General features: G+C 36.1%; 5 protein-coding genes, 1 long non-coding RNA gene and 1 pseudogene across 11 annotated transcripts; 6 read left to right on the plus strand and 1 right to left on the minus strand.

Moving 5' to 3' along the window:
• Window positions 1-5,897: 5,897 nt before the first annotated feature.
• LOC105052602 (uncharacterized) lies at window positions 5,898-23,600 on the plus strand. 5 transcript variants are annotated; one of them, XM_073244959.1, is made up of 14 exons: window positions 5,898-6,569; window positions 10,649-11,066; window positions 11,691-12,384; window positions 14,588-14,628; window positions 17,278-17,346; window positions 18,728-18,828; window positions 20,643-20,750; window positions 21,012-21,090; window positions 21,449-21,547; window positions 21,629-21,697; window positions 21,833-21,882; window positions 21,998-22,079; window positions 22,801-22,895; window positions 23,003-23,600. In XM_073244959.1, exons 1-14 carry the CDS (start codon window positions 6,148-6,150, stop codon window positions 23,010-23,012), a joined length of 2,337 nt encoding a protein of 778 aa, XP_073101060.1. In that variant the 5' UTR covers window positions 5,898-6,147; the 3' UTR covers window positions 23,013-23,600. The 5 variants fall into 5 exon arrangements, with proteins under 5 accessions (XP_073101060.1, XP_073101058.1, XP_073101059.1 ...); XM_073244957.1 differs by having other exon boundaries at window positions 5,905-6,569; window positions 22,975-23,600; XM_073244958.1 differs by having other exon boundaries at window positions 5,909-6,569; window positions 11,727-12,384; window positions 22,975-23,600.
• A 626-nt stretch (window positions 23,601-24,226) lies between these two features.
• On the minus strand, window positions 24,227-28,611 carry LOC105052603 (uncharacterized; annotated as a pseudogene).
• Window positions 28,612-29,788: 1,177 nt separating this feature from the next.
• Window positions 29,789-33,393, plus strand: LOC140852088 (uncharacterized). The gene is made up of 2 exons (XR_012134985.1): window positions 29,789-29,912; window positions 32,543-33,393. It is a non-coding gene; the product is annotated as an uncharacterized lncRNA (long non-coding RNA).
• Window positions 29,999-32,227, plus strand: LOC105052604 (pentatricopeptide repeat-containing protein At3g29230). The gene has a single exon (XM_010933463.4). It carries the CDS (start codon window positions 30,222-30,224, stop codon window positions 32,100-32,102), a length of 1,881 nt encoding a protein of 626 aa, XP_010931765.3. The 5' UTR covers window positions 29,999-30,221; the 3' UTR covers window positions 32,103-32,227.
• A 5,459-nt stretch (window positions 33,394-38,852) lies between the features above and the next one.
• Window positions 38,853-59,969, plus strand: LOC105052606 (stachyose synthase). Its single transcript, XM_010933464.3, has 6 exons — window positions 38,853-40,837; window positions 40,925-41,102; window positions 41,197-41,564; window positions 41,808-43,560; window positions 53,480-53,716; window positions 54,748-59,969. The coding sequence occupies exons 1-4, from the start codon at window positions 39,350-39,352 to the stop codon at window positions 42,381-42,383; spliced, it is 2,610 nt and encodes an 869-aa protein (XP_010931766.1). The 5' UTR covers window positions 38,853-39,349; the 3' UTR covers window positions 42,384-43,560; window positions 53,480-53,716; window positions 54,748-59,969.
• Window positions 42,932-54,741, plus strand: LOC105052776 (probable protein phosphatase 2C 36). Its single transcript, XM_073245173.1, has 4 exons — window positions 42,932-43,175; window positions 43,265-43,560; window positions 53,480-53,716; window positions 54,251-54,741. Exons 1-4 carry the CDS (start codon window positions 42,932-42,934, stop codon window positions 54,302-54,304), a joined length of 831 nt encoding a protein of 276 aa, XP_073101274.1. The 3' UTR covers window positions 54,305-54,741.
• A 4,436-nt stretch (window positions 59,970-64,405) lies between the features above and the next one.
• Window positions 64,406-65,848, plus strand: LOC105052607 (transcription factor bHLH149-like). 2 transcript variants are annotated; one of them, XM_073245187.1, is made up of 2 exons: window positions 64,406-64,589; window positions 64,959-65,848. In XM_073245187.1, exon 2 carries the CDS (start codon window positions 65,030-65,032, stop codon window positions 65,612-65,614), a length of 585 nt encoding a protein of 194 aa, XP_073101288.1. In that variant the 5' UTR covers window positions 64,406-64,589; window positions 64,959-65,029; the 3' UTR covers window positions 65,615-65,848. The 2 variants fall into 2 exon arrangements, with proteins under 2 accessions (XP_073101288.1, XP_073101289.1); XM_073245188.1 differs by having other exon boundaries at window positions 64,407-64,571.
• Window positions 65,849-71,864: the final 6,016 nt, after the last annotated feature.

The raw sequence follows: 71,864 nt of genomic DNA on the forward strand, positions 1-71,864 counted from the left end.
CTACTTTGATTAGATCAAGTACTTTTAGATTTTATTTTTCATGATTTTATTGAATTATCCACATGATAATTTCAGTATGATTTGATCCGATCGATCAGATTTGTTGAATCATATCGTTTGAAGAGTCTAAGATGAATTTTCTCTCTCTAAAACTGTTTCTCTCTCTTGATCGATTTCTTTCTCTAAAAAAATTTATCAATAATTTTTTTTTAATATTCCTGATCTGATTCTAATGAAGAATCTTGATCCATGATTGTTGGACAGTGTGCTGGCACTCACCTTGATCAAACCATGAATCCTTAGATTTGATTATCCATGATCCCGATCTAGCCATGACTTAATTAGATCATGTTGATTTCACAAATCGAGATATTGGACCAATCGTAATAATGGATTATGTCACCTGATCAATTCGAATTGTATCTCATGAATTCTCTCTCCTCTTATTTTCTCTCTTCATTTGATTTTATGAAATCGATGAAGAAACCTCGCTCCTATTACTTCAAATCTGATTTGATCTGATAGTCAAATTTTGGATCGTTTATGTTTCAATTAGATTTTGATTAGATAAAATTAGATGATCGGATCCAATCTAAACCATTGAAATATGGTATTCGTATTCTTTCTAATTATTGAATTTGATCTTGTATAGATATCGTTGACACCTGATAATCAGATATTGTGATATGATTTATGAACTGAAGAATTTTGAAAAAAAATTATAGAATTATGTAGATTTATTGGAATACATTCGAGATAAGTAATATTTTACTTTTTTTAGATTTATTGATAAATTATAATATATTTTTTTGATATGATTTGTGAAACGATGCATGAATTGGATAAATGATATTTTGCTATGAAAATATCTTATTTGAAATGTTATGATGAAGTATGATTGAACATATTGATTTCATGATGCATTATATTGATTGATTTCGATACTGCATAATTATATATTTTCTTATCAAAATTAGAACATGAAATATGATTTATGAAGAATTCTGATATAAGAACAATATGAATTGACAACCTAACTATATAAAGGATCTCGCCAATGGGGGCATATACGTTGGCAATTGATTTGTCATGAGGGTTTATGTCACCAGCAAGACCAGCGATATATCGCTAGAGAGACCAGCGACAATCTGTCAGAGAGATCAGCGGTTCCGAAGGACTTTGCTGTCAGATGATTCGCAGCTCACTGCAAGAAGATACGCGGTATTACGAACCTACTATAGGAAAAATATGGTCATAGCTCATAGTTAATGAAAAGAACTTAAGAATGAAAGAAATTAAAATCTTGAAAAAAACTCGAATTTTTGAAAAAAAATAAATTTGGCATAAACTATATTACATAATCGAAATTGATTTCAAATTGATGAACTCTATATGCTTATTTTCTATAAATGATTATTTACTTAAATGCCTAATGAAATCTGTTGAAAGTGATCATTGCTTTCTAGGCTGTCTAGCTCATTATCTCTTATTTTACTATTTTTATAAATATTGAGAAATTAAGATGATACAAGATGTGAATGAAAGAGTGATTAGAAGCAGAATCTCCGTACTTTTATTTTAGGTTGAAAGTCTTATTGAATTTGATGTAAGACCTATAGAACTTTGTTGGCTTTATTGAGATATTAAAGTTGAAATATGGATTGTTATATTATTTATTATTTAAATTATTGACTAATTATTGTGCTGTTGTTTTAGGATAGCATGATAAGATGCCTTGCATGCTTATAGGAAGAGTTTTCTATGAGTATGCGGTGGTTGCCATGACCCTCGATTCACAATCTCGGATCGGGGGCGTGACATTTATAATTATGTTTTGGTTGATAATATGCATAAAATTATTTTGGTTATTTATATGTTCTATGTTAAATTGTAATTCTATTTCTATGTTTGATTTTTATAAATCTGAACTTATAAATTATGTTCTATGTTGAATTGATAATTTTGTTTTGATTGATAATATGCATAAAATTATTTTGATTGTTTATTTTTTTGGGTTTGGGATAGGCATGGAACATGTATGGGTTGGATATGAAAAAATGGGTTATCTATGGGTATCTCCGAACCCATTGGGTATGGGGATGGATATCTCTTTTCTTATCCGATCGGATATCGGGTAGGGCTTGAATATAAAATATTAAGTTTGAGTTTGGGGATGGATAATACAATATCCGATCCAAACGCTATCCATTGCCATCCCTAGATGTTCTTGATCAATATCCCCCTCTCAGGAATATTCTCCAACGGGGTTTAAGGCCCTATAATCATGTCCAGAAAAAATAACTATGCTTGGATGCCTCCCTCCAACCCCTATTTTTTGTTACTAAAAAAAATATGTCCCCCTCTCAAAGAGGGGCCGAGCAAAGAATTAATCACACACCAACCATATTTTTCCACATCTAATTTTCGAACAAATTATATGCCATATGGCGTGCACTACATAACCATACATATTGATCATCACAACTGCTCGTTCTTATAGTGATGCATCGAGATAAGCATTTGATGAATGAGAACTATAAAAATAAATAATGATCCATCGATGTGCACAATCATACATTGCACGTGATATAAAGTATAATATCTTCTCTCTTTCCTTTTTTTAGTTATTATTCCTTGCTAGCCTTTCATGCACGCGCCTTTGATCAAGCATTCACGCTACAAAACTATTTTTAAGAGATTTTTGGGTGTTTTATACTTCTCTCATCCCCCATTATTCCTGATAGTATATTTTGCACATGCATCGATCATCCTACTGCACTTTTATATTCTTCTTTTCCGGTCATCTGATGAAGATCCTGGAGCTAAACGACCTTGGGAGGAGGAATCCATAAACTTAGATTTCTAAGAATCATCAAGGAGATGTCTCGATGGTTGATGCCATCGGATGATCCTTTCAATGTAGTAGGATCCGCAGTTAAAGTCAAAGCATCATATTATGAAGTGACAACCTTCCATCAAAAATGAAGGGCAGCGCACCAAGTCCTTTGCGGGTGAGAAGAGTTTGTCTTTTTAGATTCTAACAACTTAAATCTAGATTGATGGGTAAAGAATATTAACATGTTGTTGAGAGAATAAGACTATGTGGGGTCGTTGGTTTCATATTAAAAAATCATTAGTTTTTTTTTTTCCATGGTTCCAAATATTTAAATTTTAAAAGTTTAGATTTTTATGGAGCCGTATGGTTGTGGAATAAAGAAAGTTCAACAAGATGAAAAATATGATTTTGAAAATTTTCTACTCAGATTATAAATAATTAATTTTATGATTTTAGATTGTTTTTTAAATTCATCTCGAAATCAAGCATTCTATATTATAAAATCTTGATTAATATTTTTTTGATAAAACGAATGACTTAAATTAATCAAGAACAAATACATGCATAGTAATTAGAAAATAATATATTTAACAATTGAACAGCAAAATTAGCTAAAGAATCCCAAAATGCATAGTCCAATCATGGTTAATAATTTTAAAAACTATCAATTGTCATGATTTTTCAGGGCATCCAAACACACTCTAAAATTAAGAAAAAAAGGAAAAATAAATTTTGATTTTGATATATTTATGTGTAAGAAAGAGGTCTTTCACGAATTAAATTATGATAGAACCATATCCTACTTTTACAAAGTGTATTTTGGTTAGAAAATTTTCAGATGAAATTAGTCATATTTCTCTCTCATTTGGTAATATGGTATAGACATAGAAATCACAAGATGCATAAATCTTATAAAAATAGTGGATATCTACAATTGAAGGATATGAAATAGGCTTTTGAATCAATTGTATTGATTCGAGAAGGAACAAAAAGATTAATAATTTATAGAAGAAATGAGAGGGAAAAAAAAAGATCAAAACAAAGTGAGTTATGGATTCCTCCAGCTCACTTTAGAGATGGACATGCCCGCAAAAATCTGCATTATAGTGGTAGAAATTAAAAAAAAATAGCTCTTTATTTATGAAAAAATTTAAGTATACCGCTACTATATTATACCATCTAAAAATTTCTCCCTCGTTTTTTTTTCTTTATTTTGGATCAGAGGGCATCAGAAAGCAGTGGAGTCTAAGCAAAAGGCCATGCACGTGAAGCTGTGGAAAGTGTGATTCTTCTTCGGCGTGTCATCTCCCACCAATACAAAACTTGTGGCTCATAAAGAAAGAAGGCTTGAAAAGCATAAGAAATCAGATTAAAAAAACATTATTCTCAGTAAAATGGTGGACCACAAAAGTCCACTTGCTTGGAAGCAAACAAAAAACCTTAAGAATGAGAAAAGGAAAGGGCAGAAGAAAGGATACATGGGTGTAAAGGTAATCTAATATATTGGTGTGTTCAAAGTCTCAGGGCATTAAGAAATTGAGAAGTCCCATGTCCAAAACTTGGGAACAAAACAAGGAAGTAGGAAAGAATTAGAGGAATAATTAAGATCACAGGAGCAAGCTCGGTGGGTGAAGTACGTGAGCATAACACCAATGTTTAGCTTTCCAAGGAGCAAACTCAAAGCAGTGACCAAGCCGACTTGTTGAATAGAAAAATCAGACAAAAACAGCCTATACATATCCACTTGCCTCCAAGTATGCCTTCAGAACCAAGCAAAGCTAGGATTAGATGGAGGCTCAAAAGATGGGGCCATGATTGTCTTTTCTCCAAAGGTTGTCTATAATATAAATGGGAAGATGTTACTCTATCATTTTCAGATATTAACTGTGTCCAGACAAATTATTTTTTTTTTTATTTTTTGAGGGATCAGACAATTATTTCTTACTGCTTGTAGACCAGTTCTGTAAGATATAAAATGTGATTATAATGTCGATGCCTAAAAACAAATAGATGTCAATAATCCCGACTTCTTATTAATGGCTTTAGTATTTTCCACAAAAATGAAGGGATTTTAACTTGATCTTCATAGAGATAAAGTAAAGAATGCATGTCAAATTATAATTAAAGATGGGACAGTTTTAACGAACAGAGAAACTGAACTTTAAGCACAATTTGGAGTACAACTAGTGTTATTAGTCAATCAGTATGCTCAGCTAGGTAATATGTTCATCCCTTTCTCAAATCACTTTATTTCGAGAAGTAATAGTAAATGATCTAACTAATATTTTTAGGTATTTATAAATATATTATTAACAATAACTGTAAATTATACTGAGGTTCAACATCAAATACTTGAGAATGAGTTAGTATAAGGAACATCAATATTTTACTACCAACTTAAATATCTTTTGAAATGGATATATAGCCTTTAATTTAATCTTAGTCAAAGCAAACAGTACTTATCTAGCATTCGGGAGACATCATTGTCTCAAGTAGATCTTAGTGTCTAGCTAGTATTACTGCTTAGAATAAATTAGTATCATTGCATGGTCAACCCATCTCCATGTTTCTCCATGTTGCTTGCTTGTAAAAAAATTTATAAATTGTTTACTAAATGAAATAATTTTTAACTGTATGTAATAATTAAGAATAATGAACTCTACCTTTCATATAATTTTGTTAATAATGATATTTTCTAATTAAACAATAAAAAATTATAGCATAAATATCTTAAAAAGATCATAATTGTAAATTCTAGATTGGGGTGTGAACTTTGCCCACCAGCCTTGGAAGTCCGGGAAAAAAAAATGCGTCCCCCAAGCCTCACAAATTAACCCTTGCACTTAAAAAAAGAACAACCTCACAAATTAAACCCCCCATCCCCATCTGTAACATTTACACCACCAACAGGATGAGGAACAGGATGGGGAAGAGAGCCAAGTGAAAGCTTCAGTTGGGGATGTGATCATCTAATAATTAAAAAGAACAAAATAAAAGCGCAGAGAGAGAGAGAGAGAGAGAGAGAGCGAGAGAGAGAGAGAGAGAGAGACCCCACACAAGAAGCAGCCTACAGAAAAAAAAAAAAAAAAAAAAAAGAGAGCAGAGAGGAAAAATAAGAAAATAAAGGAGGCTTCTTTGAGCTCAAGAACCCCTTCTGTTCTCCATTCTCTCTAGAAATAGAGAGGAAAAAAGGAGCCATCTTTGATCTAAAAAACTCCACCTTTTCTCCCTTCCCCCGAGCGGAATCCATGAACCCTTTTTTCGTATTGCTTCCAATCCGTCTTTGCTTGTCCTCTGAAGCTTTCTAGGCCATGGAGAAGCCGGAGGAGGATATCTTGAAGAAGATCCAGCAGCTGGAGGCGGGGCACGCGCAGCTGAAGCAGGAGATGTCGAAGCTGATGCCGCGTGAGGGCGGCGCCGGCGGAGTTGCTAACAGTGGCGGTGGGGACCGCCGGCGGTCCCACTCGGTGTCGCCGCGGCGGTCGGACGCGCCGCCACCAAGGCGGCGGAGCGAGGGGAGCGGCGGGCCGGTGGGGCGGCCGGGGTCGGCCGCTTTGGGGAACTCGTCGAGGCTGCAGCGAGAGAGCCGGGAGCCGGGCGATACCCCGAAGGGAGGAAGGCACGGGGAGTCGCCGGCCGGCACCGGGCTGTCGGAAAGGCAGTACCTGAACATATTGCAGTCGATGGGGCAGTCGGTGCATATCTTCAATCTTGAAGGCCGGATAATCTACTGGTCAGTAGAATTCTGCTTGCTTTCGATTTTCTTGATCTCTCTTTGTCTCTTTATGTTTTCTTTTTTCCCCGGTTGTGTCGGTTTTCCTTGAGATTCATTGTTAGATTGTCATTTCCTTTAGGGCAGTGAGGGTTCTCGTAGTTCCATATCTAGGATTTGGTAAAAGTTTGTCCTTTTATCTTTTTATGGATGGCATGAAGTTTTGGAGAGATTCTGCGATGGATTGCAGTGAATTGTTCACTGTATCGATATTTTTGGTAGGGATGAATGGTATGAGATGCCTAATGAGGTTTTTAGATGAAGTGTTCAAATTTTTGTTGATAGGGTTTACTTCTGATTCATTGCGATTTGAAGCATGAAGTCCTTGGTGCGGTTCAAAAGTGGGAGAAACTTCCATGGCATCATACGGGGCAGTTGACAGGGCTGGCCTGTGCAGTTTTTTAAGCATTAGGGTTCCTTGGATTTTTTACATTGTTGCCATTAGCTTAAATCTGCTGGAACAATTAGTATGCATGATGGTATCCCGATCCATGGATCCGTGATCGGTTTATACATGTCTCACTTCTGACAGTCAGCCATGTTGTATATTATAGTTTGATGTCTCTTATGGATTTGGTTGGTTCATAAATGCAAGGTAGGATCCGTTAATTATCTTCGAATTAAATTAAGAATGCATACTGTTTGACGGTTTGGCATTTCTGAAATTGTAGGGACATACTTAGCCCATTCCCCCCTTTTTGTTGGAGTCAAGGTGTTTGGATAGGATGACGAATGAAGAACGAGTTGTCATTTTGGCTGAGATATTGTTTTCTAGTTTCTACTAGCTTCTAACACTCACCAGTACAATATAACTAAAATCTCTGCCTTTCTTATGGTGGCTGATATAAACATGTATATCCTGAGATAATGGCAGATATGATATCAATATATTTTCTAAGATTTTTCAATCAGTATTTTGGCTTGTTAAATTGGTTCTTTTAATGTTGTATATTAAAATTGATGTCTTAATGCAGCAGTTAATCTCTGACATACTATTTTATCTCATTATTTGATATCATGTCTTCTATATATTGGCTGAGATGATGGAATAAGTTGAGACTTTCCATTTTTTCTGAGTTTAACTGAGATCTTTCTTTTGCTTGGTTCATCTTGATATCAGCCATCCATCAAGATGACATGGATGTTTTGTTTTAAGGATCCTCGATAAAGCATAGTGAAGAATATTTAATAGAAGGCTTCGAATTACTGTGCATTAACAATCTTGGCTGTTCAATTTTAGGGTCTTGTGAATTTCCATAATGCTTTGCATGATAGATTTGAATAAGGCTGCCTAAAATTGGTCGACTTAAATTAGTGCACAATGCTGAACTATTTTTAGTAATGCAAATGAAAAGTATGGTAGGAAGAATCTTAACTGGTCATATTATAGAGAATCAGGAACATGGCACCCCATTGTAGCTCTGTTTATATAAAGGCAATGGAGCTTAATGGTGGAAATAGGTAATCATAAATGGATGGCAGTTAGGGTAAGCGTGATAAATTAGTTTTGGGCATCTGTGAGATTACATTGGTTAAGGTGCAGAAAGGGTGCATATGATGATGGAAGTGCCACATTTTAAAATGGTTAGTTGGTTTAGGAGTAGAGTTGAAACTGGATCGGATACTAGTATATCCATATCCATTTTTGTTTTTTTTTCTGATGAATACAAATATGGATACATATATTAGTTGGATGTAAAACTTCATATTCATATTTATTTTAAATGGATACGGATACAAATTGGATATTGAAAGTATGGATATAAATACGGATATAAGTCAAATAATTAAATTTTGTGACTACAGAATCAAAGATATTACTAAATGGATGATAAATCAAGTTAATAACATGTTAATATAGTTGTATATTTTCTTTAAAAGTTAATGAATGCTGTACAAAATTACATAGGATTCAAGCTAGAATCGGATATTCGGATACGGATCGGATAGTTGTCTATTCATATCCATATCCATTTTTCTTTGACAGATATGGATATGGATATTAGGTGGATGCTTAAATATTTATCAATATCCGGATAGATTAAGATATGAAAATGGATCCAAATGGATATTATCTGTACCACTTTCACCCCTATTTAGGAGGTTGGAAACTCATAATGGCCCAACATTTTCTCTTTAGAAGGAGCAAATGAATTGTTTGCATGGGAAGATCTTGGGGATCATATTATGTTGTTGCCATGCTTGTCTCTTTAAAAAAGGTGGAGGAAAAAAAGCTTCTTTGGACATTGATTTGGGCAAAAGCTTCATGGTGAAGTCATATTTTCATCTCACTAACAAGATACCTTTACTTTTGTGTAGATATAGCTTTACGTTGGAGAAGCTGCTAGGCATATGCAAAGCCATCGTCTCTATTGCTGCTTCTTAGTTGTTTCTTCAAAAATATGTTTGCTTTCTGATATGCATGGGATGTAGTCAGCCTCTTGTTAATACAGGAAAAGCTAAAATATTTATTCAGTTTGATTTGAAGCGATATCTTTGGGATAAGAGAGGAATGGTAGACTATGAGAAAGTAAATTCAAAACTGCTTATGTTTATCTTTGTAAGAATAGTATTTGGTCACATGCACTGCATGTTGGTTTGAAAGGTAGAGTTTATTTTTATTTATATTTAAATTATATAAATAATTGTAACGAAATGTCGATATAAAAGTGATAAAGTTATCTACATTGGTATTATTTTAGAATGGATTATAATTCTTTTGGTTTTTCTATGATTTTGCAAAACCATTATATTTATGAAAGTACATTAATCTATTGTCATTTCATTATCTCCAGCTATCATAGCTAGTGATGGTTGTTTAACAGCCATTATTATATTTGAGAAATATTGGGTCATTGGTTTGATTTGATAAATTATGACCATTATTTTTAGTATGACAATAAATAAGATTTTTGGATGGGGTTCATTAATAGGGATATTGATCTTATTGAAATCTTAATTTATGCATAGAAAAAAAATCTCATATGAAAAGGCAATATAACTGATTTTTAGCTTTTCTTGATTTCATGAGTTTTCTGTTACCTTTTTTCTTGTGCTACACATTGCAAGTCTTGCCTTTTTTATGATTTTTTGTTTTAAACATGTGTATGAAACTATGTGCCTTCATTGGCGGTTTTGTGGATCCTGAGAGGATCAATTTTGGGAGAATATTGCGGGTAGTTTTGAGCAGGCTAAGATAGTCACTTGGTGAGTGGTTTATTAGTGAATTAGTGGTTTCATCAGGGGTGTTTTGGAGAAAAAAAGGGAGACATGGAACCTTCATCGGAATATTCAAATTCAGAAATCTCTTTTTTGGTAGTAAAGATTAAGAGGCATGCTGACACTGGCTATTTTTTAATTGACAGAAAACATACCCACTGATTGGTTGATAGTGGATTTTGGTGTTGGAACAGTTACCAGATTTAGATAAAATTGTGGTTGATTAATTGTTTGAGAGCCTTTCAAGGTTGGTTAGGTGGTTCTTCACACACTCTACGATCTACATGTTGGCTATCAGTAAAAGAGGTCAAGATGGAATTTTGTCTCAAGAGGGCCACAAGATGACTTAATTGGCAACTAGCTCATTGTATTGTGCATTCTAGTACTGAAAACCATTGAAATATTGGGTGCTGTTTTTTGTTTCCATTTGAAAGAACAAATTATTTATCATGAGTATGCAGTTCAGCATTAGTTTCTTCTTTGGTTCTCCGAGAGTTTTAGTGGCTAAGTCCTTGGCATGTGCGTTTTGGTCCTTTTGACCCTAGTTGTTTGTTTTCTGAAATGTTTTATCTGCTGCTGATTTTCTTTATGATCATGGATGTATTATTTGTATTGGTGTTTTATAAGTTTACAAATATGCAAATTGTGTTTTAGTGTTGCTGATAATTTGATGCAATGGGTTAGTTTGGTCAACAACACAAATGTCTTTTGTTTTATAAATGAGAAATGAAGAATCTATGCTATTTGATCCACTTCTAGCTTTCTTCCATTGTTGTTAGCTTTCTAATTAGCCATTTAACTGTGCATTTTCATTCATGCAGGAACCGGTCTGCTGAACATCTTTATGGTTATCCTGTATCGGAAGCCATTGGTCAGGATGCCATTGAGCTACTGGTTGATGCCCGTGATTTCAACATTGCGAGCGACATAATCCAACGTATAACCAGGGGGGAGAGTTGGAGAGGGAAATTTCCTGTCAAGAACAAGTTTGGAGAGCGATTTTTAGCTATTGCTACAAACACTCCTTTTTATGATGATGATGGTAGTTTGGTTGGCATCATTTGCGTGTCAACTGATTCACGGTGCTTTCAGGAGATGGCATCCTTTCCAAGCTGTACAAAGCCCCAGTCAAGTGTCTGCAGCGCTCCCACTTGGCCTAGAATCAGTTTAACAAGTAAAGGCAATTCTGATTCTCAGCAACCTCTTCAAGTTGCTATTGCGTCCAAAATAACCAATCTGGTAAGTTAATATCCATTATAATTTCATGCAAGTAGAAGGCAGTAGAATATGGTATAGTTATAGAATAGGGGTGGCAATTTACGACCCGACACCACCAACCTCACCTACAGCTGACCTGCTTTAGGCAGGTTTAAGTTTGGCATAAATGTGTTCGGGTCATAAATGGGTCAACCTACCTGGACCCATTTAATAAACATGTTGGGTTTAGGTTTAGATCTTTGACCCATGTAACCCGTTCTGACCTGTTGGATGATCCCAAGCTGTTTAAGACCTGTTTAACTTTTTAAAGCCTATGTAATTTGTTTAGTACCTATAAACCAAACCCGTTTAATATGGTTAAGTCCTGCATAACCTGTTTTAAACCCATTTAACCCTTTAAGACCCGCTTAACTCATTTAACCTAATTCGACCCCATTTGATCGAGTCAGGTCGGGTTACCTATTTAATAAAAAGGCTGGTTTCAGGTCTGGATTTTTGATGCATTTAATAAATGGGTTGAGTTTGGGTTGACCCGACCTGTATCCGGCCTGACTGCCCTGATTGCTGCCCCAACATAGACACCTGGCAATGTCTTTGAATTAATGAGAGAAATCTGGGATATTATTCTGAATACTTTTCTTCTAGTGTATTCTTTCTTATCTTTTTAGAATCACCAAACAGGCTACTAAGGTTACAAACAAAGTTCGTTCTCGGATAAGGACGGGTGAAAACAATATGGAACGTGAAGGTGGGAGTGGAGATAGCCAATATTCCGACCATGATGCTGTTTCCTCAGATCACAAGGAGGATCCTACTTCAAGTGGAGCTAGCACACCAAGAGGTGACATACCACCTTGTGCCTTTAGTATGTCCTCTTCTGCAGCCACAGAGGAAAAATCTCCAGGAAAAGCATCTAAAGGTAATAATGAAGAGGTTGAAGGAAAGGCAGGGATCCACAAGATCATAAGCTCAAAAGCAGAGGCATTATTAGCTAAGAAGGGGATATCATGGCCTTGGAAAGGGAATGAGCATGATGGTGCAGATGTGAAGAATCGCTTTGTCTGGCCATGGGTGCACAGTGATCAGGAAAATGACTTGACTCATCAAAAGACTCCTGAATCTAGTGGAAAGCCAGAAAGCCAAGTGACCGAAAACAACCGAACTGGAAATAATGAGGCTTCGGGATCCTGGTCCTCTTTAAATGCTAACAGTATGAGTAGTGTTAGCAGTAATGGAAGCACCAGTAGCAGCACTGTTCACAAAGTGGATATGGATAATGACTGCTTAGACTATGAGATTTTATGGGAAGACCTTATAATTGGAGAACAAATAGGTCAAGGTAGTCACCCTCTCCTGGCATTAATACAGTGGCACTTTTTTCTTTGAACTGTATTTCTTAAGCAGAAACACATTCAATAAATGATTGCAGCAAGCATCGCTCTCTTATTTGACAATCCTTGATGCTTATTTTAGCTGTTGCTTTGTTTATTCCTGCAGTCTCATTATGGTTGCTAGCAATAATGTACTTTGTGATGATAACCTACATGGCATTAGATATTCTACGATGAAGTTATCTCCTATCACTTATATCTTCTGTTAAACCTATTGCATTTTGTTCTTACCAGTATTTCTTAAAATAATTTTAGAAGGAATCTTGGCATTACCTAGTTAGCCTCTTCTAAAATTGATAAACACTTTGCCAAGATATATTCCTTGATGTATTGTTTGCTTCAAGTTGGTTTGCAAGTTCCAGGGTATACATGGAAGTTGGTACATGGTAATTTTTCATGTATTAAGATCGAATTTTCTCCCAATTGTTGGCCAGTGTCCTGGACATCTGTCTGATTAACCAAACCTATTCCATAAGGTACCTAGTCTTGGCAATTTCTCAATACAATTTGCATGATCTAGAACACAATTTCTTTGGTACTTTCTTGAGCTTTATATTCCGAAGTCCTGCCATAGATTTTGTTTTATAAGAATTTTATATTAACTTTTTATTATGGTAGTATGCTTTATAATGATATTTATAACCCTTATGTTGTCACATGATTTTGCATGAAGGTGACAACCTGCGACTCTGTCCTTTCTTCAATGAGTTCAAATTTTCTCATGAACTCCTTATTTTAAGCAGATTGGATAGTATGGAACCTTTGAGCTGTGAACTTTGGTCCTGTGTGAAAGTCAAAATCTGAATGATTGCTGGAATATTACTTAATCAAGTGCCAAGAAAGCTGATGGGACAAAATGGTGAAGTTAATTGTAGTCCGTTATGCTAATAAGTAATTACTTCATTTTGGAATTTCTATTGCATGCCTATGTACAAAGTGGTGAAGTTAATTGTTGTTTTCTTACTAGAGGGAGTACATGCAGAAGAGTGCCTGTGTAGTGAAGGGACACGGAATTTCGATTGGAATTTCACTCTACCATGATAGCCAGAGACACCTAATCCCAGCCTGTCAGATCTATGCTGTGCAGTTTTTCATTGCATACATTGAAACAGTGATCCAGTGCATCTTTTTGGAGAAGTTTGGAGAATATCTCACTCTGAAATTTAATGAGTAGTTTTCTAGAAGGCATTGACATAGTCATATTTGATGAATTTGCTCAGACTTTGTATGCCATCTGGGAGCAGTTACTCAAGCCCAAAACACATTTGAAGCAGTGATTGGTGATGCTTACTTTCATTATTTTTTGCTCATCCTGTATGATGAATATCATTAACCACCTCCCCCCACAACCCCAAAAGAAAGGAAAAAAAAGAGAAACCACCTTCACCCCCTCCCACACACAGCAAAAGCGCAGAGATGGGTAAAATGCAGAATTAGGTTGTGGAGGTTTGTTAAGTAGGAATTTAGCCAACTTAGGATTTTTGAACTTTTTATGTCCATATTTATCAAATAAATTTTGTTGCTTCCTAGATACAAATTGTGTTTGAAGGACATAAAAATGTTAGATCTGAGTTTTTGTCAATGTCTTATAGAATTCTCATTTTAGTTGTAACTAGTGAGAATGTATGGGTCTTATGCCTTGTCTTTGTAGTTGTTGTATCTCCTCCATTTTGTGAATACTAGGAGTTCCATATCCTCTGCTGATGACTTTTTTTTTTTTTTTAAGTTCTCAAATTGCTCTGATCATGTGGCTGGTAGACTGTTTTATATGTTGTATTTTTTCAGCAAAATGTTCTGTTCAACATCACTTTGATTTATCTGTAAAAGAACTTTTACTTTTAGCTATATAAAGTACACTTGTTTAATATTGCCCTTGTGGAGTCTGAAATGAAGACAGATCTCTGAAGATCTATTATTGTTTAAATATGAGCGTCATTTTGCATGGACTGAAAACCTTTAGATATTTGGAATAAATGGAAAATGCAGGCTTCCTGCTTCCTTAATTAACTCAATCATGTTAAATGATTACAAGTAACTTTAGGACAGACCACTTATCACGCCACCACATCGAGATTTCTTAGAAGATTCTACTGTGTGCCTTTTATTCTTAAGGTTCTGTTGTCTCATACATATTTTCTTTTCCTTGCACAGGTTCTTGTGGAACTGTATATCATGCTCTGTGGTATGGCTCGGTATGTTTCTTCTATTGCTTTACATATGAACAATGTAGAAGTACTTTGTTTGCATGCTCCTTGTGATTGATTCTCTGCTGTAAGCTGTTTGTTGGTCCTTGAAACAAACAGATGCTGACTTTTGTTTGTGATTCTGAACCGTGCCACTATCAGGTTTCCCCATGTGTCATGGATCAATGTGTCAGTGATATATAATTTGCTTATTGCAACTTTGTCTTTGCTTAGTTACCTGTAGGTTTTGACTATTAAAAAAGATCTATAATTTGGCATATTAAGTTTATATTTGTTATGCTTGGGGTGTAAGCGTTTGAATTATTGTAGTTTGGCTAGATTACTAGGTTTTAACTGTTACCTATAGGTTTTAACTATGAAAAAAGATCTATAGTTTGGTGTCATCATGTTTATATCTGTTTGCACAAGCAGTTGGATATTTTCTTTTTCTTTGTTCTTTTTTTTTTCTTTTTGGTGGTTTGATGGCAGAGAGTGGCTGATCAATCACATTCACTGCATCATTAACTCAAAACAAAATCTTACCCAATCCAGTTGCAAGAAAATCAACTTTTGAATCAAATGCACATAGGAAAATCATTGTGGCAATAAACGAATCCTTTCTGATTGTCCACTGGCAGTCAGACAATTACTAGTCTGTGAATTTTGATGATACTGTCTCAAGAAAATCAATTAAGTTCTTGGCATAAAAAATAACACCAAATATTCAATATGGTTATTATCACCAAAAAAAATATCGGAGTTTCTTGTAATTGCACTTTAGACTTCTAGAGAGGAAACCAGGGGTGTGACTTTCTAGATATCTTGAAACTTGAATAGGTATTTTTGGAGACTTGGGGTACCATTATTCTTAGGGCATTTGGCCATATATATATGTGTACACACACACACACACACACACACACACACACGGTACAAAGACTGATGTTTCATGAGTATGATTCCATGCTAGGAGTTGCTTACATGCCATAGATAAGATTGGAAGAAAACATGCAAGAAACCTGTTGATCATGTATTGGCTATAACAATAAGTCGGGGGTGTATATGTGTTTGAGGAACTATATGGCCTCACTTAAAATTAAAACAAAAATGTTCCCAGCCCTTACTGATACCTTATAGTCAATTGTAGATGATTAAGCAATTGTAGTGTAAGACTCAATCCAAAATGGTAATCTTTCAAAGTATCATTTGAAATAAACTTTATGGTATATGTACCATGCAAATGCATAGTTGCATATATAGTTTCATACGCTAGTACAGGATTTCTTAGCAATTTTTCCCCGTCATGCAAAAAGTTTTGAAAATGAACTGCATTAATCAGTGAAGACATGATAGGCTTTCACAATGATGAGTTCAGTAGTGTCCTTTGATAGTATATATGTGCCTTTGGTGAGGGTAAAATGTCAAATGCCAAGTTGAAATTTCTCTTGCATAAGAAGAGAAAAGTCAAAAGTCAGGTTGAAATCAATCATTGCTCTTACATCAAATCCTAAATTTTCTCTATCAAGAAAAAAAAATCTGAACCCCTAAAATCAAGAATGTTTTTTTTTGGTGTTAGACATTGCATCATCCCATCTCTTTGCTTCCAGCTATGTAAAATTGCTCTCTTCCTTCTCAATCTCACCCTATCTTTAGTTTCTACCTCCACTGTAAGTCCTGAGGAATGATCTCATCCTTTAAAACCTCGTCAAATGGGGCAGACTTAACTAGCTAGCATGACCTGATCTATCAAAATATTTTAGCTCAATAGCTGGAAGTTTCTGTCTTGGGTGCCTCTCTTTAGAAATATAGAACCTTGCTCCCTCACTCATTTTCCAGGTGCTTCCTAACTCATAAATTCTTTGAGAACTCTGCTGTTTCGCTCCTGCACCGACTCTAAATCCCAGTAACCCAAGTGATGAGTGATGATCACTCCCTCCAGATATCCTGCCATTAAACCAAGGTATTAGAATCACTATCTCCTAGCTCATAAGTAAAGCCCTCTTACTGTTATGCTTGTAGCCTCCATTAAGAAAGTGTCTTACAGCTTCTGTGACTTTTTAGGTGCCTTAACAAGGAGTTAAACATGGAGATGAACACAATTGCAAGATTAACAAAAATGGATTGGATTGGCATAATATTCTTTCCCATGTTAAGAGGTCGCCCTTCACTTCATTTGCCAAAGATCTCATTTGTTGATATCATGGGCCTATAAAGTTGGATGCCAGTGTTAGGAAACCTTCCTACCAAATCATCTGGTTGTAGATTTCACTATCTTATTAATCTAGAAATCCAACCTTTTCTCCACATCCATCTCTTCAAGTTAACTGAGGCCTATAAGCACTCTTTTAAGGTTCCTTTTAGACCGATGAACCACTCTAAGCATTTGAGCAGGAATGTAGGATTGGTTGGTAGAACAGAAAAGATGTAAAAGGGACTCAAGACAGGATGCAATAAAACTGGTTGAAATTATTTATATGCCAATGGCATCGACAAAATGTGTACACTGTAATTTGTTACAGAATTTACAGGTTTACAATCAAAGATAGTTCATGATAGTTAGTGCTACATAAGGGTAATATGGACTTATGATGAAAGATTATGCTTGTTGAATTGTGTTAACCTTACACCGTGGTGCTAAAGTATGTTATTTTCTCCCAGGATGTGGCAGTCAAAGTATTCTCAAAGCAGGAATATTCTGATGAAGTCATACTTTCCTTCAGACAGGAGGTAACTTTCAAAACTGAGCTTGCATTTCTTGAAAAAGAAGATCATGTAATTACCTTTACTGTTTGATATATTTAAGAAGCTGAGCCTTGTGATAGGCAAAAGAGCAGTTCTTTATGCCATCCTTTTCATGATTTGTTGCCAAACATCATCTTTTAACATGTTATTTAAGTCAACATGGACACACGAATCATTAGGAGTTATAGGTGATTCAACAGATAGACATATTCTTAGTTTGTTTAACAGGATGTTATGTGATTATTTGCACCTGTATACATTTTAGTCGTGAATGCATGTCAAAGAGAAAGATAGTATCACAATCGAATTGATTTGCTAGATTTTACAGTTTCGAGCATAAGTCTGTTGGAATTTAGATTTCTGTCCACCAGTACATATAGAACAGTCGACCAGTTTTCCATCCTTGAAGATTAGAACTACCTGCTGATGTTGATAGCTGTTGATTTCATACGTACTTTCAACCGTTGTGATTAATTTTCATCTTTGTTGATGGCTTGTTTGCAGCGTCTCCTTTTCTAAATGATAATTCAATCTTTTCGGAAGTACTAAGATGGAATCATGAAACTATAATTTTCATTATCTAGTTCACATAATACAGTCACAAAGAGCTTTGAAGAATTCCTATATTTGAAAACTGAGAATGTTGATTCACTTATTAGTTCATTCATATATCTTACTTAGACATGTAAAGTTTGCCCCTTGAATACTTGAGTTTCTTTTTCCTAGTAGCAAGGCTTTAAGTCCTCGCTTCTTTCTTTCTTTCTTTCTTTCTTTTTTTGGTGGTTGGTGGAGGCATCCCACCATTCAGATAGGCCATTATCCTGTGTGTTGTGTTGGGATTTGGATGGCACAGAGACAGGGATGGTATGACACAACCACTGTCCCAAGTGTCAGGCTGTGGAACATCCCATTGCACGAAAAATCCAAGATGACTCTGTGCCCTGGGATTTGAATCCTTGCACATTAGGAATTTCAATTTTAATTAATGTTAGAGGACAACCTTTATTGTTCTGGATATTTCTGAATGCAACATGGACAATCCATGAAGGTTCCTCTTCATCAAACATCAATCCTGGAATACTAAGGAATGTTTATGTTGGGCTCCAATTTTTTAAATTTTTATGTGAATTTAATTCTACAAGAACATGATGCTATAATTTTTTTCTTTAAATGGATGGAGAATTGATCGTATTCCTCTTCTATCAGTATTTTGATCATGATCAACTGTTTGACTTTCATGATTTCATGTATGAATTGTTGTGCAATAGTTTTGCTTTACAAACAGCTTCAAATCTCAATTTTAATAGTCAATAGCCTGCAAGCCTTGCATTGCTTGTATCATCTAAATATAGTTTTGTTGATGAAGGTGTCGCTTATGAAGAGGCTAAGGCATCCAAATATACTACTCTTTATGGGTGCGGTTACTTCTCCTCAGAGACTTTGCATTGTGACAGAGTTCCTTCCACGGTTCGTTCTTCACTTTGCCTACAAATTTCAAAATGGAAACAACCTGAACTCCATCTTAATGATTGCTTGGTATTTTTTTCCTTGTAGCTATGTACTCGGATTGTTGACAACATACATCAGCTTGTTTAGAATTAGAACACAAATTTCAGTTGCAAGAAAGGGGTCTAGTCTTGTGTGTTTATCTTAACAAATGAAATTTGTTTTTCCTTTATGATAAGATTCTAATAAAAGGAACTATAGGCATCACAGATCTGTTGTGAAGCAGTTCATCATGGTTCATAAAGTTTCTATTTAAGTATTATTTGCACCAATTTCTTTCCACTATAATATTATTATAAAGTTCTCCTAAGATTTATCGTATATCAAGTATGGAACTAGTTTAAGCAAGGTTTGCCGTCTCGCTACTGGGACCTATATCGGACCATCCTATTACAATATTGATATGATATGTCACGGTGAGGCATACTGAGTGTGGGTGTGGTATGAGACTGCATATTAGTTTGATATCGGTACGGTACGGTGCAATCAGTATGATAAAGTACCGACGGTCCAACGAACTTAGTATAGATATTTTGAATTGGTCAGTTCAAAATAGCTTTAAATTGTTTTCATACAGAAAGCTCATTGTGTTTTTTAATTTTACCTTTTACCATTTTGTTTTTATCCCCTGGAGATTACTATAGCATAATTTGTTTGTATCATATTTCAATTTTTGATAAATTTTGCATAACAGTAAGTATTTGAATTGAAAACAAATTATGCACAATTTAAAGATGAATCCAGACCTCCATGCCCCTTAACCCAAACCTGGAAAAGAGAAAAAGAAACCTGCACTCATATGATCATTGTCATTGTCCAAGACTCTTCCCCCATTTGGGTTCAGCTGCAGAGCAAAGATTTAAGCTAAGAAAGTTCCACAGGAGGATGAGGCAGATTTTATACTTGATTGAAAGCTTGATGTCAATCCTAGCAGCAGGAAACTTCGATTTGCAGTGGCGAATCTCCTTCCAAATTTCTCCAGAAACTCGATTCTCCCACCCGCTTTTTGTGGGTTTCCTTATTCATTCTTTTTAAGAAACACACTTCCCTATACCTGCATCCAACTTTGCTCCTGTGCCTGCTTCTGGTAACTAAGCATCTATCCTCTACAATCGTTGCTGAATTCCTAGCCAAGGGAAATAAGGGAATAGACGGGCCTTCCAGTAAGCTTACATGGCTACTTGGTGATAAGGAGGTTTACCTTGTTAGCTTCAATTTAAGCTCATGTAACCAATGAACAGCCTCTCTAGAATTTCCCTAGACTTGCAAAGAGTCCAGATGAAGGGATAAGATGATACCTTCTGATATAGGGAGTAGTTGTGTTCACCTTAAATGCACAAATAATCGAAATAGTCAAATCACGTGCATGCTAAGATAGGCCTGTTGAAGAAAGCCTGCAGAGTTGCCTTAAAGTCAAAAGCAAATTCATTGCTCGAGAGGCGAAAGAATCTGGTCGTGATAATCTCCACCCACCAGAAAGTTGCAAACACAATATTGGCCCAAGTTTTCAGGATCAATCTTAGTGTTCTTCAGCGTTCTGGAAGTTCTTGTTTTGCAAGCCATCTGCAATAGTGTTTTTGGTATAATAACTGAGCTCTTGGTTATCCAATGCATGAGAAAAGTTTTGTTCTCCTAAACTCTGTATACAAAACAACTGATCTTTGCAATTCTCCAGTGGTATCACCCAGTTTTGATCTTATACCGTGGTGCTGCAAATTGATCGAAAGCAATTTTGTTGTCATGCTAATTGCAAAACAACACATTCTCGCTTGCAGTGGGACCAATCCTTGCAGTATACTTGCACTGACTTCCAATATTGGAGTACTTATGTGGCTATTTAGATGGAATCTTCATTGTAACTGCCTCAAACTGCAGCTGATGAGGTGAAAGTTATCGATAAAGAAAATCAGTATCATCCATTCTAATAGTAATTGATGTTACAAAATAAATATTCATGATTAACCCCACATGTATAAACCCCCAAATTGTAGCTACATCAGATGTTGTGGTCTGAAAATTCAGCATTGATATGTACAAGGTAGATTGAGTGATTATAGACTTCAATTTCAAGAAAACAGCTTTTATCAGTAGAAAAATTTCTGCATTGTTATTCTTTGTTTGATATGTGTCTATTCAAAATGCAGTGGGAGTTTATTTCGGTTGCTTCAAAGAAACACCACGAGATTGGATTGGAGACGGCGCATTCACATGGCTTTAGATATTGTAAGTATATTTTTGCATATAAATTACAAAAGGATTTGGTGACACTTGATTCTATTTATGGTTCCGGCATAAGAATGTTGATGAAGGAATCAAACTGAAAGCTTTGAAAAGGCACTCTTATTACTCCAAAACTTTATTTTCCTTTGCTCATTTCCCATTTTACTGCATCACTTGGGCTAAACATTTGGAAGATATTTCGTTAGTAGGATGGAAGGGTCTCGTTTGTTTTTGCTGAAGCAAAGCCACCTTGACATTTGAAGTTCCTATTTCATATTGCTTATGCAGCAATAAGTTATGTAGCTTCGAATTGCAAAGAAGTATTATTGATTATAATATATTCTTTCTTATCCTTCAACAGGCAAGGGGCATGAATTATCTTCATCATTGCAACCCGCCAATCATTCATCGTGACCTGAAGTCATCAAATCTATTAGTTGATAAGAACTGGACTGTCAAGGTGTGATTTTACTTCTTCAAGATATAGGTCTGCCACGGCTTATACACACATTACATCCTCTTTTATTTTTATGTTGCACAGGTTGGGGATTTTGGTCTTTCACGGCTGAAGTATGAGACATATCTGACAACAAAAACTGGGAAAGGAACGGTATATGCTAGACTGCACATACTAAGTTACAATATTTTCTAGTGATTTTTCGCTACCAAATTAATTATCCGATAATGATAGCTTCTGGACATATAATTATCTTAAGCTAACAACTGGCTGTTTTTCTGTTCTCAGCCACAATGGATGGCTCCAGAAGTTCTGCGAAATGAGCCTTCAGATGAAAAGTAGGTTGAGATCTCAATATTGTCTTAGCATATCATTGGTCCAATGTTCCACTGTTTCTTAGAAAAGGGAGGCACTCATCTTTTTTCTTCTTTTTTCCCTTGTCATGGAAAATAGGTCTGATGTGTATAGCTATGGGGTAATACTGTGGGAACTTGTGACTGAGAAGATCCCTTGGGATAATCTCAATTCAATGCAGGTAAGTCACCACCGAAGTTCTGTCATCGTTCTAATATCAAGTAGTTTGCTTTTACCCATTTTCTACAATGGACAAGAAATTTTAGTTATCTGACATCATAATATATACAATACAATCATGACTTAATAACAGTATTTTCTTTTTTATTGTTTGGTTGCTGTCTTGACTCCAGAATAATTAAAAAAATGTATTGCATATTGGTTTATCTAGCATACCCTTGTTTTGTATACAATCAGCTGTCTTCTTTGTATTATGACGATTTGTCTCTGGTTCACTTCACAGTCATAACAGGCTTTAGTTTTTGCATTCTAATTTTGACTATTATAATTTTTTAGAGTTAATCACGAAAGTCATACACCTTGTATTGTTGTTCAAAAAAGCATCATCTAGAAAGAGGGAAAATGTGCTGTAATGATATTGAAATTGCTGCATTACTGCATTCTTTGATCTGATTTCGCGTGGAATGTCAAGGCAACATGTCCAAAAACATGCTGTAATGTTCTTAATCAACTTTGATGGTAAACTGTTTTTCTATTCATGATATGCTATTCTTGAGAAAGAAATTGAAGCTGCACTTGGTTTCGAAACCAATTGCTGGTGGATAAATTCAATTATCTTTAAGAACTTGCTTCTTAGACCTTGTATAGAACTATCATGGTCTTTAGAAAGTCGTACATCGTGCTTTCTGATTATTTGAACATCGAATGATTTTGTTGTCCAGGTCATTGGAGCTGTAGGTTTTATGAACCAGAGATTGGAGCTCCCGAAAGACCTGGATTCACAATGGGGATCAATTATTGAGAGTTGTTGGCAGAGGTTAGCTCTCCTTGGACAGAATTTCCGCTGATGCTTTCTATTTCTCAAACTTTTTTGTGTTTTGGACTTATACAAACAGTGAACCGCGTTTACGGCCAAGTTTCCAGGAGCTTGTAGAAAGATTTAAAGATTTGCAGAGGCAGCATGTTGCTCAATCTCAAGTGCAACGCTATGTACCTACCGACACTTCCCGGAGTAACGCAAAAGTGAGTGCTCAGGAATAAGGTTATCAAACTCAAAGATTTATGTGCCGGTCTTGTGCATCAGACATGATTCCAATGAGAAGCATCATCATTCATTCTACATCGGATACAGCAATGATGAGCTACAGATCCAACGAGTGCCGCAGGACCATGTGTCTTCATCAGTGGGCACAGCTCAGCTGTATGCATTCCAATCAACGAGGCATGCAGCTCTGTGACTGAAAACCTGTCGTGCCAATGTGCCTCTTTTTTGCCGAAAGTTAATGAGCTAAATTGTACAATTGCCTTGCATCATCCACAAGTGAAGCATTTTTATCTTATCGGTTGTATAAATTGTGCCTTAGGCTAGTGAGGTCTGGTGGTTGGGCTGCTTGAATCAAGCAAATGCCATTGGATGTTTGCTAACCTCTTCTAGTTGTAAAGAAGATTTGATAGAGCCCTGCTAAAATATTGTATTACAACAGAGTGCAAGCATTATACTGTTTTATTTTCCTTTTTCCAAGAGTATCCCATGAGTGATGGTAATATGTTCATTATTGAGGCTGAGTCAATTATAGGTTCAAACTCCCGGATTGCAGGCAGAGTAATAGCAGTGGGGTTTAAGAAGGATGATAGTGGCATTAGACTGTAGCATGTAACAGTTGCTTTGACTCGAGATTTAAAAGACTTTTAAGTGGCAAAGGATATGAGAAGCTTCAACTTAACTGGGATGATAAGGAGGTCATTTTCGCTCTTAGACAGCATTAGGCACCCAGATCAAAAGCCAACTGAAAGTTTAAATGAAGAAAATTACTGACAAAAGGAAGAATTAACCGTGTCAATCAATCCACAAAGACGACCGTGAGTACCTCTTGAAAGCCACACGAATCACCATCCCTTGTTCTATGTTATTTGGAGGTTCTTGTGGCAGACAATAATATGTTTTGAAAGTCTCATGGAGCAATTCATACACCTCTTCAAAAAAAAAAAAAAAGGGGGAAACAAATGGTCTCATGGGGCATCATATAGATGTATTTTCTGAAATTAATATCTTTTAAGACGCCGTTTACCAAATTGCGAGCTACTCAAATAGGCATATAATTGAAATGACAAGAATTGCAACATCCGGTCAGAGGTGAGCGCACCACAGAAAATGAATGAAATATATACTCAATTCCAATTCATATTTCCTGGTACAAGAAAGTTATGTTTTATGTAAAATTTGGAGTACGTACTGATGAGAAGAAACTAGTTCCCCTTTCCACATCAATTAAAAATATCAGGATATCTTCCTGATTGCCTAAGATTATATTGCACGATTGCAAAAATGGAGCCAAACGAATGTGCCATGAAATCCTCTACTGTAGTAAAGAGCGAACGGCAGAAACTGCATCGCCTTCGTGCACTCTCAGTGTTCTCTCTGCCACCTTCTCGTCCAACTGCATACAATGGGAGGCTATTATTGGCAAGGTCATGATGAGCTAAGTAGTGAGAAGGAGAAAGATCAGATTTTTGCCTCAAGCTCATTCGTGATGAGGTCCACATCAGTAGGATTGATCTTGACAGCAGCCAGTTCCTTCTCCCTGAAAGCCAGTTAAATCAGTTTACACTGAATTCATTGCACATACGAAGAACTACTCAGTGCTCTGACAATAAGATCCGTACAGACACCTTTCTAAATCTGGTAAACAATAATAAATTGAGTACTGTGCCTTCAATTGTTAGAATATCTAAAATTTATCCAGAGAAAAGATTCTTCCAAGTTAAACGACAGTAGGCTCGGAACGAACAAAAGTATGGACATAATTAATTGTTTTCAATATATCTGGCCAACACTTGCTCCTAAATCAAATAATTGGAATTCTAATCACATTTTAGTCAAACGTAGAGACCAGCATAGATAATGTTAGTATGCTTCTCACCAGGATTTGAAATCCCAGTACTGAACCACATACAGGTACCTGTTGGTACAGTGTCAGAATGCCAGGTACAAGGGTCAGTTCCATGTGTACCGATACCTGACACACCCCTGGTATTGAGTATCAGTGTTGGGATGGTACACACCGGTTAAGGTTATTTCGAGGGAAAATGCTATGTTAAAGACATGAAAGGAGCCTAAGCACAATATCAGATGACCAGGTTACCTGAAATCTAAATGGCATCCAAACTGTCATATTATGAGAAGTAGTGAAGAGTAAAACCAATACCAAGCAGTAATCAAAACCAAGCAACCATAGGACCAGTAGTACAGTATAGCTGCTATGTTTCAGCACTCAATTGGAATGCATGTTGCTATATTGCTTCTTGGTCTCCCTTCTTGTTGGATAAGAAGGGAAGACATAATGAAAAATGAAGTAATAGTAACACCACTAGCCAAATTAGCATCATAGAAGGCAAAGACCCAATGCAGAGAATTTTTTGCACTTTATAGACATTGGCTGCATCAACTCCATTAAGACTTATGTTGGTTGTTAGAGTTTGTCTTATTAGAAGGATATGGAGAGTACCTATAACAAGATGCAAGGGAATAATGATACCAATCATATTAATCTCAATACACTTGGTTCACTCATGGAACAATAACACCCATATCAAGAAGACATCATCATAATCTTTCAAACAATATTATACTTTGAAACTCAACCAGGAGACAAATTACTTCTTGATTTCTGTTATGTTCCATGAACAGAAAATACAGATCCAGTAAAGTATTCAGGACGCATCAGGAACCAAGGTAGCAGAATAGGTAGGAAATATTTGATTTAAAGAAAGAACGAAATGATGCATATTGATGCTATTCAAAAACAAGCAAATGAACAGAATATCATGACATAGTTAACGAAATATGCATAAGAACCATTTGCAGTGCATAAACAATGTCACAATCAGAGATGGTAAGATTGATAGGAGTAGCAACAAGCTAATGGAATAAGCCATCATTGAGAAGTGGCTTGCTATTGTCAATTTTTCATCAACATACACTGTAAAGAATGTCCATGTTAACTAATGGAGAAAACAAGCAACCTTATCAACCAAAAAGTTATGTAAGGATCCATGTCCATGTCAAACTAGTTTTAGAGTACCGGTTTGACAAACTGAATGAAAGTTGGGGTAGATCATATCATCAAGCACAGATAGAGTTAAGCCCCGAAAGGTAGCAAATAAACAAGGTGCAGTTACAGTCTGCTTGATCAAGTTTTTGCTAGAAGAGCTCAACGGGACATTTCAAATATGCTTGAAGAGGTTGCTTATCATCTTCACTAGAACCCATTAGAACAGACAAATTCTCCATTTCTAATGTGATAAAATGATAAAACAAAATGAGATATTGGAGAAATATTTGATCAGACCATTGTCGAGTCAATGTGTATAAGACAATTATCGTGCAAAAGTAATGACTCTTCTAAAAATGAGAAACTATGTGTGAATATGCAAAAAATAATGCTACAAATATCAAGGTCTCTAACAGTGACCATATCATTTATCTTGTGTGTATGGATAGGGATGCTGAGGATTTTCTAAGTACATGTACGACCCAAATTAGAGGGTAACTCATTGAAACCAAAAGTAATTATTTTGGCTTTCTTGGATCGTGTGCCAACTAAAGTAATGAAGTTACTGCAGCCAATGACAACTACAGCACGGGGCATATCCATGAAGCAAAGGAAGACTATCACTAAAGCTTGCCTAATGAAGAAAACAAACTTGTAGAAGTTTAAAGGTTGGACTCTAGATATCCCGATGTTAAGACGAATGTATGTGTTAGAAATAAATGCACTAATAAAATGGTAAAAGATGTATCTATTGAGAATTAAGTGGGGAAGATCCATTAAGATGGACTGGACATGTATTATGAGGATCTCAAAAATCCTTCATAAGAAAGCTTGGATTGGAATACGGGGAAGACTTTAGGACAGCATGGCTGTAATTTGTGAGAAAATATTTCGCATGGATGGCTTTAACATAAAATGTAGCTTTAAATAGTGGAGAACCATGAAGAAGAGTTCAAGCACCTGACTCCAAGTAATTGAAATAATTGATTGTAGAGATTATATTTGAGAATTAACTGTGGAGGATCCACTTAAGATGGAATGAACATATGTTATGAGGATCTCAAAAATCCTTCATAAGAAAGATTGGGTTCAAAAATTAACAGAAAGATTTAGAACAACATGGCTGTAAATTGTGAGAAAAGAAAATTTCGCATAGATGGCTTAAACATGAAATGTAGCTATTAATAGATTATAGATGTGAACCACGAAGAAGAGTTCATGTAGCTGACTCCAAGTACTTGAAATAATTGGTTGTGGAGATTATATTTGTAAACCTCAGCCATATCTTTTATTTAACCATAAAAAATTACCATCAAGCCTTATCTCAACCATTTGGGAATAACAGTGGATGCCCTAATAGTCACACATATCTTTTGCTTGATATAAGCAAATGCAATGCAATCAAATGATGCTGAAATTTAAAAAGAACAAAAGAAAGAAAGAAAAGAGAGTTCACAAAAATTTGGACAAGGCAATCCACGTTCACCATGCTGCATGAACTAAGTACAGGGGTAAGGCATAAGATCCATGCCACTAAAGCTCTTGTGCATTATCTAGGGATTCTAAACAGGTAAGGATGATATTCACTTACCGCATTCTCATTGCATTCCAATCAGCTTCTTTTGAAGAAGCAAGAGCTGCCATGGCCTGCATGATACCAAAAAACATGACAAGTTGAAGAAAGGATTTATTAACAGCAGAAAATTACAATCCAATCTTGTTCAAATATTTAACTAAAGAAAAGCAGACTCCTCAAAAGAAAAGACCTAACAATTCACATCGTACTTGACCTTCTCTTTTCTTTTATTACCTATTATTACAGTGAACATAACATCTTCCTAGAATTAATTTATAAGCCAAAAAAAGATCCAATTCGATTTTCTTTTGTTTCTCTAGACAGGAGGCAATCATATTTATGCATAAACGCATGCATAAGCAGTCAACTGAAAAAATGATCAAAAAATCCAGCTTTCGCGGGAAAAGACAAAATCAGAAGCACCATACTCTAGCTAGAGTTATACCAGAACAAACATCAAAAGGTGCAATTTTCACAACCATAATAAAAATATCTTTTCTTGCATTAAACTTTAAAACCCATTGCCAACACGAATCAAGAAAAAAAAAATTTTCATTCAAGAACGTAGCACAGACTATTAAAACCCATTCTGAGAAACCGAACGTAACATCCATCCAAGCAAGAAGAACTAGGAAAGAAAGAAAAGGTATTTATGCCCGATGCGTTCAAGGACCCACAAGAAAAGATGCAAAAAAAATCATTCATTGATGCCCTTTTTCCCCTAGATTACACGGAGAAAACAAGAGATAATATGAAGAAAGAGAGTGCTGACACTTTGGACGCGAGTGGAGTCGAGCTGGCGGTCTTCGACGCGATCGGTGAGCTTGTCGAGCGCTTTGCTCTGCTGCTGTAAGTCTTTCGAGTCCGCCACGGCGGCCGCCGCGGTCGCCGCCGCCGCCCTCCATTCCCTTTCTCTTCGGAGTTCGCTCCTCTCTTCTCTTCTCTTCTTCTTTCTTTTCGCCGGCGAAGGAAGGGCAAAGGATCTTCCACCAGCGTCACTGGGACAAGAAGGTAATTTTTGTGGGGCCGCAAACAGATGGGTTGGGTCCGGGTTTGGTTTGACTCGGACTCGGACCTAAACCATCTGCAGCCTCTAGTGGATCAATCCATAACTAGTGCGAGGAATACGTGACATGCAGGAGAAAAAGCATTGATGGTTGTAATTACATGCAACACAATATTGATGTATGTAATCTATACTCTGATTTTTGGCCAATGCACTCTTCTTGTTTGTCTCTCTTAAGATATAATTTTATTGAGAAAAAAAATATGGATAGTACATGAAGGATGGAGACTTCCAGCATATGAATTTCAAGTCACAACATTTCAAGATGGTTGGAACCTTAGGATGCATTTGGTTCAAGGTGGGGTGACAATAAATATCTTCAACTCCATTATGTCACATTGCCCTAGTAGATGATAAAAAATAAGTTATTTATTTTGAAACTAATTCAGGTTTTTTTTTTGTCAAAAAAAAAAAAATTGCTACTTAGCATGAAATAAACTACTCCCTCTGCAGGATCAAATGGTTTATTCAGAAATAAATGGATTGGGAGTAAGTTAAGTAATTAATTTTTAGCTCAGTACACTCTTAGCAACCTTAAAAGAATTTCTAGAGTAATTTGCAATATATCTATGGAGAAAACAATTCAATCTTAAATACTATGTACACTAATATGATTATAGTTGATGTATTACTAAAAGGCTATGTCAAAGAGATCATGAATATTGGGCTTGTAACAAGATGACGACTAAAGCTTGAAAGAGCTCGTTTCAAAACCCATGGTTTCTATCAAAAACATTTTCTACATTTGATAAAAAAAAAAATCTCAAAATGAAGGTTAAAAGAATGGAGAAAACATAGGGATCGGAAAACAAACTAGAATGGATTATTTTGATCTTATAGAGATATCAAATCACCTTTTGATAAAAAATATTTTGAAGTGCATCTTATACATTGATCAAAAGTTCGTCAGGCATCCAAATGCCAAATTGGTAATTCAATAATCAATGGACTCTATATTTGATCATAAATTTTACAAGTTGCACCCATACTACCACACGACAATACCACACGACAAAGCAAAACACTCGGATGTATATAACAAGAGCATCATAGCATTGCTTTCTTTTTATTGGTTTATATTGTACAAAATTTTGGAGCTGGGAAGTTCTTCCTAGGTGCGAGGATCTCTCCAACTTCTTGGTAACGTGATTGCTTTATTTATTGCAACCTAAATTTTACAAAATTATCGGATGGACAAGATAAATAGGATTTAAAGTAAGTTTTAAAAATTTAAATATTCTAGCAAGTAAAATGAATTATGCACATATTCTCCAATCACCTGAATATCTCCAACAAATATGACCATCTAATGGGCTCAATGTCATATGAACAACACTAGACACACTCACTAATATGTTCTATTGATCCATGATCCCTCCATTTGACTTGCCCAAGTAACCACCCCCCTCCTTCTCCCACCGTTCAAATTCACAAAAAGGTAGCCGTTGCATGCCCCATCTCCCTTCAATCCTCCCCACCCCGCCAACCCACCCAACCTGCCTCTCCTTGCTTCAATCATGCGCTTCCATCCCCCGTTTCCTCCAAATCCACGCCCAAATGCTCCGAAACCACCTTTTCCAAGACCCCTTCGCCGCTGCCAAGCTTGTCGAGTTCGCCACTACCTTTCCCCAGGGCAGCCTTCACTATGCCCACAAGCTGTTCTCCCAAATACCCCACCCAACGATCTTTTCATGGAACACCCTTATCCGAGGCTTCGCCAATTCCCCTTCCCCCGTCCCTTCCCTCCAGCTCTTCCGTCGCCTGCTCTCCTCCAGTTCCCGGCCCAATTCCTACACTTTTCCTTTCCTCCTCAAGGCGTGCACCCGCCTCTCCGCCCTTGACGCTGGCGAGCAACTCCACAGCTTCATGATCAAGGCCGGGGCTGACCGTGACATCTTCTCGATCAATGGCTTGATCCACATGTACACCACTTGCCAAAGAGTCGATCTTGGGCACCGGGTGTTTAATACGAGCAAGGAATTGGACATCGTCTCATGGAATGCTATGCTGTCGGGGTGCATAAATTGTGGACTTTTTAATCGCGCTCAGCAGCTGTTCGATGAGATGCCAGAAAGGGGGATTGTTTCTTGGAATGCAATGATAAATGGGTATGCTAGGTCCGGCGATATCAAAACAGCTTTGGAGCTATTCGATCAGATGCCGGAACAGAATGTAGACTCTTGGAATACTCTTATTGCTGGGCATGTGAAGTGTGGTCGGTTGGATATGGCTCGGAAACTCTTTGACCAGATGCCCATAAAGAATGTTGTGTCTTGGAGTGCAATGATAAGTGGGTATGCTCAAGGGGACTGCCCAAACGAGGCATTGGCTTTGTTTGAAAAGATGAAGGAATTGGGGATGAGGCCCAATTTGGCAGCAATTGTGAGCATGCTTTCAGCTTGCTCCCAACTAGGAGCTCTCGAGCAAGGGAGGCAAGTTCATGCTTACATTGAAAGGAACAAAATGAAGATGGATCCAATTATTGGAACGGCGCTTATAGACATGTATGCCAAATGTGGGTGTATCGATAAAGCATTCGAGGTTTTTGATGCTTTGGTGCCAAAGGATGTGTTCTCGTGGACAGCGATGATCACCGGTCTAGCAGTGAATGGGCATGGCATGAAGGCCTTGGAGCTCTTTGCCCAGATGGAATTGGATGGGATAAGGCCCAATGAGGTCACCTTCATCGGTGTCCTTTGTGCTTGCAGCCATGGAGGGTTGGTTGAGTTAGCAGAAGGATACTTTGATTCGATGAGGGCAACATATGGACTGGAACCGACAATTGAGCATTATGGCTGTATGGTCGATGCATTGGGACGAGCTGGGCTCTTGGAAGAGGCAGTTTCCCTTCTGCAAGCTGTACCACCCAATGCTGTGTTGTGGGGGTCTTTGCTTGGTGCTTGTTGGATCCATGGAAACGCCGAGGTAGCAGAGTATGTCATCGATCACCTCATCAAGCTAAAGCCCGAAGATGGTGGGGTTTATGTGCTGTTGTCTAATATCTATGCCACGAGAGGAAGGTGGGATGAAGCTAGAAGGACGAGAATGCTAATGGAGTCAAAGCGTCTTGAGAAGATCCCTGGTTGTAGCTCGATTGAGGTCTGTGGCATTGTTCATAACTTCCGTGTGAGAGATAGATCACACCCTAAAACATTTGAAATCTATCAAATGTTAGATGAGATTGGTGTGGAATTAAAACTTGCTGGCTGCCAACCAATCACAACACCAGTGTTATTTGATATAGAGGAAGAGCATGCAGTTGCTCACCATAGCCAGTTCATAATGACTGCATTTTTTGTTGCTGGAAAAAAGAATGTCAAGGCCTTGTAATATTTATTCTCTTCTTCACACAACGTAGAACCGTCGAGGATTCAGCCACTGGTTGTGGAAATACTTTCTTGTACACTTTCTTGAAGATCTCATACTTGTATATGTATTTGATCTCTCGTTCTGTCTCTTTTTGTCTCTTCTGAAAAGAGGGCCCGAGTCCTTGTCACTCCTCTCCCCCCTTCTCTCTCTCTTCACATCTCTTCCTCTCCATTTTTGTTTCCTTGTTATTCAATTTAACCCTGGCATGCAGTACGGGTTATTTTCTAGTTCATAACTATGCACATAGGCATGCTTACAATTACACAAATCTTTTTTTTTTTTTTTTTTTCATAAATTTTATAACTCCCTCCCACTTCTCTCCTCCTCATCTGGAACATTGAATCAAACTTCTTTATAACATCATATCAAAGCAACATGATCCAGCTACTCATGCTTTGCAGGAGGAATTTTTTCATTTGTACAGGAGATCATTGCCGTCCGGACCTTGCAAGATTGTTGGCTGCTGATGTCTCAATGTTTCTTTCCTCAGACATGCCTAATCTCTTTTTAATCTTAGTAATTCCTGTTTTGTTTGTGCTTTCTCAGGATGCAACAGGTCATCTAATATGTTTTAATTTGTTGCTTTGGATATTATTCAGTGGTTTTGGCCTTGTCTGTGATTTCTCAGGATGCAGCAGGATATCTGCAGTACTTCAGCTGCAGAGGGATTTACTGTTTCCACTATTACCCACTGTCAGTGTTTTTATCTTACTGCCATCATTCGCTTTCAGATTACTGACCCTTCACCATGGTGCATGGCTCTTTGCAGACGAATGGTGATATTGCTTCTTTTAATGTTATATTGCTGCATTTACCAATCTCTTCTTGGCTTATTGGGGTTTACTTCCATTTGTTTGTGGATGCACATGGTATTCTACTGCATCGACTGGGTTTCCTTCAACATGCTCGTGGTTCCATCTGTTATTCTATTGCATGGAAGGGTAATATGTATGATGTACCTGCTGTTCTATTGCATGGGTTTCCTTCAACGTGCTTGTGGTCTCATCTGCTATTCTGCTGCATGGACTGGGTTTCCTTTAACATACTTGTGCTTCTCCGCCTGTGAGCTGGTTTTCTTGGCCTAGCTTGTAATATGTATACTCTGTCAGGTTGTTCTCATTTACAGCGGCAGTACAGTTACATGTTGCTTTTTGGTTGTGGGGCAATTACCTACGCTTTCTGTATCTTGTATTACCTATACTTGGTTCAGGCTCTTTCTTCAGGTTCTTTGTTTTAACATGTATTACCTCTATGTAAGCTGGTTTTCTTGTTTTATCTTTTAATATGTATACTCTATCTCAGATCTTTGTTTTAATATAAATTCATGTGTTCTTAATGAAGGAGGAGAGGGACAAAAAAAAAAAACAACAACAATACTCCAGATCATTCTCCCTCTTACAAGTAGATTGCCTAGCAATTTTTTATTTTTGTGACCACCAACAATCATTTATATAAACAATAAAAGGTTATCCATGTAAAATATTTTGAAGAACACCTTCCAAAGGTTTGAATATGGAACTTCTTCTAAATGGAGGAGAGCATATCGCTTACCACACAAATTGCAGTAAATGTGAAGTTTAAACCACCTTCTTTGTTTTTATGCTTTGTATATTTAGTGAATCCACACATAAAATCCTACGCTATTGCATAACTAAATCTCATGCAATAACAAGTCAAAATCCTAACCAGAAGAGAACTCTGAAAACCTTTGTTTATAAGTGCACAAGCCCCCCATTTTTTTGGTGAGACCGGATTTGTTAAATCAATCTAGTAAAAGTACATCCATGTGAATCAAAAGGAATTTCTGACGGAAAAATCCCAAAAATAGTTCTTGTATGATCAGTTACATATGTTTCTATCCAATTAGCTATGCTAGTAACACCTCTGTAGGTAAGTGTCACCTCATAAGATAGAAGAGAAGCAGCCAATCTCTAGCAATCACGTAGTAATGGATGAGAAGTAATCTCAATAGTCGACTGATTGCAAAGCTATCCAACTATAAGTCAATAAATCACCTCCAAGAATAATATGGTCGCTTTCTGATGCACCACGGCGTATTTCAATCTTTCCCATGCAGACGCAACTTTGTTATTGGAGCCGTCATCTCAAACGAATGCTCTCTCTGCTGCTCCTAGCGCACCACTTGTACTGTAAGCATGCCTTTTTCAAAAAGACCAGTAAAAGAACACTTGTCTCAGGGCTTCCAAGTTTATTAATATCCTATGGGCCTTGACATAGATGGGAGCATGTCGGCAAACACAGTACATCCCCTACCCCCCAATCTAATGAAGAATTCCAGAGCTATCCCAGTATATCCCTACTCATATGCTTTCCATATTAGGATTCGGATCGAATCTTCCGGACGAAAGAATGATTAATCTTCTTTCACAGCATTGGTCATTTGATGCATAGATCTCAAAGCATTTCAAGTATTTCGTTCAGCTGTCCGTATAGATCTCGGCCATTCCATGATCCAATGGTAGATTCGCATGAAAGAAGGTGAAAACCTTCGTTTGCCATAAAAAAACCACCTCTATCCATATCACTACTACCATCCAAAGATGGACCCTTTCCTAACCGTCCCACCACCCTTACCCTCTTTCTTGGTCTCACATAATAGTTCAGATAACCACTACCTTCAGGTTTAATGAAAACCACATCCACAAGTTTCCACGGCCCACATATAAAATAGTATCTTTAAGATTCTCATTTGCTACACTTCTCCAATGTTTTCTTAGTCCAATTTCTCAGCACTTTCCTTTGCGGCAAAGTATTATTATATTGGAGCCCTATCAAAGATGTAGTGCCTCACCGAGGCATGATGCATGGATAGATGGTACCCCAGATGACTGCATGCGTAGGTGTCCACTGCCTTATCTAAGTGGTATATTCTGGGCGGTTGTGGAATAATTCTTGCTGATTCTTGTTGACCATATTTGGTCGGTTATTCGGTTGGGAACATTGGAAGGACCATTGACCCCATCAAGTAGCTTATATTTTCATGGGAATTTATGTTTCATGTAGCAGTTTATATTTCTAGAATTAGTTTGGCTGAGAAGTCATTCACTAGAATTCACAGATATCCAAAAATTAGTTTGTAACCTGTGGATATGCAATAGTTGATGGACCAAGGCTTAGCTGAAACACTAGATGCCAATTTTTTGTTTAGAAGAAGTTTGGTATCAATTCACATGAGTGCTCTAGAATCTCTTCGGATTGTATCTTTTTGCATAAAAGAATGATGGATCTTTTTTCGTTACATCAACTATTGGATCATATCTTGCATAGATTTCAAAGTATTCCAAATTTTTCTTACCATCTACATAGATCTTGAAGCGAATATTATATAATCCAATGGTGGGTTTGATGAAAGAAGATAATTCCTTCTTTCCTGTGAAGGATGCAATCCGAATCTCTTTGAAATTTTTTCAGACAACTAAGGATCTTTATAGATAATTTTATAGAATTGGATTGAAAATCTTATAGAAATCGAGCATATTGGTCCATCAATCTTGTATTTTCTAAGATTAAAAGCTTGTCTCAATTTAGTCCAGATCTTAGCATTTGGACTGCAAGGAGGAAAAAGACCTATAAAGATTTTTTTTTTTGCTTCTCAACATTTATATTAGGTTATTTTTGGTTGATACAGGGTGCATAAATGGACGGCCTAATCCACTAATTCTACAGTATTTACAGTTCAATCTCATAGAAATATCCAAATAGATTAAAGGTGATTACCATAGCACAATAACTTAAAGTGTTATATGTGTTATGCGGCAAAGTATTATAATATTGAAGCCCACCATAGAAGCAATGCCGCTTTTTTTTTTTTTTTTTGGTATGATGTACCACAGATGTCTACATGCATAGGTGTCAACTACCGTACCTAGTGGTATATTCTAGGCGGTTGTGCAATAATTCTTTCTGATTCTTGTGGGCTATATTTGGTCGGTTATTCGGTTGGGAACATTGGAAGGACCATTGCCCCTATCAAGTAGCTTATATTTTCACAGGAATTTATGTTTCATAGGAATTAGTTCAGTTGAGAAGTCATTTACTAGAATTCACAAATCTCCAAAGAAAATAGTATGTCATATGTTCATATGGGATAGTTTGATGGACCAAGGCTTAGCTGAAACACTTGATGCCAACTTTTAGTTGGAACAAATGTGGTATCAAATCACATTTAGGTGCTGTGGAATTTCCAGACCACTAAAAGATGCATGCAAAGATGATTACTATAGTAAAATAGGAAAGAGATATATATATTATTCTAGACTCTGCCTTTTCATCTCTCTCCAGTATCCACAAAGCAATTAGTTCGCTTGTCCAGTTCATGCCATGGCAGGATGACTCTTACATGGGGAAGGAATCCAATTCTCTAGAGAGCTCAAGGTCTTGCCTTATAGCTTTAAGACTAAAATACACCTAAAATACACCAAAAGGTGATGAGGGAATCCAGCCACTAGAAGCACAAAAGCTCCTTGAGCTTTGTCTTTGGAGATTTTAAGAGAAAAATTAATGAGCATTATTTGAGATGCTCAAGTATTCCCTGCCGTTGGATCTCTGCCTGCTCTAGTTGTGTGACCTAAAATAAATCTGAAATTGTCGCTTTTGGGTGTATGGATTGAAAGAAGGAATAATTTAGTTCAATCATTCCTCCAAATTTATGGCTTTTCAAGGACTTGATGAATTAATAAAAAATTTACTATTATTGATGCCTTAATGCTTTAGAAAAAAAGGATTTCAAGTATCCCAGGCTTTACAGAATCTCACAAGTTCTGCTTTGGGTTAATTTTTACTAAAGTGGCCGGTCTGTCCGATATTTTTCTTGTTAAAAAAATAAAAAGCTAGATTAGCTCCACTTTTCTTTTCCTTTTGTTATTTTTTTCTTCAAATTTTTATGTTATATTTATAAATAATCAATATCTACACTCTATTTAATTAGAAGGTATTAGAAATATATCATATAAATTCATTTCCCATGAAAATCTATTGCAATTTAATTGAACTAATAATTGAAATCTATTATCAAATAAATATTAGAAGCAATCAAAAACTTATAGAAAATCTGTGAATACAGTTTGTCCAAAGGCATATTATTCACTGTCCTAAGATAATTTTTGACTCTCGTATTGGATCAATTTCGAAAACTCCATCCTAAAATACAATCAGAAACCTCCTCATGGGCACCATTGTAGAGAGGATAAAAAAGAAATTTTTTAGAAGAATAGAATTTAGGAGAATAAAAGAGCTTGAGAGAAGAAAGAGTAAGATTTTTTTGAAAAAAATAAACAGAAAAAAATAACATATGGACCCCATCCATTAGGGTCATTTGCATGCGAGCTAAGCAGTGCACATGTATGTAGTGTGGTCCAAAACTTCTAAATGTTTGACAAAACTTAAGAGAAGAATTTTAATTATAAATCTCTTTTTAAATTTTCTCTTCTCCTATATAGGACCAAACAAAATATTGGGAATTGGTTGGTGGAGAAAATTTTGAATTTTTTAATTTTCTTCAAAACACCAACTAGAGATATCAATCTATCACGGTTGCCTCTAGTGAACAATAATTAATTTTACCTTACATCTCTAATTCCATCCTTTTTCTCGCTCATCATATTTTTTTTATCGATAAAACATGATCAATCGTGACACCTCTACCATTTCCTTGTTCACTTCCCACCCTCCATCTAATTGCTTTAAATCAAAATAAGTTTTGGTCTAACCCTTCTCATATCACATTTGATTTCCTTAATATCCTTCTTTATTTTGTAAAATTATTTCCCTATGTTCAATATGTTTGTACCTTATGTTCTTTTTAATACTATAAAAAAAAGTATTGCAAGTGCCTATAAACCAGCAAGAAATTAGTTTAGTGATTTCATCTGAAACCTATATATCAAAGGAAAAACGGAAAGAGCATATGAAAACTATACATTAAAAAATTGAAATATTTTCTGAAACAAATGTTTTATTTAGAAATTGATGATATCACGAGAGGAGAAAGAGGGTGGTAAAGGAGGTGGGTGCATATCCTCTATTCCCACTAAATCCACGATTCACCGCCACAGACCTCCAGAAATTTCTCTCAACTACTAGCTCACATAACTGAAATATATATACCACCACCGAGTAATAAAAAACCTCCCCAAAAAGAAATTGTTAGATTAAGGGAATATTTTGTATTTTAGCATCTCCCCGTTACATTACTTTCTCACAAAATCTATATTAACTAATGTTTAAAAAATAATAAACAACTAATCCAATCTATGAGAATCCTAGCAATCAAGTCCTCCAAGGAGTTGCCACATTTTTTTTTTTTTTTCAAAGCAAATTTTGCCATATTTTAATGACCGTAATAAGCAAGATACCCCATCTAGAAAACATCCATCCATGGCATGAAAAAATCTATGCTTGCGTGCTCAAACATTCTTTGATTATTTCCGCAGATTTTGGTCGGCTGCTAAATGAATCTTTGTAGTCGTACGTGGCAACTTCTAATTGGTCATGCTTTTGACTTGCAAACTCTAGGGGACGTCAAGTTATCCAAAATTATCTACCGTTCATGGATCATGCATACGAGGACTGGTGACACGTGGCTCTACCAGTCAAAAAAGAGCCGGGCCTTTTTTTTTTTAAAAAAAAATTACATCGGTGCCTATAAATAGAAGGTCCGTTGCGTCTCCTGGCACCGCATTGTGAATCCCGTTGAGAGTTTCCATACTTTTGTTTGTTCCCTTCTTTGGTTTACAGTCTCTTCGCTAGCAGTTTCTTTCCACTGGTTTCTTTGTTTCTGAGTAAATCCTTTTCACTGGTTTCGAAGTTTAAAAACCATCAGAATTTTGGCTTCCTTGGTTGTTTGCCTCTCGAATCATTTCTCTTACACTCAGGAACTTGTTCTTAACATTAGTTTTGAACACCTTTCATTCTCTGGGAGCCACCAACCTATTAGATCTTGTCTTCTCAATTCTTCCTTGTTTTCTTCTTTGCTTCAACACCCTTCAAAGCCCCTTCCACTTTGAACTTAGAATCCTTCAACTGTGAATAGTTTGTCATTTTTCTCATTTTAAAATCTTTGAATTCTAAACAAATTGATCTTTTTCTTCCCTTTTCATATACAACAACAACAACAAAAAAAAAAAAAAGAGTCTTTAAGCTGAGTGTTTATTTCCACTTCTTTATTTTCCTCTGTTTTTTCCCAGCCAATGGCTCCACCCCAGGAAACAACAGTAAATCTAGCGACCCCCACACGCATGCTAAATGGAATAGCTAATTCTTTCTCACTATCTGATGGGAAGCTTAGCATTAATGGGGTCACACTCCTCTCTGAGGTCCCCAGCAATGTCACCTTCAGTAGCTTCTCTTCCATATGTAAATCCTCTAATGCACCCTTCTCTATTTACCGGCGAGTAAAGTCCAGAGCCCACAAGGGTGGCTTTCTTGGGTTCTCCAAGCCACGGTCCTCCGACCGCCTGAAGAATTCATTAGGCAAGTTCAGCAGCAGAGATTTTCTTAGCATCTTCAGGTTCAAAACATGGTGGTCTACCATGTGGATTGGCAAGTCTGGCTCAGACTTACTAAAGGAGACCCAATGGGTCCTCTTCCAAGTCCCTGAGCTCAACTCTTATGTCCTCCTCCTTCCCTTGTTGGAAGGGAAATTCAGGTCGGCGATCGAACCCGGTGTCGATGACCATGTCATCATCTGTGCTGAAAGTGGATCTAGCCAAGTGGAAGCTGATTCTTTCAGTGCTATAGCCTATGTTCATTTTGGTGACAACCCTTTCACCTTAATGAAGGAGGCTTATAGTGCTGCAAGGGTCCATTTGAATACATTTAGGCTGTTGGAAGAGAAGTCTCTTCCTCCTCTTGTGGATAAGTTTGGCTGGTGCACTTGGGATGCCTTCTACTTGACTGTTGATCCTCTTGGGGTGTGGCATGGCATGAAGGAGTTGGCTGAGGGAGGTGTCCTGCCGAGGTTTCTTATAATTGATGATGGTTGGCAAAGCATCAATCTGGATGGAGATGACCCCCATGAAGACGCAAAGAACCTTGTCCTGGGGGGTGAACAGATGACTGCAAGGCTATATAGATTTGAAGAGTGTGAGAAGTTTAGGAGGTACAGGGGAGGGTCTCTTTTAGACCCCGATGCTCGTTGTTTCAATCCTAGGAAGCAAAAGGAGATTCTATTGAAGGCTCGGGAGATCGAACACACTAGGAAGGCTCGAAGCAAGGCAATCCAATCCAGGTCCACTGATTTATCAAGCTTCGATTCCAAAATGGTGGAGTTGAGAAGAGAATTGGATCAAATGCTGGCTGAAAGAGAAGATGTTTCAATCAGTGTTAATGGAAACTATTGTACTGGTTCTTCAAACGAGTCCGAAGACATGGGAATGAAAGCATTCATAAAAGATTTGAGGACAAAATTCAGAGGTTTGGATGATGTCTATGTGTGGCAAGCTCTTTGTGGAGCTTGGGGGGGAGTGAGGCCTGGCGCAACACATCTCGATTCGAAGGTGATCCCTGTTAAGCTCTCTCCTGGGCTAGCTGGGACAATGGACGACCTCGCAGTTGACAAGATTGTGGAAGGTGGCATTGGCCTAGCTCATCCAGACCAAGCAGGGGATTTCTATGATTCCATGCACTCTTATCTCGCAAAGACCGGCATCACCGGGATCAAAGTGGATGTCATCCATGTAAGATTCTAATTTCACTATTTTAGTATCTTGATTTCTCTTTCTAAAGTTATAGAGAAGAAAACTGACACTTTTGCTTTTGTTCAGACGCTAGAATATGTCTGTGAGGAATATGGAGGACGCGTCGAGCTTGCAAAGGCCTACTACAAGGGGCTGACAAAGTCCCTTCAAAAGAATTTCAATGGAACAGGGATCATTTCTAGTATGCAGCACTGCAATGATTTCTTCTTCCTTGGGACCTGGCAAACAGCAATTGGGAGAGCAGGTGAGAGCTCAACTACCAGTCCTCTTGATGGTTTTAGTAGAACAGATTTCTCTTCCATATATCTAAAGACTAGCATATCATTCATTGTTCACAGGTGATGACTTCTGGTCCGATGACCCGAATGGAGATCCAATGGGGATTTACTGGCTGCAAGGTGCCCATATGATCAACTGTGCTTATAATAGCTTGTGGATGGGTCAGATGGTACAGCCAGATTGGGACATGTTCCAATCTGATCATGTGTGCGCCAAGTTCCATGCGGCCTCGAGGGCCATCTGCGGAGGGCCGGTCTATGTTAGTGATTCGGTTGGTTGTCATGACTTCGAGCTCTTGAAGAAGCTTGTCTTCCCTGATGGATCCATTCCCAAGTGCAAGCACTTTGCTCTGCCAACAAGAGATTGCCTGTTTAAGAATCCTCTTTTCGATGGGAAAACTGTCCTCAAGATTTGGAACTTAAACAAGGTAAACTAATCATTGCCAGAAGGTTTTGATGACCTTGCCGAACATCTAAATCATTGCCAATTCTTCCTAATATGTTTATGCTACTCAACAACATGATCATTATGCATTTCTGTTGGATCCTGAACTTGCTTATTAGTTCAACAAATGTGCTCTGAACTATTTCATGGTCATATATTAGTATGCGACATTTTTGCTCCTTGAATTGGACTATGTGCAAGATCTTACTTGACATTGCTATTGCAGTTTGGAGGTGTTGTCGGAGCTTTCAATTGCCAAGGAGCAGGATGGGATCCAGAGGAACGGCGAGTCCGAGGCTACCCTCAATCATACAAGCCAGTTTCAGGCAGTGTTCATGTGATGGATGTCGAATGGGACCAGAAGAAGGAAGCTAGTAAGATGGGCAATGCTGAGGAGCACATAGTCTATCTCAACCAGGCTGAGAAGTTACTGCTAATGACCCCAAACTCAGGAGCCATCCAATTCACTCTGCAGCCATCTTCCTTTGAGATTTTCAGCATTGTGCCGATCACAAAGCTCCGCTCCGATCTGAAATTTGCACCAATTGGGCTAATGAATATGTTTAATTGTGGAGGGACTATAACTGAGGTGGAGTATGGTGAGAGTTGGAAGAAGATCTTTGTGAGGATTAAGGTGAAGGGGGTGGGGAAGCTCTTGGTTTATTCTAGTGAGAAGCCAAAGAGCAGCTTGTTGGATGGGGTTGAGGTGGGAGTTCAGTGGAGTAGCGAAGGAAAGCTGACAGTGGATCTTCCTTGGAAAGACGAAGGAGGTGGTGTCTCTGATGTGTTCTTTGCTTATTGATCAATTGACGGGAGCGTTATGAGCTTCCAAATATCCTCATCTTCTTCCTCTTTTTTTCTTTTCTTCTCCTGTAATAAGTGATTGTTTTTCAGTTTTTTTGAGTGTTTTTTTTTTTTTTTTTGTTATTTGAATTGTAAAAGAGTGCTCGAAAATAGTGGTTTTTGAGTTTTGTAATATTGAAGTTTAATTCTCATATGATCAGCTATTTATCCGGTCTTGCCAGTAGATAAGATCCAATTTGTCACTACATTTCCATTACCTTTCAAGACGCTTTACAAGTCCTTCCAAGAAGCCTCCTCCCTCTCTCTCTCTCTCTCCCCCCCGATGTAACGATTATGATGCTCGCCTTGTATGATTTCTGTTCGTCTGAGAAAGAGCCGCGGTGCCGCGCCTCCCTCTTACACTACGCCCCTGCACTGTCTCCCTCCAAAGGCGTCACCACCCCCATTCCCCCTCGACGCGGACATATCGAATCCTCCTCTCTCTAGCTCTTTCCTCCATCCCTCTAATTCATTCTTCTAGGATGAGGGGTTGGGCTCGGGCGAGAGATGTGGGATGCTGACACCGTTGATGAGGCTGCTCTTCGCGTGGTGGAGGCCCCTCGGCGGCGGCGGAAGATCCGGGCGGGAGGGGCTGCTATGGTACCGGGGCCTGGGCCGGTGTGCCGGGGGAGCTACTTCTCCATGGCCGTCGTGCAGGCCAACGAGGTGCTGGAGGACCAGAACCAGATCGAGTCCGGGCTCTTCGTCACCTTTGTCGGAGTCTATGACGGCCATGAGAAATCTTTGTTGGGTCCCTAGGTGCTATGTTGATGCTGAGGTTTCATCTGATTCTGACCACAGGGTGTGACATTTGATGGCATTCGAAGAGCTTTTCTACAGCTACAGAGGAAGATTTTGTTTCCCACCTCTGGAAATCTCAGCCAGATATGGCAACCACGGGGTCATGTTTTCTTGTTGGTGTCGTTAGCCAAAAGACTCTTGCCAATTCCGGTGATTCCCGTGTGGTTCTTGGAAGGAACATCCATAACATTGGTGAAATTGCTGCAATCCAGCTGTCCCCTGAACAGAATGCTAATATGGAGGATTTGAGGCAGGCACTCAAGGCGCAGCACCCAAATGATCCTCAGATTTTCGTCCTTAAATATGGAGTTTGGAGAATCAAAGGCATCATACAGGTAATATATTGAAAAATTTATCCTGTGATTATAGTATACTATTCCTTCTTTGACAGTTATTCTGACATGGCTATAGAAGTCAAATATCTCATATCACATCCTATAAGGTCATGACATGCTAAAAGGAGAGTTCATTTTAATTCAGCTCATTTTCAGAATCAGAGTTTCACTTGTGCACATAGTTTGCAGGACAATGATGTAAATGTTGGAAATTTTCCCATGGATATCGTGCAGAAAATTAGCACATAAAATCATCCAGGAAAATCAAAATAAAATTCTGAATCATACCTTGAGATCCCCAAGTGGCCATTGGTGATTGCTGTTGGAGCATCTTGCAGAAGAAGAAATCAACAGGGGGATAAATCTTCCTCTCCGTCTCCACTTTATACCTATAAATGTGTCTTAGGAATGTAGAGATCCTAATGCCCTAGAATTTCTCTACAGACGTATATATATAGAAATAGAATGGAGACCTAGTCCAATTAATAATGCTAATGGGTCCATCCATTACAAAGCTCATTAATCAAATCAGACCTACACCGATATCTACTATATTACATGACTAAGATGATAGGGCCCAGAATAATAATATGATCACATGTAATCATGAGCTTCTTAATCATTCATTCAAATGATAACTTAGCCTGTATTTCGTAATAAATCAGAGTGAGAAATCAGTCCATAATCAATGGAAGCCTATCTTATGAGAATTTCTAACAGTAAATACTTTCAGATCTTTCTGTTGACTTCTATGAGCGGCACTAAGTTTTATGCTATAAGAAGAACTACATCTTTCAAGGATCTCCCTAACATTAGCCTTGTAGCCTTTATATATAGGTCATGCTAACTTTTGTAATCCTTCATTGACTTTTATCAATATTCATCGGATAGTGGATCATGTGGAACCATAGGAAGTTGCAAAGTATTCTAAGCCATCATATCTTTCAGCCATAATGCTATTGTAGACTTCTAAAGGTATTTATGACATACCAAAAATAAATCTTATTGGTATTAGCTGTTCTTTTTTGTTCACAAGAAATTTGTAAGTGGAAATAATATATGCATACATCTAAATATTTATTCTGTTTATCTCAAGGATTTGCTTCTTGAATGTTACTAAAACCTAAAAGTCGTATTTGTGAAGAAATTATTAGGGTCTGAAAACCTAGTGCACCGTGTTAACTTGCTAAGAGATCTTGTATGTTGAAATGTCACATAAAGGAAGGAAATTTTAGTGTTTGAATGAAAGAATATTAGGTCACTATTGTACTTTCTTTTACTGGGAATCTTCAAGCAATTTTCATTCTGCTGCTATGATTTTAAGTTATTCATCATTTCTTTGGGCCATTGGCTTTTCATCATCTTTTAATAAACAATTTTACCAATATTCTATAATTTTTCTTTCTTCTGGTAGGTATAGTTATAAAGAAACTTATAGTTATTCTATACTAGAATTATAATTAGTATTAAGAAATCTTGTGTGATTTATGTATGTTGAGATTAAAAAAAAAAAAATGCAACTTTACTACTTTGGTTCTTCAGTCCAATCCAAGTTACAAGTTAGCAAGCTGCATTGTGATCATATAAGTAAAAACAGGAATATTGGATACGATAATGGAGGGTATTGAGAGTGGTGAGAGCTTGGTTCTACATAATGAAGGTATGGGCTTGTGTGCTAACGAATTAGATCAATGGATTGGCTATGGGTTGAAGGATTTGAATACAAAAGTAGATTCAAGAAGACTTTGATTGAAGTATTGAGAGAATATGTGGAGCTATGCTAGAGATATATTGTGGATGATATTATAGAGTAGACACGGCATAAAATGTCATATGGGGTCAAACCATCAGGTACACCCCATGTCATATCGTATCAACTCATACTGGTACTGTGTCCACTCAATATGCCATCTCGTATTGTACCAAACCACATACCAACACTGTAATTGGATGGTATCGGTATGGATTTTGGTACCGAGATAACGAACCTTGTCAAGCAGTATCTATAAATCAATCATAAATGTATCGGTTAACATTGGTTAGTTATAATATATCATGAGGCTAAATTTGTGATAATCCGGCCTGTTGGGCCTAAAGCCCATTAAGCCCATCCAGAAAAAAAAAAAGGGAAAGAAGACTCCCGATCAAAGTCTTCTCCTTCTCCGGTTCCGATGGAAAATCGAAGTCCTAGGACCATTGAAAGACCCTTGGATGAGCCCTATAAGAATCACCCCTCCTCTCCTCTATAAGAGGACATAGCAATCATCGACGATCGCCGGTGTTCCTCTCCAATTTCTCCGATTGAAGCCGTAGCCCATCGATTTGTGCTCGCCGTGATTTCTCGCCAGCAGGATCATCGGAGGCTGAGGTAAGCCCTTCTTCTTCTTCCTCTCTTCTCTCTCCTTTTTTTTGTGTCTCTATGCACAATTGCCGAGACGGGTGTTGTTGGATTTCGTCGGAGAAGGGACCCCCTGTTTGGTCTCTTCTTCTCTTTGATTTTTCGGCGCCGGCGATCACTGCCGACCGCCGGCCTTGGCCTCTCCGAACTCGAGAGGGTTGCCCCCTGCCGCCGGCCTTCGCCGTGCCGACTGCGGCCTGGATGGTCGGTCAAAGGGAGGGGACCTGTTGGTCCCCTGTTTCGGCCAGGGAAGACCACGGGAAGAAAAGAAAAGAAAAAGGAAGGAAAAAGAAAAAGAAAAGAAAAAGAAAAGAAAAAGAAAAAAAAGAAAGAAAAATAAAAAAAAAAGAAAAGAGAGAATTTTCTCTCTCTTTCCTCTCTCCTCTCTTTATCTTTTCTATCTAGTTTCTCTCTCTATTTTCTCTCTATTTTCTCTCTCTAGACCTTTTATCTCTTTTTATGGATTTTGTCTCTCTAAGGTCATTTTCTCTCTCTGATTGCATCACAGATCCTAGGATAAATTTGAGATGAAAATATGATGATCTGAGATTGCTTTGAAATTAGTGCAGTAGATTGGATCCCAGTCCGATCCTTATTGAAAATTGATAACATCGATCATGGTTAATCCATATTAAGTCACGCTGATATGACCTCTAATAATCTCAATCATGACTACCACTTTTGAAAGATACGAAGATTTTCTCTCCATTTTCTCTCTCTACTTTCTTTCTCATGATTGACTTTCTCTCTCTAAGAAGATCTATGAATCCGGTATCAAGTCATGCTTTCATCTTTTAGGAGCTCATATTGACTCTAACAAGATGATCTGAAGTTGCTTTGATACCGTGCTGTATGTCAACCTCATTTGATCATATCAAAGATCTTTCAAATTTATTATTAATGAACTCTATTGATTGATCTTGATCTAATCTGTGCTTCACAATTTCTTGATCAAGTCACTTAAATCGACCCTCAGATCAGAGGCCCTGAATTGCCCTGGTATCTGGATGGTCCGACACATCCGGTCAACAGTTCTCTTTCCTTATGATTTAATCTTATTATATTTATGGAATAGAAATTGATGATGATTTGATATTTTAAATAGGATTAGCTGATTCTTCCAACGAAGTCTGAAGATTTAAGATGAACGATGTAAGTGGATCTTATGCTCCTTATTTATTTTTAAATAATCATATTTTCATATAAAGAATTGCTGTTGATGAAATCATATTTTTCATAAAATAAGGATCAGCATACGTGATATGAAAAAGCATATTTTATTATGAGCATTGATTCCATTAATGTGTTTTATGAAAATAGCATGATTATGAAGCATGAATTTCATTGTTTCTTTCCATCTATGTATACGTATGTTTTAAGAAAAAGATATAAGGATTTCAAAGACTTTCAGATAGCTATGAACGAATCCCTTCGGGAAGGTCGACATCCGGAGCTAGCATCCACACTAAACATGGTCCTGCCAGCGGGTATAAAGTTGGCACATGAATCAAGAACTTAGTCGATTAAGAAATATGGCCCTGTCACGGGTATAATAGTGACCTTAGCATGAATATTTGGGAGCAATATTTTGAAACATGACACGAATACATGACAAGAATGATTTATGATTCATGTTTATGAAATATTCATGATTTATGCATGCATGATTGGTTTGCGACTTGTTTTATTATATGCTCTATGAAATACTTTATTTTGTATTATCTGTTATTTTTTAAATATTACATTATCATAAAAATTTTATGCTTGATCTGATAAGAAAGTGCAATATCTACTTACTGGGCTAGTGTAGCTCATATTTTTTTTGTTTTCTTTTTGTTTGAACAGAGGAATAAGATTAGGACCGGCAAAAGAAATTCAGATTTGGAGATCTGCGATGCAAGCTTGAAAATTTTGTAGATGAGGTTTAGATATATGATGATCACGAATTTATAGTAAATAATTATAAATTTTGAGATATAGATTTGTATTTGATTTTGGATTTAGATGCTCTGAGCCAATATTGGTTTAATTATCTGATGAATAAAGAAATTGAATATTTTATTTGATGGATTTTAGATGATTATAATGGATTGGCTTCGTATTATCGTGGGCTCCATCCCTCGGTAGCATGGCCGTGTTATGTCTTGAATTTGGGGCGTGACAAATGGTATCAGAGCTTAGGTTATGATCATTAGGAGATTATGATATAAGTGATTAGGATATGATAGAATAATATCAGAGCTTAGGTTTAAGATCACTGAGATTATAAAGTGATATCAAAACTTTATGTATGATCAATAGGATGTGACAGAGTGGAGTATGATGGATAATATCAGAGCTTAAGATTATGATCATTAAGGATGTGATAGAATGATATAAAGTTTAGGTTATGATCACTAGAGAATATGACTTAAGTGGTATTTGAGTTTAAGGTTATCATTATTCGAGATTGTAATTTTAGTGATATTTGAACTTGAGGCCAAGATCATGAGGAACATGATAGATATAAAAGAAATGATTCAATAATTTGATTTCGAATCAATAGGTATTATGATGAAATTTATGCATAAGTGGCATATGATTTCTATAATAGAATTGACGAGTTATATCTTGGATTCCAATTAGTAGGATTGACTTGAGTACGAGAAGTGTTGACCCTGAAATGAAGTGGGAGGTATTGATATATTATGTTGGGTATATTTGATGACATTAAAATGCTAAACTTATATAGATAAAGGACATGATAACTTTGCTGATTTTGATGTTAATTTTTTTGCAAAGAAAGGTTGGTTTGGAAGTTATCTAAATGATTGTAAGGTAAATTGAAGGTTAACTCAAATTAATTCTAGACATATTGAATTCTTGAGGAGTGGTGAAGCTTATGTAATAAGTTCAAACATAGAAGGTGGATGAAGATTTAATTTTGATGTGTTATGCCTAAGAGATAGTAATGACAAGAAAATTTTAAATTTTATCCTAAATTTTATATGAAATCTGAAAGTTGGATCTATCTTTGATTGATTTAACATACAAAGATATTTTTATTTTTGATAGACTTAGATAATTTGATAAGTTGAGATCAGAGTGCATAGCAAAAGTGTGATGGTCTGAATTGATTAGAAATATTAATCTTTTAAACCAAAAGATATTATGAAATACATTAGTTGTAAATAAGGAAGAATTTTACGGATAATAAAAGGATGCTAAAGAGAAAATCTATCTGATCAAGGAAAGACTCAAGGCAGCATAGGATAGACAGAAGAGTTGGACAGATAGAAAAAGAAGAGAATTAGAATTTCAAGTCGGTGTTCATATTTTTTTAAAAGTATCACCTACAAAAAGTGTCGTGAGATCTGGGAGATATGGCAAGCTGAGTCCGTGATATATTGGACCTTTTGAAATTTTGAGTCGAATAGGAGATGTTGCTTACGAACTTTCCTTACCATCGGATTTATCTAAAATGCACAATGTCTTTCATGTTTTACCACTGAGAAAATTTGTACTTGATTCAAATAATGTGGTAAAGTATGAGTCATTGCAAGTTCATGAAGACTTAACTTATGAAGAATTTTTTCTCCAAATTGTTGATCGAAAAGAGCAAGTGCTGAGATGACGCATCATTCCATATGTGAAGATTCATTGGAGTAATCATGAGGAGAGAGAGGCTATTTGGGAGTTTGAAGATGATATGAAGACGAGATATCCACACTTATTTGAAAATGAAGGAATGTTAAATTTCGAGGACAAAATTTTTTTTAAAGAGGGTAGAATGTGATAACCTGGCCTGTTGGGCCTAAAGTCCATGAAGCCCACCCAGAAAAAAAAAATAGGAGAAGAAGACTCCTGATCGGAGTCTTCTCCTTCCCCGGTTTCGATTGAAAATTGAAGTCCTAGGGCCGTTGAAGGACCCTAGGATGAGCCCTATAAGAACCCCCCCTCCTCTCCTCTGTGAGAGGACATAGCAATCACCGACGATCGCCGGTGTTTCCTCTTCAATTTCTCCGATTGAAGCTGCGGCCCCTCGATTCGTGCTCGCTGCGATTTCTTGCCGACGGGGTCATCGGAGGCTGAGGTAAGCCCTTCTTCCTCTTCCTCTCTCCTTTCTCCTTTTTTTCGTGCCTCTGTGCACAATTGTCGACGACGGGTGTCGCCGGATTTCGTCGGAGAAGGGACCCTCTGTTTGGTCTCTTCTTCTCTTTGATTTTTCTGCACCGGCGATCACTACCGACCACCGGCCTTGGCCTCTCTGAACTCGAGAGAGTTGCCCCCTGCCGTCGGCCTTCGCCGTGCCGGCTGAGGCCTGAATGGCTGGTCAAAGGGAGGGGACCTGTCGGTCCCCTGTTTCGGCCAGGGAAGACCACGGGAAGAAAAGAAAAGAAAAAGGAAGGAAAAAGAAAAAGAAAAGAAAAAAAAGAAAGAAAAATAAAAAAAAGAAAAGAGAGAATTTTCTCTCTTTTTCCTCTCTTCTCTCTTTACCTTCTCTCTCCAGTTTCTCTCTTTAAATTCTCTCTATTTTTTCTCTCTAGACCTTTTATCTCTTTTTATGAATTTTGTCTCTCTAAGGTCATTCTCTCTCTCTGATTGCATCACAGACCCTAGGATAAACTTGAGATGAAAATATGATGACCTGAGATTGCTTCGAAATTAGTGCAGTAGATTGGATTCCGGTCCGATCCTTATTCGAAATTGATAACATCGATCATGATTAATTCATATTAAGTCATCCTGATATGATCTCTAATGATCTCAATCATGACTGCCACTTTTGAAAGATACGAAGATTCTCTCTCCACTTTCTCTCTCATGATTGACTTTCTCTCTCTAAGAAGGTCTATGAATCCTGTACCAAGTCATGCCTTCATCTTTTAGGGACTCATATTGACTCTAACAAGATGATCCGAAGTTGCTTTGATACCGTGCTGTATGTCAACCTCATTTGATCATATCAAGGATCTTTCAAATTTATTATTAATGAACTCTATTGATTGATCTTGATCTAATCTGTGCTTCATAATTTCTTGATCAAGTCACTTAAATCTGACCCTCAGATCAGAGGCCCTGAATTGCCCTGGTATCTGGATGGTCCGACACATCCGGTCAACAGTTCTCTTTCTTTATGATTTAATCTTATTATATTTATGGAATAGAAATTGATGATGATTTGATATTTTGAATAGGATTAGCTGATTCTTCCAACAAAGTCTGAAGATCTAAGATGAATGATGTAAGTGGATCTTATGCTCTTTATTTATTTTTAAATAATCATATTTTCATACAAAGAATTGCTGTTGATGAAATCATATTTTTCATAAAATAAGGATCAGCATACATGATATGAAAAAGCATATTTTATTATGAGCATTGATTCCATTAATGTGTTTTATGAAAATAGCATGATTATGAAGCATGAATTTCATTGTTTCTTTCCATCTATATATACGTATGTTTTAAGAAAAAGATATAAGAATTTCAAAGGCTCTCAGATAGCTATGAATAAATTTCTTCGAAAAAGTCGACATCCGGAGCTAGCATCCATACGAAACATGGCCCTGCCAGCAGGTATAAAGTTGGTACATGAATCAAGAACTCTGTCGATTAAGAAACATGGTCCTGTCACGGGTATAATAGTGACTTTAGCACGAATATCTGGGAGCAATATTTTGAAATATGACAGAATACATGACAAGAATGATTTATGATTCATGTTTATGAAATATTCATGATTTATGCATGCATGATTGGTTTATGACTTGTTTTATTATATGCTCTATGAAATACTTTATTTTGTATTATTTGTTATTTTCTAAATGTTCCATCATCTTGAAAAACTTATGCTTGATCCGATAAGAAAGCGCAAGTTCTACTTACTGGACTAGTGTAGCTCATATTCTTTTTGTTTTCTTTTTGTTTAAACAGAGGAATAAGGACCGGCTAAAGGAATTCAGATTTGGAGATCTGCAATGCAAGCTTGAAAATTTTGTAGATGAGGTTTAGATACATGATGATTACGAACTTATAGTAAATAATTATGGATTTTGAGATATGGATTTGTATTTAATTTTGGATTTAGAAGCTCTGAACCAATAATGGTTTAATTATCTGATGAATAAAAAAATTGATTTTTTTATTTGATGAATTTTAGATGATAATGATGGATTGGCTTCGTGTTATCGTGGGCTCCATTTCTCGATAGCATCGCCGTGTTATGTCCCGAATTTGGGACATAACAAAATTATCTCAAGTAGGGAACTGTTTGAGCTGATTTAGCTGAGTCTTAAGTTAAACATCATTGATGCATAATCAAGCTTGTTTTTTGTTGCTTATAGCATCTATGTTTTTAAGCATAGTTTGGAAGAATGAAAAACATAGTGGGGCTGCAGATGTCATGGAGAGGCAAAATATTGAAATCTAATATTAGTGACATGTTATTTTGGAGAAGTTATGTCATGCTCAAGTTGCATCAAGCTTCCTCTCTTGGGGACCACATGCAGAAAATTCTATTTGAAAGGCTTTTAGTTGTGTTTATTTACCATATTTCAAAATTCTTATATTGGGGGAGATTTTGTATCATTGACTTTGTAGTTTTGTAACCCATAATTTATAGCTTTCAGTTGTAGTTTTGTGATGTGGATTATTACTTTTTTTATAGCTTTCAGTTGTAGTTTTGTGATGTGGATTATTACTTGGTGTGAACTATGGTAACTATAAATCACCTATCCATCAAAACCTGAATAACACTTGTTAGTGTGAAGAATTGTAATCATAAATCATCCATCATTCAAGACCTCTTGAGGGCATGGGTACTCTTGTAAATCTATTAAAACTGCAGGAGTCTCCACGACTGAGTCTTTCTGTGTACCATGACATATTGCGGCCTATTTCAATTATACACCCAAACTTCAAATTCATGTATTCTTGTTAATTTACCTTTATCCTAAAAGTCATATGGCTATTGGCATCCAGATAAGGTTATCCTGATTGTTCTCTTGATAGTGTTGTCACCACATTATTTAATAAAACATTCATAAAGTGTGGATTTGGATATTTTGACTTTTTATGCTTAAACCGTGGTGGTTCCAGGTAATTAGATGGCTGATATATGGATGGCAATGTATTCTAACAATTGATGGCAGTTTTCTGTATCTGGAGTTTTCCTGTAGAACTGTTCTACATTCCCGAGATGATCCACAACTTATGTTATAAATCCAAATCCCTTGATTAAGATCTACTGTGAGTGGTAGTCAATGGATGTAAGCTTTGTCGAGTTACCGTAAAATACCACATGGTTGCTCATTGATACTTTTAGGATATGTGTTTATATATTAAGGAGATTTGCACATTTATCCTTCCTTAAAATTCAGTCATGTCATAGCTTGACTGCCTGTTTAATGTAATGGGTATTCTGTTTTGAAGAAAAGTAAGATTTTGTTTCAAGTTCAATTTTTTAAAATTTACAAACCTTGATATATATTCTCAACTATGAAACTTGTGTGGTCAATACTTTTGTTGCATGCATTGCAGGTTTCGAGATCTATAGGTGATTCATATATGAAGCATGCCCAGTATAACAGAGAACCAATCAGTGCAAAGTTCAGGATTTCTGAACCCATGAACATGCCTATCTTGAGTGTGAATCCATCTATTATCACTCATCATCTTCAACCAAGTGATTTTTTCCTCATTTTTGCTTCAGATGGTCTATGGGAATACCTAGGTAAACAGCAAGCAATTGAGATTGTTCGCGGTCATCTGCATAGTGTAAGACTTCTACCATTTTATAACAGTTGACAGCTTCATTTTCCTTTTGCTGATAAATTCTCTATAATCTTTTAGTTTTTCTCTTTCTATGGAGCACATTACTGCAGCTCTCTTTCTTGAGGATATAATCTTGCAATTTTTTTGATGCTTATAACAAGCTGAGGGCCATAGACAAATGCTTACATGCACATATATGCTTAGCTTCATACAAATATATAGCTGTAACCATATAATTACACCTGTGACACATGTTGTTGCATGGACTGACACACATGTACATAAAATGATATGCAGAACACAATCAGCTTAGACTTGTTGAAATTCTGTTGCATGGATTGATAAGGTACGAGATGGATTGTATCTGAGTAGATCATGTATTTCTTTCAACTGGTAGCACTAAAACTTACCTCCTTGATACTTCTATCTTGAGGTTGTTCTTGAGGCACCCCCCTTGTGCTGCATCTTAGGATCCTTGCACCCCACTGGTTGCTAGAAAATGAAGACTCATAATCACTGCAACTTGTGGTGTCTCAGGGAAGTGCCAAAAGACTCATAAAAGCTGCTCTTCACGAAGCGGCCAGAAAATGAATGACGCGATACTCGGATCTTTATTGGATTGACAAGAAGGTTCGCCGCCATTTACATGGTGACATAACAGTTATTGTCATATTCCTAAATCATGTTCTCATAGCTAAAGGTCATGCATACAGACCTCTGTTATTGATTAGAAGTGCTTTGGAGCATTGATAACACATGAAGAACCTGTTATTCCAGAACCTGGGAGATAAGTGCTCTTGCAAAGATTCACATGATAAATTATTGTTTTAATCGGAAGAAAGACTGATGAAGAGTTTTCGAATTTTATTGAGGTTCAGTGTTCGTAGAGGTACATGAGCATGGTTCCTTAATTTGTAGCACCCTGTAGTGTTAAATTACAGTCATATGCAAATTATGCCACTTTTTCTAGTGAATAAGAGAACATTGTGCTGATTTAATTCTATGTTTCAGTGACTCAAATGCTACAATTGCAGGAGAATGAACCTTTTCTTTGTCTGTCAGGAGCCAAAATATGATACCTGTTGTGTAGATTTTGGTATAGAGGCACCTATTTATGCATACCATATTTTCTTGCAAACCAAGAGGTTGTATAGATGCAAAGATCCTGCATGTTTGTAATCTGTCATGTATGGAAACTGATCAAGAAGGGTTGAGGAATGACTGGTAGGAGAGGTTCAGGCAGCCTCTTAATGATTTCTCTGCCCCCATCACCTTCCTGCCCATGGGGAACATATGCAGATACAGTAGGGATGTCATGCATCCATAAAACCCCTAAATGGTAAAAACATATTTCTTTTTGGATGGTTGCTTTCAAGCTGTTCATTTTGAGGAAATTCAGGTTAATCATTTTTTAAACTTTTAAATACGCTAAATATGTAGCACATGGAAATAATGTCGAACAATTATAAATTTTTGTTGGCTGAATGAGTCTCCAAATTATTCTTGATCAATCAGAGAATTGATAGAAAGAAAAGGTAAGATAATTGCAAAATTTAATAAAATTATGCCAGAACAACTCGGAGAATTTTTACCTATTCATGAAATAATCCCAGCTTATGAATGCAAACACAAAGATTATGGATCAATATATTAGCTGATGATGCTGTTTACTGTTTACTTTTTGCCTCTTCAAGATTGGTATGCACTTATGAATAATGATTTCATTGCATCCTTCGTATTGTCTATATTTATTGTTGATAGTTAAAAAATCTGCTGGCATGCTCATTTGGTATATACTAGTATATTAAAACAGCAATTTCTTTACATCTCTCTTTTCTTCTTTTGTGATTTTTAATATTTGAATCTTCAAAAAAATTAGACAGTTTGTAAACATTTCTAGCAATGTCAATGCTCCCCTAATTTTGTAACTAAACCCAAATCAATAGCTTATTGGATTTATCTTTTATGTCCAAATCTTATTGGGTTAACAGGTTATTGGTTTATCTTTTATGTCCAAATCAATAGTTATTGGATTTATCTTTTATGTCCAAATTTTATTGGTTTTAGATTGGGTTAACAGGTTATCAGCCTCTATTAACAACCCTAGGTATGTAGAAATGCTTAAACAGTATCACTCAAAAAGTTATATATGGTGACCTAAGTCTTTGTCCTGCAGCTATGTTGCAGGCAGGACAAATTTCACATCTAGGATGGTTTTGCAAGGCATTACAACCACCAAGTTGCATCAAACCATATGGAAGAAATGGCTTTCTTGCAATTGCTGGTAAATGGTCTCTCCAATTGTGTGTGCCTAGACAAGAAGAGAGTACGTTTCTTTATTTTCATAATGGTGGTTCTAAGTTGACAGACAATTGCATATTTCATGATTAGAATTTAGAAGCATTATATAGTCTACTTCATGGGGATGACCAATGCAATTGTTGGATCCACTCTTCCATGGACAAGACCCAGTGCAGATGTAAACCCAAGTCAGAAAGTGAACATGTTCCTTATCCATGATGCAGATCATATAGTAAATCAAAGTGTTTAGAAAAGCAGAAGTTGACTTGGATATTAGAATAGGCACTGAATTATTAGCCTTCAGAAGTGGACTACTGTTTGGATGTGGCTCTAAATTCTTCTGGTAAGTTAGGAAAGCTAAAAGTGTGTTTTATGGTTCTTGTTCCATAGGAACCCATTAGCTAAAAGAGCCGCCCTTTCCGTTGGTGTTTCCTTTGATAAAGCCAAACGTACTCTAGCATGGAATCAGATGTTGGCCAAGTGGGCAGCTTAAGATCCCATGTTAGTTGTATTGAGTAGGATTTTTTTTGAGAAAAGAAGAACAAGATTCCACCTACTTCATTAAGAAATTGAAAGTTAGATAAAGCAACTAACATCTTTTTGGTTGGACTTAAATCTTTCCAAGATAGACAGAGATTGGATAGCCTTTTCAAGCACAGTCCTACTGGTTCTAGCATTGTTGTGGAAGATTCAATTATTCCTATCCTTCCATAATGAGCAGAAAAAATGAATTCCGAAGGATTTGGTAGTTAGGGCTGTCTTCTTAGGTTCATCCAAAGCCTCTTGAGTGGAAGCTTGTTGTTGAATAGAAGCCTACACGTACTCTCCCAATCTTTCACCATATCCGAAGGGAGAATGGGAGCTTAAGTAGCAGATAATGGATAATTTTGGAACTAAGAGTAGAAGAGGCAGTTAAAATGAAGCCTCCATGTGCACCAGAGAGAGAGGTCCATCCCTTCTGATTCAAAACTTCCACCAGTATGAAGCTTGTTTTCAATAATTAGCCAAAGAAAATCTTGTCTTCTTAAAGCAATCGGTATCCAAAATAGGTGGAGCAATTGACCAAGCTGATATATAATTCTGCTTGATCATCTCTGGAGGACTTCATCCTTGCAGTTTGCAATTGCTGTATATAGTTATCCGGTCTATCCTCATTGGGGCCTATGTCATACTTGCATGGCATATCAAGCAAGAGCCAGTGTAATTAATTTATCACAAGCAACATTATTAATCAACCTATCATGATGTGGCCTACATGATATGTCCATGACATGCTAAGCAAGCACTATAGTTAATTGTTATTAGCTAATAGCTATGTTAAAAATCATAGCGAAATTTGTCAAGGAACCAATATTATCATGATAACACAATATAAGGAGGTATCTTATTGTGGCTCTGATTACTGCATATTAAAGAATTATATAATGCGTATAAAAAAAAAAAATGATATTCCATACTGTGGTTGTAATATCATGTGTTTGTATGAAGAGAAATTTGTCGAGGGACCAATATTATCATAATAACACAATGTAAGGAGCTATAGTGCCAATATCAATCAATGTTGCTATCTTATTGTGGCTCTGATTACTGACTATTAAAAAATTATATAATATGTATAAAATAAAAAGATGACATTACATAATGTGGTCCTAATGTCATGTGTTTGTATGAAGAGAAATTTGTCAAGTAACCGACATTATCATAATAAGTAATAACGCAATATAAGGAGCCGTACTGCCAATATCAATCAATGCTGGCATCTTATTGTGGCTCTGATTATTAAAGAATTATATGCTATGTATTAAAAAAAAATGATAAGCCATATTGTGGTCCTAATATCATGTGTTTGTATAGTGGATTAGCTAGCTTGTTCCATTCATGCATTGATCACATATATTCATGGTATTAAATCTTCCAATGATTGAGGAAAGGTTATTATGTACAGGTATGTTTCTAATGGAGCATCCTGTTTCCTAACCACCTAGCTATGTTGCATCTCGGACACTTTTTTTTTGGGAGAAGCCTGATGCTTTGTCACTCAGCTATTTAATGTTATGTATATATTGACAGACTTAGATCATGATGTTTGCTATGTTTATGGGATAAACTAGGGTACTTTACTATCTCAATCCTCCTTAAGCAAGCACTATGATTAGAAAACAATGGAAAGCACATGATGATTCAGTTAAAATATTTAAACATGGATACTTCAAGGTAATATCCAAAGGTTTGGGGTTTCGGATCAGAGACGATAACGCATGCATATATCATAAAATTTTAAAAAAAAGATTCATTTCATCGACAAATTAATATTTAACGGCCCAAGTTAGTCTTAGGGGGCTTGATCATGAGAAAAGTATTAGTTTGCGGTTAACACCCAACCGTCATGAAGATATTTCCTCTTTCTTCCTTCTAGAAACACTCGAATAGATGATGCTGCACTGAAATCTTTGAAAGTTTGCTACCTATTCTTAAATCACATACAGTTTATCAGACAATAAGTGGAATGTAAATGAATTAATGCAATAATGTAATCATTGAAATGTTCATTTTTCACCAATCAAGAACACTGGAACACGATAGGGACATGTACACGCAGTGGAAAACTTGATCGGCTATACGCATCCTATAGAGTTAGAAATACAACTATTTTCTGCACTTTGATCGAATCATTGATAATGCAAGTAGCTCTACAGCTGTTATATCCTCTGCTAACATCTAGGCTTGTCATGTGCTAGAACATGTTATTGCTATTGCAGAATAGTTTGGCGCAACCGCTTTCCTCAATTTGTCCGGGTGCATCTGGACTTGGTTGAGATGTTTAGCATGTCGAGATTTTATGGTTATAAACTTCAGCATATCAACAAAGAGAGGATAGATTTCCATACATGAGATATTTGAAATGGATGTCTGCAACTCTTCTTTCCTGCCAACCTAGATGGTTGTCTTGCACTTGTGATTAGGCTATGCATGCAATGGATCCCCATGCGAGCCACTTGCAGATCCAACCGGCTAATGCTCTCCAGCTCTTCTTATGGGGCCCATGGGAATCGACAACAGACTTTTTCATGATACCTGATAAAAAGTTATAGACATTGGCACCTTCTGGTGCCAATTTTATGCACAGAAAAGCTACCTGGTTCCATTACATTGCATTAATACCTGCTAGTGATACTGAACCCATGTCAGAAAATGAAATTCTTATGTTCGTTTCTAGCTGCCTATGGCATTGTTTGCATCCAAGATAACTGCCAAGATGCCAACTATACATGCACATTTTAGAAATGTTCTCATGCCAACAGTCCTCCTGCCCTGAGTCAGGTGGAAGACAGATGAGTTCGTACTGCTTTTAAATAACGTGGAATTTCAGTCATTTGAGATTTTTCAGTTTTTTGATGATATCTGAAGGTAACAGTTGATGCGGTCGTAGAGATCTCAGGAAAATGTGGGAACAAGTATAGCTCACCGTCGACGACATCGGGGTCTGGTATGGAAGTTGGTGATTGGCTGAGCAAATTGCAAGATCCTACTAACACTATCGACGAGTCACACTGACCTTATCAGCAACATTATCCTAGTGAACTGAGTGATGAACCAACAAGTGATCGGTAGCACTAGCTACTTGAAAAATTCTCATCCATGATACATGCTACTATTGCTTGAGGGCTGTTAGGTGCATAGATTCGTAAGACTAATGTTTGAATCTACGTATGGTCCTTGCTTGATGTGGACCATGCATTCAATTTATAGTGAATAAAGGTGTGCTTCATATTATGCGCGCGCACGTGCATATGTGTGGACACACACACATATATATGTATGTATGTATGTATGTATATGTATATATACACACATAGACATACATACAAACACACACACACAGGTACACATGCAGAATTGGCATTTTCCTTGCTATTAGTCTATATTTGATTTTACTATTCTACCTTTTTCTTGACCTACTGGACTTCATTTAGATGGTGCTTTGATACGTACGACTGAATGTGACTTTTTTTTACTTTCCGGTTGGATGTAAAATGAGTGGGATCCATGGATTTTGAGATGCAACAAAGCCTCAAGTGCAGCAAGTGGTCTTCCAAGTGGAACCATGGCAAGACAAAATGTAGCATGTAGTTTAACACATTGGATGCTTCTTTTGCTTCATCTTGTCATAGTGATTAGGGTTTTATTATATGTTACTATCACTTCCTTACAATCCTGGCCCCCTTCTCCTGCTCATGCTGGTCCACCAATCTCTACATCCTCGAAGCTTCATCGGCCACCCTTGCTCGCGGTCTGCTTCTTTATTCTCTCATCCTCTTGCTCATCTCTCTTCTTCCCTATGCTTTCATCTTAGCCTTATCCTCTCATCCTCGTGCTCATCCCTCCTCTTTGACCAAATTCCTATTCTAATTAAAATGTAATGCCATAAAGTTATATGGATGCAAAAGTATTGATGCATTCTTGGTGCATCAAGGACAGCTCTCTACAATGCCATATAAAGCTTCTACGTCCATCTGACAATGTCTGATGCAAGATGTACGAGCACCATCAAAAGCCGTAGAGATTGAATCGGAGGATGGTGGCCCACCACTTCAAAGATCCCCGGACATATCTTCATGCTACTGGTTCAAAGTTACAAAAGTGCTGCTGGCGACATTGCCGAGGAGCACAGAATCACAGCACGAGGACTTTTGAGCAAGCCAAAAGTACCTAGAGCCCCTTCTCTTTTGCTGTTTTCTTTGATAAATCCAAAAGCACTCTACCATGGCATTGATGTAGAAGCTCATGCTACTGTTGAACTCATAAATGCACATGATTGCAGTTCTTGAACACAGTCTCGAGTCTATCAGAAGTGTAATTCCAAGTTTGCATGCATGGTTATATGTTTATAGAATACATTGGAAGGCCTCACCATTCTACTCCTCAAAGAAGCACATAGAATAGAAAACAGTGGAAAGCAACTAAATATGCTTTAGTTAAGATATTTGAACATGGATACTTTGAGTAGCATCCCAAAGCTCAGGGATTGGTGATGAACAGAAAACGTCATGGTCACTTTGCTGACAGATCAATGGATTGCTTAATAGCTGCAAGTTAGTGTGGGGTCTGATTCAGAAAAGCATTAGTTGGTGAATAGTCGCCTCAACCACCATGGACATGTTCCTTCTTCCCACCTTCTTATGGATACAGTTGCATAGCTAATTGCACACTTCGAAATTTTTCTATTTTTTTGCTAAATTCTGAGATTCGTTATCATTTTAATTCACCAGTAATGGACATGCAGACAACGATTAGGACAGGAAATATATGAAGATAAACTTAATTAGATATACAATTCCTAGCAAGGAATGTTAATGGTGTGACCTCGTGTTGGTCACCTACTTGGTATTTTGAAGTCATAGTGCAGTTTGCTTTTCGAAAAAAATGATGCAGTTGCTGCCATCTAATATTAAAGAAGAGATTGCAGAGAGATCATACTGAGAAAAACATGCATCAGTGTAAGGAATCCATCATATCCTGGTGCAGGCAGTGCTCTTGGTTTAGAAGTAATCGGTGTACAGTGCGATGTCAACAATCAAAACTGTTTGCAATTGTATTTGGTAAAAACATATTTTTTATTACATGTACATTTTTGTAGTTATTATCTTAAGAGTAAACATGAGGTGTAATCAGCAAAAAGGTATGCACTTACAACAGTAGCCATAGATGATTATCTTGACAGATAAATCTTAAATGCACTTATAGATAATAGATATATTCATGTAGTTCATTTGGCATGGGAAGAGAGATAGCCATCACAAATTGTAGTAAAGGCTTGGTAGAGACCTCAATTCCATTGGATGATAATAAGGAAACACCATGACATTGATTAGGAGTTTAATTTTGACCATGTAACCTGAAGGCATCATACTGCACCTTCGACAGTCTATATTGTGCTAGAACGTGATATTGCTATTGCAGAACAGTGTTTTATCAGAAAAATTGGAAGGGTTCTAATCTCATATCCTATCCTATATCTATATTCTCTATGTGCGTTGGCCAAATCCAAGTCCACCGACAGATCAAGTATAATGCTTGTGAAATTGAGATGATGGAAAATAGGAAATTGAAAAGAAAGATTTTTTTTTGTGGGTAAACAAAGATCAATGTCTTTCAACAACGAACCTATCTCTTGCCTTAAATGGTAAAAGGTGATACTATTTGAACTAATGATTGTTGGTTATCGCAAGATGGTTTGGCATAGCTCCTTGCCTATATTAATGTGTTCGTAGGCCAGGGGTTGTGTCTTTTACATCAATCCATTATTAGATTGTATAATGGTCATTTCAAGATTTATGCACACTCATACAAAAAATTTGAAGTACTTTAAGATTTATATAAGATATGATTTAATGATTAATGTCTTATAAGAAGATCAATCATTCTTTTGTGCCGTTTTTGGATATCATGATTATAAATTTTAACTTATATATATATATATATATCCATAAATGATAAATGGAAGTCCAAGTGTGGGAATCTTGAATGCCAGCATGCAAATCCAAGGCATAAAGTGGAGGGCTATAAGCCTCCCCCTTCTTTCATGTCAATCTAGGTTGTCATTTTGCAGTTGACATGGGCCCCCCACTTGGCTGCGAGCCACATGCAGCAGGTGCAACCGGCCCACGCTCCCCAGCTTTTCTGATAGGCACTCCATAAACGACAATGGACTTTTTTATTCCCGAAAATACCCTCATCAATACTGGTATTCACATGGCTTTGCCAAAAATAGGCAAGCACGCTTCTCGAGAAAGCACCATGGAGGGAAAGCGGGATCGCATTAATTGAAATTCTGGGAGGGAGACTGCTGCATGGAGGAGTATCTCAATCATTTTGGAATTTTCAGCCATTCAAATATCTCGGGAAAAGCTTTTGTCACATTCTTTGCATGCATCAACTGTTAAGGACTGCAACGTGGGCGCAGATCCGTAAACTAACTGTTTGAATCTTAAAAATAAATTTTTTTTTTCTGAATATGGACTGTAATTTTTTAATTTACATGTAAACAGCATTCAATTATACCCACTAGTATTGCAGTTCTTAGATTCTTACTTTCTATCTTTCATACATAGTCTTAAAAAAAAATCATTGAATATATGATGTTTGATACTACTAAATTGTTAGGGCGAAGTCAAATTTTTGGAGTAGTAGTATGGTAATTATGTTGAAAATTTCAGCTCTTCTAAAATATTTGATGGATGCGTGCTAGATGCATTTGAATATGAAGATGTTGTATTTTTCATATCTATTTGTTAATGCTAGATGTGCATATATTCATAAGCAAAATTTTTGAATCTAGCAAAAATCATTTCTTGATAACGATTGTATATCTAATTTAGGTAAAATTAAAATTTAAAGAAAGTACGATAGATTGTATATTATGTGGAGGTAAGTTTTCTTATTTATATGACCATGTTTATCATTTTTCATATTATTTTAGTCATTAGATTTGAACCTTTCGTCTAACTTTTTCTTGGCATTTTGTTGAGCTTCATCCACTTCGGTAGTTTGAAAGCATCTAAGACTAGGTTGATATAAATTCTTGCTCCATCAAACATTATAAGAAGCTTGATCTAAATTAAATGAGCTCATCAACTTTCGATATCTATATTCTTGAAATAACCAAACCATTTTACATATGGGATCCTTAACAATTTACTATTGTTGTGAAATTTTGAGTTCATGTTGATTTGCTAACTGTAAATTTTGATGCATGAAACATGTGAGTTGAACATGTCAAGATCGATCTTCAAAATTTTTATTACAACTTGATGTACATAGATTTGAACATAGTGATATGTCAATAGTGAAAAAGCATGTTTGTCATCTCATAGAAGTCCAATTTGGTTGGCAACTTATTGATGCATCAAATAGACTACAATGACTTGCTATATTTATATAGTGTGACTAATGAAATTTTGATGCTGAGCAATGACAGATACATAAAAAAAAGATAGATCTATATTTACAAGAAGAATATTCACATCTATCCAACCTAGTCTAATTCAAGATGTGCCATCATCATCATAGGCCATCGCAATTGAATCAAGCGAGCGGTGGACCACCGGTTGTAAGGTTCCTGGCTACTCCACAGTCTCCACATCAGTGGTCCAATCTCATCATAATGGTGCTGGTCACATTGCTAAGGAACACAGAATTACAGGATGATACCTTGGTCCCTGGCTAAAAGGAAGAGAGTGATAAAAGAGATTTTGCTACAAAATCAGAGAATATGCTACGAGAGCAAGGTTGATGATACTAGCAAGGACAAAATTGTCATTTAAGAAAAAAATCAAGCGAACGGCGCACGATAAGAGGTGTATATAAATCCAAGGGGAGGAGTTTAAACAAACATGGAGGAAGCGACGGCCGGTAGAGTCTAATAACACCCCTCTTTTTAAAACCCCACACCCCTCTCGCTCTCTCTGTTTTCCTTTTTCTTCGACGCCTTCTTCCCCTCTCTCTCTCTCTCTCTCTCTCGCCGGCTTTCGTCTTCGTCGATCGAAGAATCAGCGAGGTAATACGATTCGTGGAGGTACCCCATTTTCCCGATTCTTTTCTCTCATTTTTTTTTATTGCGAGTTTCTCCAATTTCAATCGGAATTTTTCGTATCTTTGAATGAATCTTACCCGTTTCTTCGAAGTTTTTTCGTCTCCGAGATTTCTAATTGGTTCGGTTTCTTGTGATTTTCTTTCTGATCGGAATCTTGCTTTCCTGGGGACGAAAACTTTTGATTGCTTAACCAGAAAGAAATGGAGTAGATCGATCGGATCGGTGCCTCTTTTCTTGCGATTTCTAATCGTAGATCTCCAAAGCATTGAATCCGTCTTGCTTCGATTCGCGGATCAGATTCATATCTCAGGCTCTCGATCTGACGATACTCTCATTTTTTTCTTTTCTCAGGAATTTTCCCCCTTTTTTTCCAAGTTCGTCGAGCCAAGGATTCTTGCAAGAGATTGGAGCCTTTGGATCCGATGCCGATCTCGAATCCCGAGGCCAAGGAGTATAGGGGGAGAAAGCGGAAGCGGGGGAGCAGCAGCGAGAGCCCGCACTCGCCGCCCCGGCGGCGGTGGCGGACCGACGCCGAGCGCTGGATCTACTCCTCGAAGCTTCTGGAGGCTCTGAGGCGTCTCCGCCGCTCGTCGCCGGCCGCGCCGCCAAAGCCCCGGGTCGTTCGGGAGGCGGCGGACCGGGCGCTGGCGGCCGCGGCGAGGGGGCGGACGCGGTGGAGCCGCGCGATCCTCTCTGGCGGCCGCCCGCTCCGCCTGAAGGCGCGGCGACCGAGGTTCGCCGCCATCGCCGCCGGCCAGCCAAGGAAGGGTTCGACGCCGGCGATGCCGGGGAGGATGAGACCCACGCCGACGGCTATCCGTAGGAGGGCGAAGGCTCTGGGCCGGCTGGTCCCGGGTTGCCGGAAAGCGTCGTTTCCGACGCTTCTAGAAGAGGCTTCGGATTATATCGCGGCTCTCGAGATGCAAGTGCGAGCCATGAGCACCCTAGCCGAGATGCTCTCCGGTTCCAGTCGCTCGGCTCGGCTCGGCGCATCCGAGCAGACTTGAGCGGCCGGCGGCTGGAGGTCTTTTTTCTGTTTTATTATTTTATAGTAATTTTATTTTAATTTTTTTCTGTTGTTTTTTAGTGTGTATATTGTTTTTTTTCTCTCTCTCTTTAACTTTTTCGCTTTGTTTTCTCCCGGTCGGGGCGGCCTAAGGTGAGATTTGAGACGGGGGAATGGGTTTGTATGGGTGGATATATGTTTCTCTAGAATCTAAATTTAGTGAACATTGGACTTAGGTCATGCATGATGATGGATTAGGTGCCATTTTGATATTAGATTTGTAATCTGTGTTTCTACTCTATCTGGATGTAACCGTAGCCTCACACGTGCAACCCAAAACAGAAAGAGGACTTGCGCATGGGAATAACATATATGTTGGTTACCCAAAAAAAAGAAAAAAAAAACATCTGTTTGGGGATGTATTTTGTTGTTATAGGCTTTAGTATATCCAAGCTCAATGAGATTGAGAGTGGCAAGGATTGAGTTAAAGAGTACGATCTGAAGTGGATATGAAAAATCGTATCCAGACCTATGCTGGTACAAAAATTTTTATGGTAAAATATAATTAATTATGTAATAAACTTAATCTGACTCTTAAAATTATCCGAAACTTTGTCATCACAATCTGATCATAGAATGGAAGTAAATCTGATCATAGGATGGAAGTATAACCACAACGGGTGAGATGTAGTTTTTTTTCTTTTTCTTTAATTCTTTTTTAAAAGCAATATAGAATATACAGTAGAATATATAATGGAAATGTAATAGAATATTGTATATTTAAGAGTGTATATATATATATATATATATGTATATATATGTATGTATGTATGTATGTTTGTTTGTTTGTATATGTATATGTATATATACACACACACATATACACATACATACATATACATATACAAACATATATATATATATATATATATATATATATATATATATATATATATATATAAGATATTGCTATAAAATAATAAGATCTTGATTCAACCTCCGTATAATATAAAAAAATATTTAAAAGCAATGTCGTATGGTTACTGGTGTATGTATTTTTACTTTTAAATAAGATAATGATTATAAAATATAATAAATAATAATAAGATAATAGTGTAATTTAATGACCTGTGTACAATGTGGGTACATTACAGTACTAATGAAAATTTTTTTTTTTATTAATATGAGCATGTAGCATGCAAATATGATTAGTACTAATGCGATTAATTTTTATATTCGATTAATAGTATTAATGAAAAGTTTTTTATATAATATATTTTTTATAATAAAATTTATATAATATAATTTAATAATTTAATAAATTTCTTATTAGAAAATCATCTTAAACAATCCTACTTATTATCCAAAAATAATTAATGATGTTACTAATATGAGCATTCATATTGTAAAGAGCTTTGCACAAGCAAAATCTCAATTTTAGTATACGGCGCGCGCGCGGTTCCAAAATCTTTTCCCATTGCATGAATTGCTAGAGGTCTGTGGGAGTGAGCAAGAGGAAGAGTGCAAGACTTGTTGCTTCTTGGAGATTTGCATATTTTGAGAAAATTGTAGGAGGAATTGAGTGAATTGACAAATGAAATAATTACAACAAAAGGTGGAGGGAGGGATTACACCATCCGCCTTAACTAATACATAATATTATAATCTCTCTCTCTCTCTCTCTCTCTAGATGTGCCCTCTGGAGTTGATATAAATGATTTCTAAAGAGTCTGGACCCTTTATGATGTCTGTTCTGTACTACAGAGGTTGGTGCATATTTCGATGACACATCATCTATCTTACAAATGGGAGTACTTTATCTAATTAATTTTAAAAAAAAAATTATTTATAAAAATAATTTAACTTTTAAATTATTTATCAAAATGATGTAAATGGGATAAAAAGCTATTTCAAAATGGCATTTTTTGATTGCCACCTCACCACTCAAATTTTCACGTAGACAAAAAAAAAAAAAATATCATTTCAAATGACGTTTTTGAAAATGCCATTTCAAATGACGTTTTCAAAAATACTATTTTTTTTCTTTTCTTCATTTTATTCTAAAAATATTATTTTATCCCAAAAATATTATTTTATCTCAAAAATATCATTTTATCCGGAAAAACATCATTTTATCCTTTTTTTTCATGTTACCCCAAAAACATCATTTTATCCCAAAAACACCACTTTTTTCCTTTTTTACGATATTTTTTATTTTTTTAATTTTTTAAGATTTATTTTTGTGGGATATTTTTTAAAAAAAATTAATTTTAAAAGAAGATTGTAATTTGAAATGATGATTTTTATTTGAATTAAAATTATTTTTTTAAAATTTAAAATTTTTATTTTTATTTTTTTCAAATTTTTCTCATTTTTTATTTTTTTATTTTATTTTTTATTTTTTAAATTTATTTTTTAGGGACATTTTTTAACAAAATTAATTTTAAAAGGGGACTGTAATTTGAAATGATTATTTTTATTTGAATTAAAATTAAAATTTTAAATTTTTTTTTCCATATATTTTTTTTAAAAATAATTTGAAATGGGGATAGTAATTTGAAATGACATTTTCTATTTGAATTAAAGTTAAAATTTTAATTTTATTTAAATTTCTAATTTCTAATTTTTATTTTTTTCTCATTTTTTCACTTTTTTATGGTATTTTTTATTTTTTTTATTTTTTTGAATTCACATAAAAATTTTTATTTTTATTTTTATAATTTCAAATTATAAATTTAATTTTTTCCCATTTTTATTATTTTTTTCTATTTTTATGGTATTTTTTCCTTTGTTTGGAATATTTTTTAAAAAAAATAATTTGAAATAGGGAAAGTAATTTGAAATGATATTTTTTATTTGAATTAAAATTAAAAATTTTATTTTTTTAATTTTTAATTTTAAAATTTAAAATTTTATTTTCTTCTTATTTTTTATTTTTTTATGGTATTTTTTATTTTTTTTATTTTTAAAGATTTTTTTAAAAAATTAAAAAAATCAAAACAATTCAAATTAAAAAATTAATTTTAAAAAGATTTTTTAATTTTTTTTAAAAATTAAAAAATAAAAAATACAATAAAAAAGAAAAATCAGAAAAAAATGAGAAAAAAAATAAAAATTATAATTTTAAATTTAAAAAATAAAAATTTTAATTTAAATTTAAATAAAAAACATCATTTCAAATTACTTTCCCCATTTCAAATTAATTTTTTAAAAAAAATATCTCAAAAAAATCTTTAAAAATTAAAAAATAAAAAATATCATAAAAAAGAAAAAAATGGAAAAAATGGGAAGAAAATAAAAATTATAATTTGAAATTAAAAAAATAAAAATTTTAATTTTAATTCAAATAAAAAACATCATTTCAAATTACTTTCCCATTTTAAATTAATTTTTTTAAAAAATATTCCAAACAAAGGAAAAAATACCTAAAAAAAATTCTATAAAAATAGAAAAAAGTAGTAAAAATAAAAAAAAAATTAAATTTATAATTTTAAATTATAAAAAAATTTAAAATTTTTATTTGAATTCAAAAAAAATAAAAAAAATATAAAATGCCATAAAAAAGTGAAAAAATGAGAAAAAAATAAAAATTATAAATTATAAATTTAAATAAAATTAAAATTTAACTTTAATTCAAATAGAAAATGTCATTTCAAATTAGTATCCCCATTTCAAATTATTTTTTAAAAATAATATATGAAAAAAGAAAAAAAATTAAAATTTTAATTTTAATTCAAATAAAAATCATCTTTTCAAATTACAATCCCCTTTTAAAATTAATTTTGTTAAAAAAATATCCCTAAAAAATAAATTTAGAAATTAAAAATAAAATAAAAAAATGATAAAAAATAAAAATAAAAATTTTAAATTAAAAAAATTAATTTTAATTCAAATAAAAATCATCATTTCAAATTACAATCTTCTTTTAAAATTAATTTTTTAAAAAAATATCTTAAAAAAATATATCTTAAAAAATTTAAAAAATAAAAAATATCGTAAGAAAGGAAAAAAATGACATTTTTGGGATAAAATGACGTTTTTGGGTAACATGAAAAAAAAGGATAAATAGTATTTTTGAGATAAAATGATATTTTTGGGATAAAATGATATTTTTGGAATAAAATGAAGAAAATAAAAAAAATAGTATTTTTGAAAACGTCATTTGAAATGGTGTTTTCAAAAATGCCATTTCAAATGACGATTTTATTTTATTTTATTTTTTTTCGTCTATATGAAAATTTAGGTGGAATGGGGTGGTGAGGTGGCAATAAAAAAATGCTATTTTGAATGACATTTTATCCTGTTTACATTATTTTGATAAATAAATTAAAAGTTAGATTATTTTTATAAATAAATTTTTTTTAATTAATTAGATAAAATGCTCTACAAATGGAGAGCTGTCTGTACCATTGCATGTCAAACATGGCTAGCATGCGAATGACAGGTTAAAGGATGGATGACCGACATCCGTTCTCGTGATGGACTCATGTCCCCATTTAAATATGCACTAGCTTTTACGGAAAAACATTACATCGCATGGGACCCTGACCCATTTCTAAAAGCTTGAGCATAAATCTACATTTCAGATCACATCTCATAAATGTGGAGTGTAAGCTGGTTGAGATAGGTGGTGCCAGGTGAGTTCACATGTATTATTCTACCAATTATGGAATATGGACTGCTGGATCTAAGCAGTAATTAGAGGGGAGACCTCTAAAATTTTCATATGTTTCATAGCAAGATAGAATCTTGTGCTGACAAACTTTAACAGAAATCCAATTATGGTCTCTTACATGTTGATCAAACCAAAATTCAACGGATCAAACTAGGCAAGGGCGGCAATGCTTGCTTTGTTTTATTTATTTAACTTGATTAAACCCGATGCGGCTCTAATAGAATTACCTGCTCCAATTTGAACTTGATTATTTATTTATTTAATAAATAGATTAGATTTTTATTGTTATATTTTAGACTTATCCTGCATCCGATTAAGGCCTTACCTCCTTTGCTACCCATAAAAGTAGGGTCTAAACAATAGATCGTTATAGGTGGACTGTTGGTGAACCAAGATCTAGATTGCAGACTGAAAGCCACGTCATTTGCAGCTCTCTGCGTCCCTTATTTGGTGGCTAGGAGTGAACCATTGGACAAGACAGGACCATGCTGATGCTTTGTTGGCTTCCTCTTGGCCGTCTGATGGCCTGATGTGAAAGGGCCTAGAGGGAATCTGGATGTTGGTACACTCGTGAGGTGGAGGACCACAGCATAATTGGGTGATGAGACAAGCCACGTGTGATCTTGGTCGGTATGATATTTGCATGTTCTCCGGTGGGGTCACGGTGTGATGCGGGAAACCTGGTCTGGTGTACATACGGCATCCGTCCTTGGATCCCCTGGGATCAAGACATGGGTGGATATGCACGGTTGACAGATGTGGTAGCATCTGATGTCTCTGGACCAAATTGGACAGTTTTTAGTGGGGCCCAACATTTATCTTGGGGAGTTTCAACTATGTTTTTATAAGTTTTTTAGTGAATTATGTTTTATTTTTGTAAGAAAAATTGATGATAAGTTGCATGAAAATTACATGGTGGTCATGTGGTTTATGGTAGTTGATTGCTTGTGGCCACGTATGCGAAGTGAAATTATTTTAAAATATAAAATTTTTATTAAACAAATATGATCATGACAATGATTTGTGTTTTAAATTTTGATGTATCATTTATCTTGATAAATTGTCAAGTTGGAGATGAACTAAGGTCTTGTTTTATCTTGAACAATGTAGAAGGTATGAAAAGTTGGAGAGAATTTAGATTTTTTAAGATCCCAATTCATATGTTTGGGCAAAAATCCGAATTATATAAATCTCGATTCATATTTTTAAATTAATTTTTTTTATTTAGATATTATTTTAAAAAATAAAATATGATAAAAAATATCAATAGTTCATATATTTGGTATTTCGAATTTTATTGTTTACATCGGCTAAGATGATAGGATTGAGATTTTTATATATAACCTAATAGGCATCCAACAAATTTGTTATTTATTGTATCGATCAATACCATACCATACTGAACGTAGCATGCAAATATGCAGTACCATATCATACTGATAGTCAGTATATTAAATTTTATTGCATTAAACCATATATCAATTCTATAATAGAATGGTATCCATACAAGATCTGATATCGAGATAGCGAATTTCGCTAAAGAGAAAATTTTAGGATTTGCCAACTTAAATGATAA

The sequence above is a fragment of the Elaeis guineensis genome, chromosome 10 (assembly GCF_000442705.2).
Source record: "Elaeis guineensis isolate ETL-2024a chromosome 10, EG11, whole genome shotgun sequence".
In the NCBI taxonomy this organism is placed as follows: Eukaryota; Viridiplantae; Streptophyta; class Magnoliopsida; order Arecales; family Arecaceae; genus Elaeis; species Elaeis guineensis.

What these genes read in the sequence shown, in the direction of transcription:
- LOC105052604 (XM_010933463.4), top strand. Translation starts at nt 30,222, where the DNA reads ATGCCCCATCTCCCTTCAATCCTCCCCACCCCGCCAACCCACCCAACC.
- LOC105052607 (XM_073245187.1), top strand. Translation starts at nt 65,030, where the DNA reads ATGCCGATCTCGAATCCCGAGGCCAAGGAGTATAGGGGGAGAAAGCGG.
- LOC105052602 (XM_073244957.1), top strand. Translation starts at nt 6,148, where the DNA reads ATGGAGAAGCCGGAGGAGGATATCTTGAAGAAGATCCAGCAGCTGGAG. An exon ending in CTCAAACTGCAGCTGATGAG is followed by an intron (nt 20,751 to 21,011) that starts GTGAAAGTTATC and finishes TTCAAAATGCAG; the next exon opens with TGGGAGTTTATTTCGGTTGC. An exon ending in ATAATCTCAATTCAATGCAG is followed by an intron (nt 22,080 to 22,800) that starts GTAAGTCACCAC and finishes TTTGTTGTCCAG; the next exon opens with GTCATTGGAGCTGTAGGTTT.
- LOC105052606 (XM_010933464.3), top strand. Translation starts at nt 39,350, where the DNA reads ATGGCTCCACCCCAGGAAACAACAGTAAATCTAGCGACCCCCACACGC. An exon ending in AACAGCAATTGGGAGAGCAG is followed by an intron (nt 41,103 to 41,196) that starts GTGAGAGCTCAA and finishes CATTGTTCACAG; the next exon opens with GTGATGACTTCTGGTCCGAT. An exon ending in AGATTTGGAACTTAAACAAG is followed by an intron (nt 41,565 to 41,807) that starts GTAAACTAATCA and finishes TTGCTATTGCAG; the next exon opens with TTTGGAGGTGTTGTCGGAGC.
- LOC105052776 (XM_073245173.1), top strand. Translation starts at nt 42,932, where the DNA reads ATGTGGGATGCTGACACCGTTGATGAGGCTGCTCTTCGCGTGGTGGAG. An exon ending in GAATCAAAGGCATCATACAG is followed by an intron (nt 43,561 to 53,479) that starts GTAATATATTGA and finishes CATGCATTGCAG; the next exon opens with GTTTCGAGATCTATAGGTGA. An exon ending in TTCGCGGTCATCTGCATAGT is followed by an intron (nt 53,717 to 54,250) that starts GTAAGACTTCTA and finishes GTGGTGTCTCAG; the next exon opens with GGAAGTGCCAAAAGACTCAT.